The 72,089-nt window shown below is 31.4% G+C and overlaps 3 protein-coding genes and 1 long non-coding RNA gene across 9 annotated transcripts; all 4 read left to right on the top strand.

Annotated features, from left to right (window-relative positions):
• Positions 1-13,841: 13,841 nt before the first annotated feature.
• LOC147906941 (uncharacterized) lies at positions 13,842-27,376 on the top strand. 2 transcript variants are annotated; one of them, XR_015548012.1, is made up of 5 exons: positions 13,842-14,650; positions 14,770-14,853; positions 21,391-21,680; positions 26,327-26,488; positions 26,678-27,376. It is a non-coding gene; the product is annotated as an uncharacterized LOC147906941 (long non-coding RNA). The 2 variants fall into 2 exon arrangements; XR_015548011.1 differs by having other exon boundaries at positions 13,842-14,853.
• Positions 27,377-42,624: 15,248 nt separating this feature from the next.
• Positions 42,625-55,604, top strand: LOC147906940 (uncharacterized). Of its 3 annotated transcripts, XM_087415021.1 has the most exons (8): positions 42,625-43,285; positions 46,067-46,347; positions 48,242-48,400; positions 51,871-52,126; positions 52,297-52,365; positions 53,279-53,365; positions 54,876-54,920; positions 55,171-55,604. In XM_087415021.1, exons 1-8 carry the CDS (start codon positions 43,019-43,021, stop codon positions 55,213-55,215), a joined length of 1,209 nt encoding a protein of 402 aa, XP_087271147.1. In that variant the 5' UTR covers positions 42,625-43,018; the 3' UTR covers positions 55,216-55,604. The 3 variants fall into 3 exon arrangements, with proteins under 3 accessions (XP_087271147.1, XP_087271146.1, XP_087271148.1); XM_087415020.1 differs by lacking the exon at positions 55,171-55,604 and having other exon boundaries at positions 54,876-55,158; XM_087415022.1 differs by lacking the exons at positions 48,242-48,400; positions 55,171-55,604 and having other exon boundaries at positions 54,876-55,156.
• A 6,797-nt stretch (positions 55,605-62,401) lies between these two features.
• On the top strand, positions 62,402-65,890 carry LOC105147123 (RCC1 and BTB domain-containing protein 1-like). Its single transcript, XM_087415284.1, is given in 9 exon segments — positions 62,402-62,819; positions 62,910-63,116; positions 63,192-63,337; positions 63,339-63,387; positions 64,542-64,615; positions 64,688-65,072; positions 65,114-65,241; positions 65,331-65,583; positions 65,880-65,890. Coding segments are annotated over 8 exon segments (1,131 nt in total). The 5' UTR covers positions 62,402-62,819; positions 62,910-63,031.
• On the top strand, positions 63,254-68,545 carry LOC105147124 (RCC1 and BTB domain-containing protein 1-like). Of its 3 annotated transcripts, XM_087415136.1 has the most exons (10): positions 63,254-63,387; positions 64,451-64,871; positions 64,930-65,029; positions 65,114-65,241; positions 65,331-65,583; positions 65,994-66,124; positions 66,644-66,682; positions 66,763-66,870; positions 67,089-67,219; positions 67,309-68,545. In XM_087415136.1, the coding sequence occupies exons 6-10, from the start codon at positions 66,046-66,048 to the stop codon at positions 67,450-67,452; spliced, it is 501 nt and encodes a 166-aa protein (XP_087271262.1). In that variant the 5' UTR covers positions 63,254-63,387; positions 64,451-64,871; positions 64,930-65,029; positions 65,114-65,241; positions 65,331-65,583; positions 65,994-66,045; the 3' UTR covers positions 67,453-68,545. The 3 variants fall into 3 exon arrangements, with proteins under 3 accessions (XP_087271262.1, XP_087271264.1, XP_087271263.1); XM_087415138.1 differs by lacking the exon at positions 65,994-66,124; XM_087415137.1 differs by lacking the exon at positions 65,994-66,124 and having other exon boundaries at positions 66,558-66,682.
• Positions 68,546-72,089: the final 3,544 nt, after the last annotated feature.

Raw genomic sequence — 72,089 nt, 5'->3', positions numbered from 1 at the left:
AAATACAAAATAATTAAAAAAAATATCTGTATTTTCGCGCATTAAGGATTTCTAGTATACCTTCACTAATTATTATCAATTAATAAAGCACGGAAGAAGTTTTTAAATTAAGATTCAAAAAAGTTAAGTAGTTTTCAAATATCTATAAATTTGTACAGTTCTGCGCAGATTAAATTTCAAATGCGGCCATTTAAACATTTAAACCGCAATAATTTTGAAGTGACTAGCTCTAAAAATCAAAGAGTATCTTTTCTACCCACGTTGATTTTTAATGGCGATCCTCTTTTTTATTTTAAACACAAAGTTAAAAATAATGTTATATTACAGTTTTATTGTTATGGTGGTAAATTACATCTAAGAGATACGATTTAACTTTGTGCTTGCTGGATTTGAATGTTTTCATGCTTATATACAATTTATTATTTTTCATGCAATGTGTTTTAATATCAAATTGTAGAATACAAAGAAAGTATTATAATGTACAAAGAATAATATAATAAAATACAATATAAAATTAAATTAAATCTTTTTATATAAAATATAAAATACATAAATTGCTTATTACATGTATAACATTTTCGATACACATTTTGTTTAGAAAAGATATCTCATGTACTTACAAAATATAAATAATAACATAAAATTCGCGTATGAATCAAGAAAATCTGAATTCTGATTCTGCAATAAGGACCATTTTCATTTAATAAATGTTTTAGTAATTACAATGTTTATTATTGAACGAATGCTTTAATTCCGTGCCTTCTAATATAGAAATAAAAGTTGCTAAATTTTAAGACATTTGAAATCTAATATTCAAACAAATTAATTTGACGAAATTTATTTTATAGTACGCGTCTACAAAAATGGAAGTAATATCTTTTTGATTGCCATAACTATGTTTGGTAAAAACGGGCAGACTATAATATTGTAAGTAACAAATACGATTTTGATGCACAACTTAATTTTGCACAATTTAATCAGCAATCTACAGTAAAAAGAGAATACATGGTTCAGTTATTAGCTTGTTGAAAGTCAATTCCATGTGACAATCAATTCCGAAATCCTGTTTTCCTCTAATACAACTGTAATATTATTTTATACATTTAGGAAAAGTTCGCCGTCATACTATTTTGTTTTTAGACAATATTCCTTAATTAAACAAAAAATAAAAATAAACACATGAATACATAAATAAATAAATACATAAATAATTAAATACATAAATACAAACTAAAAAGTGTCTTCTATCAGATAATATAAGCAGATTTTATAATGTTACGTCTCAATGTTGTTATTGAGATGTTTCTCCGTTTTTGAGTCTATGTATTTAAACAATTTACTCGGGGACCGGAGATTAAGTTGTGTAGTTAAGGATACGAGGATTCTCTGGATACGAGGAAATTATGAATTCTCCGAGGAAGTGCCGACAAACGGGGGCCACGCTATTGGTAGCGACAGTCGCAACAATCCCTCAGATATTCATATATATATATATATATATATATATATATATATATATATATATATATGTACTTGTATGTGGATTTAGACGTTCCGTCGATAGATTCGATTTAATATTATCGTTTATTAAAAAGATAAATGCGAAAATGAGGTTCTGATGAAGCGCGAGGATAGTTCTCACCTTGAGTGTAACTGACTGACTGGCTGATTGACCGAAGCAGTGTGAGTCTGAGAATGAGTCTGAGTCTAAGTTTGAGTGTAAGTATAAGTGTAAGTCTAAGTCTAAGTCTGAGTACAAGAGTGAGTCTAAGTCTAAGAGTCTGAGTCTGAGAGTGAGTTTAAGAGAGTAAGTACAAGAGAGAGTCTGAGTGTAAGAGTGAGTCTGAGTACAAGAGTGAGTCTAAGTGAGTCTGAGTGTAAGTGTGAGTCTAAGTCTAAGTCTAAGTGTGAGTGTGAGTTTCTGTCTTCGACAGCTCCTTTTATATACTGAAAATGAGTGTGGGAGTGTCCTTTCAGAACCAATCGACACTTCCCAAAATTTGGTAGAACCTATACTCGCGCTTTCTTTGAGATAAGGCAGCAAGGCTCCGCGTAAGCCCTACTCCCCACTCTACAAGTTTATTCTTAATAAGTAATAGTTGAATTTTAACAATCTGTTGTAATAAAATTCGGTTTTCTTTAATATCCTTTATGCGAGGCGAATTCACTACATTCATATGTTTAAAATTTAACTTTATTAGAAAAAGAAAAAGGAAAAGAAAGAAAAAGATATTCGTTCTCGCATTCAGGAAGATTTCTATTTTACTGCTAATTATTGAACTTAATTACTTAATCGTCAAATGCTAATATAATATACGTTATTATTAATGTATAATACGCTTTTATATTTGTTATTTTATAGGAGGGCTTCTTTGAGAAAGATAGTGTGATATTCTTAGACATTCTTTCTAGAATAATCTATAGATAATTTTTATGACGCATAAAAGTACATAACGTGATCTATCTGTTAGAGTTTGAATGTTTAAATAAAGAAACTGAATATAAAAGAGAAACGGAATTTCTGGTTTCGAAATAAAGATAAAATAGGGAAATCTAGCGATAAGATAAAAGTAAAGTATAAATTGTATACCTATGACGAATATATTATTCTATAAAGAATAAGGGGATTTTATTGGTATGTAACAATAATAATGTTTGCAATTTTGCAATAATTAATTTCTTTGTAAGATAAGCATAAATAAGCGTTTGATAAAATGAGCTCCAAAATTGACATAATAGACAGTAATATAATATTATATATGCCACATATTCCTATTCTTTTTCTTTTACAGAAATTATCTATATAAAATTCTTACCAATAAATAATATGTATATAAGATTTTTTAAAATCTTTTCACTTCGATATAGAACAATTTTGTCAAATTATATGTGTTTACTTTATGCTAGTCTGCAAGATGCAAATACGTAACATGATAGTTTCTCATATGTTTTGCCATATATGTATCATGTCATTGCTCCGATAGAGTTATTTGACACTATAAAGCAACATTACGAAAATTAAGTTAACTCACGATTTGTTTTACAGACAGGTGTGTTGGTTTACATTGCACCCCGATCTTATATTTAAATCGTATTACGAAAAAACTAAGAGAAAAAAAAAATATAAATAAAACTGATTTCGGAAATTATAAGCATTTAAAACGTAATATAATAATATAGTTACTATTATTTAAATTATCAAAAGAAAATCGTAAGAATTTTATTTTCACATTCATAGAATTCGTTTTTAACTGATTTTGTGTAGAAACAAGCCAAAAATATATGAATTAGGCATTTACAATTTTTTAATTAACTAAATAGATCATGTTAGAAATATTAAATAAAGTCATTGTTAGAAATATTAAATAAAGTCCAGTAGTTAGTTTTGAAGAAATAAGAGAGTGTCGCTTTAGGAGACCTATGACAATATCGTCGACTTTCCTTTATAGTTACATTATTATTCGCTTCATCTTTCATCATGTATTACAAAAAGACATACAATGAAATAGCATATTATGTCATTATATCTTGATATATTAGCTTCTTTTCCATCGTTTTACAATCCATATATAAATAGGGCAGTTCCTCTGATATCTTGTGCATTTAAGGGGATGCTGGAGCGAAGGCCGAACTTGATCAAGGTCGATATTACAGGTTTTCATTTCCAATGTATAATCTGCTTACGCCCTCTGAAGTTAATATGATCATGCAAGAAATTCGACCAATTAATTATCGATATTTTTATTCCGTTTCCTACATTACCATCTTAACAGGGACGTGTATTAGGATCGGTCCCACAATGTAAGATTTATTTTGGAAAATTTTCCAATTTTAGAATTGAAAAAAAAATAAACATAATTGAAGTTAATCTTATATTTGTAGAATCAGACCTTAGAAATTTAGTTGCATTATATACATATTTAGTTGTATTATATACACATGCAATGTAGGCCGTGTTCTAATATATATCATCAGTACTAAAAGTCTGTAATATATATAAAATACAGATTTTTAATTAATAGATATATCGATATGAAACCGTAATAGCACTTTTTTCTTACATCCAATGCCATTTTAGGTTACGATAATATATTATCATAAATGAATATCATAATATATATATATAGATATTCATGCAGATATTCTCTATGTCCATTTTTGCAATATTAAAATTTTATATTATAATATGTATAATGATATATAAAATGTAATTCTAATGTTGTATATAAAAAGACATTCATGAATACGAATTACAATTACATTTTATGTGTATTATAATATATGTGTATACACAATAACACAAAAAATATTATTGACATATTAGTGAAGACATAAACATGTTAGTGAATTAATGATATATGCAATATTAAAATTATATTTTGTACATTATTGTGTATATGTACATTATAATACATATAAAATATAATTATAATTTATATTCACTAATAATGTTTTGTTATATGTTACAACAATGTTAGAATTATCATAGTATAATGTACATACAATTTTCTATATTAGATATATAGTCGACATATTAGTAATGTATAAGTACTATAAGTATCTATCTCTTTTTATTAGACAGAGTAAAAAGAGTTACATTATGTATGTGCAATGTCGTATTCATTTATATATATATATATATGAAACACGTGTCCATATATTGACAGTAATATATGTTACATCTTGACTAAACTCTAAATGATAGGAAAAATCATAGGAAAAAGTGATACTACAACTGTATTTCGATATTCACTGCGAGTACTGAAAATACGTAACTATAGATTTTCAGTATTGACAGTGTACATTGACACATGGGCCTATATAATAGCATTTTTCCTGTCGTACAATGTCATTTTAGGTCAGGATGTGATATGTATTAGCTATATATAGATATATTACACATATAATATACATAGCTATACCATTTTTTGCTATGTTTAATAAAAATATGTAGAAGTTAATCATGTTAAAATATTAGTGATGTACTTAAATATAATACACACATAGGCAATATTGTACAATATTGCATATATGTACTATAATGTGTGAATATACATACGTTGCAGATAGAAATTATCAATGCTAAGCTGTTTATGCATTCTCTGTGTTTAAATGTGCAATATTAAAATTGTATACATATATAAAATATATATATATAATGCATGTATATATATATATACATACACACACATAAAATGAGGATTTATCAGAGAATTCGTAATTTGATTATTTTTTTTAAGATGTTACGTCTGATGTTCGTTGTATATTCTGATATTGAAATATAAAAGTAAATATAAAATATAAAAATATATATCACTAATATTTGATCCTAAAAAAATATATCTCTTTTTATTAAACGTAGAAAAAAGAAGACATCAGTACACCTTTTTGTTATACGTAACAAAAAGAGATGAAGTAGCTACACACATATGTGAATATGAATTAGAAATATATTTTATAATGTGTGTACACATCATAATGCACATAAAATATAATTCTAATATTCACTAATAGACTGTGTCTATATTATATCTGCATGAAAAGCTAAGTATGAGTAACTTCTATCTCTTTTTATTATGGGCCTTCTACAATAACACATTAGTTAGTACAAATCAGAAGTCAGAAGCTAAAAATTGATCAATCACAGCCAATTTTTAGCGTTTGACTTCTTATTTATGACTGATTTATGGCTTATAATTGTAAAAGGCCCATTAAACATAATAAAAAGAGATGGAATAGTTACATATGTATGTGCAATGTATTTACGTACTGACATGTTACATCCTAAGTTAAAATGACATTGGGAATAAAGGAAAAAGTGCTATTACATTACACGTGTATACATGTATTTCAAATACATGGTTGCATCCGAAAATATATCTAAGTCACAGTCAGAGTGTTCATTTAGTAAAAATATACTTATTGTAACTTGCTGTTAGTCAACGTACATTGAACACACTTTGAATATGATATACTTACATACATTTCATAAACGTACAGCATCGTACAAAAATTATGCATGTGACTATTGACTGTGTAATGTATGTTGTATATATATATATATACATATATATATATATATACATACATATATGTATAACATATATATTATATAGGGTGTCCAAAAAGACTCCGGATTTAGGAGCTGAATATAAAGGTGACTATAACTAATCGTAAAGGAATGTGAACGTGTATCGGCATGCATAGTACGCCAAAATATAATGCGTTGCCCTATGATTCACGTTCTACGATTCAATTACGACCATCCTTGTGCTAAGGCTATTACATAACGTTTTTAGAAAAAATGTTTCAGACAAAAGTTGTAAGGTTTCAAAGAAACTATTTACTGATATTCAGTTTTTTTTCTTCATTAGTTTCTTTGTTTCGGTTATGTCAAGCAATTAGCTTTTGATTCCATCATGACAATGCATCTATTTGCATTTCTTTAATTGCAGACGCAAAATTCTATAAATTGGTTCCGTAATTGTATTTCACCAAATTTAATAATCGAAATGCTTCTGTCAATAAATTAAAAATAGTCAGTACATATACAGGGTGGGCCATCTATTGGTACGTTTTTAAAAATGCGATCAAATGAGCATACATTGATATTTTTTATTAATTTTTTTTTTGTTGTGAAGCTAAAAGTATCCGCGTCAAGAATGAAAAACGATTTCGTTCATGTGGCTCCCTCTACTGGCCTTACAGTATGCCATTCGGTCACCCCAATTATTAATGACATTTTGGACTACCTCGGCGCCAATTTCACTCAAAACAGTCGTAATATAATGTCATCCACTAACATCCCTTTCTCACGAACTTTCCTCACCAATTTGCGTATAGCTCCTTCGGTGGGTGCTCTATCACGACCCATATTTCTTTTCAAAATTCGTACAGTTTCGGCGACACAGCACTGACTTTGAAAATAAGTTTTTAAAATTTCAAAACGCTCTTCAAGAGAAAACATGTTGTTTCGTGCCGCGGACGGTATGACTAATAAACTGTCAAAATTTCGGGTCTGTAGCTCGTTCGGTGTTGCCATACGACGAAATTCAAAAACGTACCAATAGATGGCCCACCCTGTATAAACGCCTTTGACATTTATTTGTAACTAGCCAAAGCACGATTTACGGCTGTGGCATTTTGTTATAGTTAGTCAGCTCACAATTAACGCCTCTGACAGTGAATTAAATATAGTCAGCCCACGATGAACGCCTCTAACATTTGTCTATAACTAGCCAAAGCACGATTTACGGCTGTGGCATTTTGTTATAACTAGCCAGCTCACAATTAATGCCTCTGGCAGTAAATTAAAAATAGTCAGCCCACGATGAACGCCTCTGACATTTGTCTATAACTAGCCAAAATATGATTTATGGCTGTGACATTTTATTATAGCTAGCCAGCTCACGATTAACGCCTCTGGCAGTAAATTAAAAATAGTCAGCCCACGATGAACGCCTCTGACATTTGTCTATAACTAGCCAAAATATGATTTATGGCTGTGACATTTTATTATAGCTAGCCAACTCACGATTAACGCCTCTGGCAGTAAATTAAAAATAGTCAGCCCACGATGAACGCCTCTGACATTGGATCATAATTAGGCAAAGCGCAATTTATTGTTATAACAATAAATTTAATCATATCACTTGTATGATAAATAAAAGTGATATTTTTACGAATAACATAAAGATGCTAACCTTTTTCATTCTGGCTTTATAGGGTGCCAACAAGAAACACACATCACAATAACCAATTTTGGTCTTCTAGAGTGCTTCCAACAAAAGACACAGTGCGACACGGTGCATTATTACAATCTTGTATATTACGATAATACAAGGATGAGATATTGTACTGAGTCGCTTGTTATAAAGCACCCATAACCTTCTCTTATCAAAGGCAGACAATATTCTGCTACTATTTTTTCTATTTTGTGAACAAAAAACACTATATAAATATATATATATATATATGTATATATATATATATTAGGTGTTGGAATTAATTCGTAGCGTTTTACAAGTGATGGGAAGTACTTTCATTAATGTATTTTTTAATGCTCATGTGAAATAAATAACATTCTTTCATTAAAAAACGCTACGAATTAATTCCAACACCTAATACATATACACATATATACATACACATACACACACACGCACACATATATATATATATATATATGGTGTGTGTAGAACACTACTACACTACACTACATTGACAGTACTGTTGTGCGGCAATGATACTGTGAACGCGGGTCATACTGGTTACAGCTGATTGACTCGTATAATGCCGTTGTTTTCTACACATACAGCGTCACGCAAAATGATATATGTATGCATATATATATATATATAATACACATACATACAAAAAATTGTTATTTATCACTCTAAGAAAAAAGATACATAATCGATGTCATGATCACATTATCTTTTCCTTAGCGACTAATTAAGAAAAGGCGTTCACCGTATCTAAATTCACGTTATTGTAAAAAGACTCTCTATTATCTTTGAAGTTCTATTATTGATACGTCATTTAAATGTATTCTCCAGGTTTATCCAGGTTATTCCACTAAAAAAAAATACAAATAAATGACCAGATGTATGATGCGGTAAAGTAAAATTTTATATTACATTCTGTGGCATAAAAACATGATCAGTAACTCTTTGAAACTGAATGTATCATAAAAATAATAAAGTAATATTTTAAAAGTACATTACATTTAGTAAAATGCATTAAGTTATTAATATGATGTTCAATCACCATTATTAAGAAAATACAATATTATGTAGGAAGGAAAATATTTTCATGACAATTTGCTGGAAGGTATGGTCGCAGCATGTTTCTTATACTATGACACTTTTGAGATACACGTCCACGCGTGAGCGGTTCAGCCGTCAAGCATCGAGCGATTGTGAAGGAAAAGTAGGCAGCATTTCAGAAATCGGCTCGAAATGCGCAACTAATTTCGAGCACATTGAAGTATACGTATATAATTTTTGAAATTTTATAAAAAGTATATTTGGAGTAATATGTTTATTAATAAAATTTAATAAATAAAATGTTATTTATTAAATAAAAATTAAAAAAGGAAAAAGCAGAATCGAACATAAGATCTCCAATATTCTGATCTTGCACCCAACGCCCGAGACCACGCGTTCTTGCAGATCACCTCGACGAACGCGATACATATAGTGTATGGAAAGTCGTAAACTATTGTATATCTCATCAATGTTTACGTTTTGAAATCATTTTTGCATTTGCATTTTTGCTACGTTAATGAGAAAGATATATGATTAATATAATTTAATAAAAAGAAAATGAAAGAATTTTAATTCGACAAAAATTGGAGATTTTCACATCTGCTGGAGTATTGAATATTAGTCCAAGAAACCGAAGTCTGTCAAAAAAAAAAAACGGAGAACTGGCAACCGTGTTCGTGATTTAAAATTCTTTCAATTTTTGTTATTTCGATAGAGCGAGACAGAGAAAAAACAAACGGATAGAAGCTCCGATTGTAATCGGTGAATCTCCGCGCGGACACGCCGAACTGGGCCCGCTATCAAAACAATGAGTCATCTGTCTCTGTCCTTCTCTCTGTGGTCGCTTGTTTCTAGCGACCGAAAATATTTTCTCGACGATCTCGACCGCTTGGCGTGTATCATAAGGAGGAAAGAGACATTCTAGACAATACTTAATTTTTATTAAATTATATTAATCCTTTGCCCTACGATTTAAGTTATGATGGCGCGTGCCATAATTAACAGCCTGGAACATATTGTTTATGTTTGGCTCGATTTCTTTACCACGAGTCTCACATGATATTAGTGAAAGAGTTAATCATATACCTTTCTCATTAATATATAATAGCAAAAATGATTTCAAAACGTGATAGTTAACGAGATATAGTTTACGATTTTCTGTGTATTTTATGTACCACGTTCATAGAGGCGGTTTGTAAAAACTCAGCGTGGTCTCGGGCGATAGGTGCGAGATCAGAATGTTGAGGATCCTATGTTCAATCCTGCTTTTTCCTTTTTTTCTTAATTTTTTTTTAAATAAATAACGTTATTAATGACAACATATTACTCCAAATATATTTTTATAAAATTATAGAAATTATATGTGTACTTTAGTGTGCTCAGAACTAGTTACACATTTCGAGCCAATTTCTGAGGTGCTGCCTATTTTTCCTTTACAACCGCTCAACAGTCGACGGCTGAACCGCTGGATCGCGTGCGGACATGCATCTCAGGAGCGTCACAGTATAAGAAACATGCTGCTATTATACCTTCCAACATGAAAATTATCATGACAACATTTTAGCATGAAAATTATTATAAAAATATTTTCTTACATAATTGTTATTTTCTTAATAATAGTGATTGAACATCATATTAATAAGTATATACATTTTACTAAATATTACGTACTTTTAAAATATTTACTTTATTATTTTTATACATTACATTGATACATTCGGTTTTCTTTCAAAGAGCTACTGACCACGCTTATGTGCAAAATGTAATATCTTTTAATATAGAATACTGATAATATCAATTTAAGATTAATAATAATTTAAGAGTCGATACAGAACGAGATGCGTAATTTTAAACTGGAATGATTCAACTTCAATAACTCCGTGATGTCTTCTTTATTCAACATGTGAATAAAGAAGGCATGTTGAATAAAGAAGACATCACAGAAGACTAAGGAAAGTAAAGGATTGATAATTTGCTAAAAGATACGGAGCATATTTCTTAGTGCAACGCTCCTGAAATACACATCCGCGCTCGATCCGGTGCAGCTCAGCCGTCGAGCATTGAGCGGCGGCGGCGGGGGGAAAGAAGGCGATGCCTCAAAAGTCGACCCAAAATTTAATATGTATTCCAATAACTATAGGAAGAATACCGAATCACTTTAATAGATAAATAAAAAATTATTTGTATGTTGCATATAAAGGCACATATAAACGCTTTTTGATTTGTTAATTATAAAATTATATTGACATCATCCTTATAATTATATTAATCATCCTTATAATTATATTAATCGCACTTTTGCGATTTGATTGATTATCAGAATTTTCTTTCGGATGATAATTATAAAAAAAACATTTCACAGAAAGTACTGATCGACGTTACATTATTACAGAAACATAATTTTTTTTTGGATTTTTTCTAAAGGTAAATTAAAACGTTTAGAAATACACATATAATTTCAATAATTAAATAAAAATATATTTAGCCTGTAATATATGTTTGTTAACAATGTCTTCAATCACTTATTTAAAAAAAAAAATTATGAAAAAAGAAAAAAGGAATTGATCATGAGATCTCTAACATTCAGATCTCGCATCTTACGCGTGAGACCACGCCGAGGTCTTGCAAATCTTTTCTATGAACGTGGTATATAAGGCTCATGGAAAATCATAGAAATATCCCGTAAATTCGTGTTTTGAAATTATTTTTGCTATTATACATAAATTGGAGGGATATAGGATTAGCATAATTTATTAAAACTTATATTTTATCTATAATGTTCCTTCTCCTCTTAATTATACACATTGAGCGGCCGAAATTTTCCAGAAAGCATTTTCGGTCGCTAGAAACAAGCGACCGTAGAGAGATGGGGGGGGAGGAGAGGAGAGGAGAGGAGAGAGAGAGAGAGAGAGAGAGAGAGAGAGAGAGAGAGAGAGACTCTGAAGGATAGACTCGCTGTTTCGTTCGACGAGCCCAGCTCGGCATGCGAAGTCTCACCGATTACAATCGGAGTTTCTATCCTTTTTTGTTTTTTCTCTGTCTCACTCTGTCGTACTTCTGTTTCAATAATTCGTTCTGCAATTCAAGAATGTGATTTCTATCGATTCTGGCATCATCATCGATACATCAAGAACGCATGATTCCTTCTCTAAACAACTTGATATATATTTCTATATATACAAAAATATATTATTATGGTGTTCCCGGCTGATAATATATTGCTGATTTATTTACAATGGTTCAATCCATTTCTATAGTTGAATAGCAATACTACTTCGTTTGCGCGCGACCGATAGGAGGAATGGCGCTTCTTACTAAGACTCGACATCCGAGTCAAAAATGTGCTGTATACAATAATTTCAGACCTTGCATAAGTAGCTGGCGATTTACAGAAAACCTCAAAGAACAATACTATGCTTGCAGAAACGAGTTACGAGTTTTAGTATAAGAACAAAGTGTATTCGAAAATTTCATTTATATGCTACGTCTGTTACGAGATTGCCGCTTGTCGTTCCGACATCCGAGCAGAAAGAAAGCTCAACCGAAACACATCACATTCCGAACCTTGATATATGCATGTGTAAATAATTCAGTAAATAAAGTTTAAACATGTGTTGTATATATGTACACGCACACACACGCGCGCGCGCGCACACGCATACATACGCACACGCGTATGTATGTATGCTATTATATATGCATATATATATATATATATATATACACACATATATATACACATACATACATATACATATATATATATATATATATATATATATATATGTATATGTTATTTTATATATATGCATCAATAATTTACTAAATAAAATGTATGTAAAAGACAGAACAGTGTAATTAAAATAATTATCTTCATTTGTATTCATATGTAAATAATATGGTATGTTTCTTGTTTAGGAAGAAATTATTTCAACAAAATTGAAATAACTAATATCATATTAATTTTATTATTTTTCCTCTCAAAAGAAAAAACTTTGACCAGGGCACGTTTTGATTGATATGGGCCTGAGTAGGTCGATAATTCAGATCATTTCTATGGTTCAGCGACGCACTTTTCATGACAGCGCCGCTGTCGGAATATCGCGGAACTAAAATACTGCTCAGTTTCATGGCTACACGTCAATTTCACTCGTAATATACAAACGAAATTTTTGTACACGCCTTTTTCTTATACTAAAACTCCTATCGCGTTTCTAAAAGCATAGGATTGTTCGTTTCGGTTTTCCGCAATTCGCCAGCTACTTTTCATGAACGTGCAAGATCTGAAACTCTTATATGCAATACATATTGTGATGTGTTGACTACAGAAGCCGATAACAAAACTGTAAGTCTTTAATTTTCTTTCGTTTTTCGTATTCAAATGTAGCTGGCGACTTGCGTTGTTGTCGATACTTTAATTGTGGAGAAGGATTTTTCAATCCATAAACTCAGTTACGAGAAAGGCGTTTTTAAAATTTAATGATAAAACAGGACACTCCAGCATCCCCTTAATATATCTAAATTTCTATTGTGAATTTAAAAAATTAAAGGCAAAACAATTAACGGAAATCAAATTTTATTTGTAGTATATTGTATAAACCTTTTATTTTATGAAAATAACATACATGTAAGTACATAAAATTGTGTATACACATATATAAAAATATTTTGAGAATAAAAATAAAAATAAAAAATAATAGTAAAATTGACATCACGTCTTACATTAATAAATTATATTATCATTATAAGAATAATTGTACTTACCTTTACATTACATTATAAAATCATATTGTGCGCATATTTTCAATATATCAAATATTTTATTAAAATATTCAACTTAAGTCTCCACGTGTCGTTAGAAGCCATGCAAGTAAAAAGCATCCATTAAGCATGTTTGTTCTTAGAATAAAGACAAAATGTTGCAAAATAGTTACGTTTACAATCATTTGTGCTTGTAATAATAAGGTAAAAGCATTAAATGCGGATCAGCAGGCACAGTTCCGATCACACATTATATTTAAATAATTATAGTATTTTTTATTTTTTATATATTAAATAATGCATATCATAAAATTCTTTAGCATTTGTTTTGTCTTTTTCAAGTGTCAATTTTTTTTTATTTAGCAATAGCGCTGCACGTTTTATTAATATTGTTAACTAACAAAACGTGAGACATAAACTAGGATATGTATCTACAAAAATTCATAGAAAGCGTAACATCATAAGAATTGTTTTATGGCTTTTACAGGAGTAAGTAGCAGTAGATTTAGTGAAGTCAATATCATGTTTGGATAAAATTAAATCCCAAAAAGATAAAACATTTGGTAAATTAATTCGCAATAAGTACATGGAGTCTAATATTGTGGATAATTGTCATTACTCCATAATCAAAATTAAAACGTATAAAACGGTATAGAAATAAAATTGTCCATAATGTAATCTTTATGATCAATCATTACTATTAAATATTTAATTAATTTGATATCCTTCTGCATAAAAATATGAATTTTTCTCTCAAGAACGATCCATAGCCGATCTAGTAGCCTTAATACGTATTTTAAATAAAAATTCCGCGAAAAGAAAGGCAATCTAATCTAGATTATCTATGTCGATTCTGCTGTTCAGTACTTGCTGATTAAACGGCATATAAATACGTCATACCACAGTGTATATATCTTAGAGTGTAGTTCTCACAAAGTTCCTAGAGACACTGTAAAAACTATTTCTGAAAATCTCGTAAAAAATATTAAAATGTGTCTGTGTCTCGTGCAGCAAAAACTAAACTTCAGTTAAAATACTAACAGATGATTCGGAAACTATGACAGAGACGCTAGAAAGAGCGCTGGCACCATTATTGATTATTGGATCGTTTTGCAATTTGGGTATGTTTGAATATCCTCTTAGACAACCTAGGGCATATTTTTCTTGTCTATATGCTTTGGCCAAATGGGGCTCTGTTACATACTTTTATTACTATTCACATATAATATATGTTATGCAGAATTATGACCGAATATCCATCAATCGAATCATCGAATTGGTTCTTATCTACACAATAATTCCCATTACCTTTTGTCATTTTAAGGTACAAATTTTGAAATATATACTCCCTATATAATAATACTTAATCTTATATTACTTATCTTTTATTTAATAGTATTTTTAATTGAGAGCATTAAAAGAATCTTAAATTTACAATTATAGGCAAATACAAAATTATAAAACGTTTTTATAAAAAGCTTTCAATACTGTTAACCATGATCTTTTTTAGTCAAACTTAAACTATGCAGTCTCTCCCATGCCGGCTCTCTCGCTAATCTGCTCGTTTCTTACAAATTGCACGCAGCAAAAAAAGTCCTCAAATATAATCCTTTTTCTCTTTCTTCTTCTTCTTGTGCCGTTTTTTTTTGGAGTACCTCAGAGTTTCATTCACGGAATTTTATTTTTTAATATTTATATCTGATTTGTCTAATATTTCTCTATCCTCTTCATGTACGCAGATGATATAGTTCTTTTCAAATTTTTTCACCCATTCGATGCTTTTGCAGCTTGTTCTGCTTTAAATAAAAATCTAAAATTTATTACCGAATGATGTTTCTCTATTAATAATTCACTGCATCTATAAAATCCCTCTAAATCATCCTTGCTAATTGTCGGTTCTTCAACATTATATCCCGTATTCAATCCTTTAATATTTCTATTAACTCTGTTTCAATTCCTCACTCCTTCTCTATTAAGATTTTTGGTGTTCAGATTGACTCTTCATGGGCATTCGAGTCACATGTGGCCATCAAGTGTCGGACTGCTTACGCCCATCTACGTCTTCTTTATCCCCTTCGTCACATCCTTTCTTGCTTTTAAAACTCCTCACTTCTTAATTACTCGTTACTTCGTTATTTGATTACCACGATGTCGTCTACATTCCGGCTCTTAATCAATAACTTAATCATATAAAGTAATGCCAAACTACGGCAAACTACGTCAGAAAATACGCCTAATTATGCCCGAAAGTACGCTTAACTACGTTAAAAACTACATCTAAGCGAATGAACCATGGAAATAGGTTTGGCGTAGAATTTTACTCCTATGCCAAAGATTTACACCATCTTACGCAAAACTGTATCCTCAGCGTAGGATACATTTACACTGTACTATTTAAAGTCACATAATGGTAACTCATTTGGCATGAATTCAAGATCACGTTGCTGTCATGATGGAATTAGAATTCGTAGCAATAGTACTTTAATATTAAAGCACTTTGAGAGCTTACTTCACATGCAAAATACTGCGCTGCTTATATACTTTCTCAAGTGATTCTTATTTATGAGTTTATGCATCTTCGCCGCGGCCCTCTGTCGGCGAAGATGCATAATGTTTATGGATGAGTAAAAGTAATTCTGCGTAAAATGGCGTAGAATGGCTTACTTTGTTACAAACGAAAAAATTAAAAAGTACTACATGGGCTGAAAAGTCCCGGGATTTTTCAATAGGTGGCGCCACTAGAAAATGAACATGATTCATTTCGAGAGGTTCATCTGTCACTAGTTTATGTATGAAGTTTCATGACATTTCGTTCATTCGTTTACAAGCTACAGTTAAGTGGCGTTACTTTCGCCTTCGTAAAAAAAATGGAAAAACAGGAATATCGCATCTTGATCAAACATTGTTTTTTGATGGGAAAAACTTCTGAACAATCATTAAAATGGTTGCAGAAATGTTAACCCACATCTGCTCGTTTGAGAACAACAGCTTATCGGTGGTTTAGTGAATTTAAATTAATTTTGGGTCGTACAAGCACCGAAGAAGCACCTCGTTCTGGAAGGCTAAAAGAAGCTACGAATGCAGAAATCGCAAAGCAAGTGCATCGAATCGTTTTGAGTGATCGTAAATTGAAGTTGCACGAGTTAACTGAGGCCGTGGGCATCTCAAAAGAACGGGCGGGATACATTTTGCACGATGTTTTGGAGATGAAAAAACTATCGGCACGATGGGTGCCGCGTTTGCTGACCATCGACCAAAAACAACAGCGCGTTGATGATTCAATGGCCGGTTTGGCATTGTTGCAGCGTAATCGAGCGGACTTTTTTCGACGTTTTGTGACGTGGGTCCATTACCATACGCTTGAGTCCAATAGGCAGTCTGCAGAGTGGCTGAAAAGCCACGAAAGCCGACCAAAGCGGCCAAAAGACCAACGCTCGGCCGGGAAGGTTATAGCCTCCGTTTTTTGGGATGGTATAATCTTCATTGATTACCTGCAGAAGGGAAGAACAGTTACGGGAGAGTATTATGCAGCGTTATTGGACAAACTGAACGACGAAATAAAGAAAAAATGGCCCCAATGGCGAAGAAAAAAGTTCTGTACCATCACGATAACGCACCGTCACACACGTCCTTGAAAGCAATAGTTAAATTGGACCAATTACGATTCGAATTGGTTGCTCACCCACCGTATTCTCTAGACTTGGCCCTCAGCGATTATTATCTGTTCCCAAACCTCAAGCGGTGGCTCCAGAGAAAGAGATTCATCGAATGAGGAAGTCATCGCGGAAACCGAAGCGTATTTCGAAGGCCTAGACGTTTCGTACTACAAAAAGGGCATCGAAATGTTGGAAAATCGCTATACCAAATGTATCGCCCTCGAAGACAACTATGTTGAGAAATAAATATAACTTTGCCCAAAAAACGCTTGTTTTCATTACAAATCCCGGGACTTTTCAGCCATGTAGTCCACATACCTCAGGAAACGATTTTTTCGTCCGCAACCGCGTAACTTGGCGTAGATAGACATAGTTATTTCTGTGCCTAACTGTTCGATTGTAGAGTGTGATTCTGCGTACAAAAACGTAGAACTTTCTTCGAATACTTACAACAAAATGAAAATTAATTTATAGGAGTTCGGTACAGAAGCGCGTTCAGGATGTAATGATCATTAGTTGCGCGTACTTTGGCATACTTGCTGCGTTCAGTTTGCAAGCATCTCTATCTATTCTTCCAAATACGCCATTTTACATTTTTTAAATAAATACACGTCGTTGTTATTTTTGTGCTCAACTATCAGATTATAGAGTATAATTCCGCGCAAAAAAGCGTAGAATGGCATACTTTCTTAAAACACTACGAAAGAATAAATATTAGTTTAGCGTAGTTCGGCACAGAAACGCATAGTTCAGGAAGTAATGATTATTAATTGCGCATACTTTGGCGTATTTTCTATATCTAACTAGATCCAAGTACGCCATTTTACATCTTACGCGTAGCTTGGCGTAGTTATTTCTTTGTTTAACAATGCGATCCTATGCCACAGTTGTAGAAGTAGAAAGACGTATTTTTTCACATACTTTGGCATAGAAATTTTTCCGTCAGGGTTTTTATGGATGTTATGTTAGAGACAAAGGCTATCAACTGTGAAACGCGAAACATGAAGCAATATTCATAGTCTGTTTTTATTTTAAAACTATCTTAAATAATATCTTACGATGCTAATACAGTCCTCGAATTGATGACATCTTAAGATTGAATTTAAATGACAAGATTGTCTTAAATGCAAGAATCAAATATGAATACTGACCTGTCTTGCATCGTGAAATTAGTGTCGAATTTCCTTGTTTATCACACTTTAGGTTTCTCTTTCTATAGAAACAGAACTTAAGATGCATCATGTTATTTGTCAAACAAGGAAAGAAGCTTTGTCTCTTAAGTGACACTCATTGAAATAGACGGCGGAGATTTAGAGAGAGAGATTTAGAGAGAAAGAGAGAGAGAGAGAGAAAGAGAGAGAGAGGGAGACGCTCGCAAACTGGACACACCATGTTATCGCTTCCATCACAACTAAGAGAAATTAATGTAACTGATATGTGAAGTGCTTGCCCCCGCGTGTGTGTATGTGTGTATGATTTTAACTATTGCTTCACTACTTATTGTATCGCTGTCTTATAAGGAAGACCAAGAAACTCAAAAATTCAGAAAATTCTGAAACATTGTGTGTGTTATGTCCTATAGATGTCACGATCTTTTCTTTCGAAAAAATCGGTTCCACGTCGCGACTATGGTCTACGAGATTCGAGTGGAGTCCTTTCATAACGGTCTGACAGAATTGAAAAGAGGGACCGGAGGTTCGCGAAAACTCATAAACGCGGCAATCAACCCGGAAGGAATAACAACTTTATAGGCCCGAAAAGTGACAAGATTGCAGAAGACATTATAAATGCACCGAAGTCACTCAATAATAAAAATTCCTGCTTTGTCGTCCCAGACTGACAATAATTTTATCTTAAGAAAACAGTCGCCACATCGCGCTTAAAAAGTCATAAAACGCATGGGATAACTTCCCACGATAGCATTCGATCTAAGATCGGATTCACGACTGACAATGATTGCCCTGCCCGCAAAATTAGTTGTGCATGGTAACCGTCTGTTTACTTAGTCATATTTTCTGCGAGGATAACAGAATTCGTTATCCGAAGCAATCCGTGAAGCAATCTTGCCTCTTTAAAGGAAAACATAAATCATTTCTTTTCTTCTCAAAACCTAATGCACTTTAGATTAACAACACTACGACGATAGGACGCTATAAAAATTGTAAACCTCGCGTGACATTAGAATTAACTCTTGCATCCTAGACAAAGGGCATTACATCCTTTTTTCGGGATATAAATAGAAGTCCCGCAGAAGCGCAGAGCGTCAGTACAGAAATTAGCTTATCTCGGTTCACGTTAGTGCAGTTAGTAAAAACGTGTTAGTAAACCCGTTCACGTCAATTCGCATATCTTTACGCAAATGTATCAAAATTATTATTAAGATCACTCAGTTACTGGCCATTGCGACTATCCTCCTGACGCTCTTGCGTGGATAGCGGGCCGCCTCGTTCACTTCAACCGTTATCTATCCGAGATCTCGTGGACCAAGCAGCTGAACAGTAAGTCGGCCTGTCATTCCATCCATATCTCCCTGTATACGCACGCACGCGCGCACACCTCCATAACTAAATTAACTAACTCGACACTCGATTTTTACCATACATATATCGTAACTACATTGATAATGATAAGTCCTTATTTTATATATTATGTAAATATACATATATATATTATACATATATGTGTGTGTGTGTGTGTGTGTGTGTGTGTGTGTGTGTGTATACATATTCTATATAAACTTAAATTTTCTTAAATAAATGTAAGTGATTTATATTATAAATGAAGATTGCCAGCTCCCATTTATTTTTTAAACCATTCGCATTTCTTTCTCTCTACTACCTGAGATTGCACGAGGTCCAGTCTCAGATCAAAAAGATTAAGTTTCTTTACCCAAAAAGTAGGATGTTCGCAATTGGAACAGGTGTCATAGAGTCTCTTCGGGACGTTGACCCATATTCTGGAACCGAAAAGATGCGTACGACTCACAGGAAAAGATGCATACGACTCACAGGAAAAGATGCGTTCGCCTCTGCGCGTAAACCTGTGAGATTGAGTCTGACCGTCCTTCCGTACCCTCTCCATTCTCCTTCATTGTCTCCTCGACTAAATTTCCAAGGGTTTAGCCATAACATGTACAAATAGAGTAGTTTGTCCGTAACACAAAATTATTTTTTGTTCGTGCGGAATTACTGTTGATACAATATCTTTTCTTTTTTTCAAGTACATTGCAACTGCTCTATCAAAAGCCAAAATTAAATGAACAATATTTTTAAAAATAACAATTTCTTTATTTATACTTTGTTTTTAATTATCTGAAGTATTTTGTACATTCTTTTATACATATATCATAAAAATATTTGACTGATTTTAGATTTGAAACACTGTTATTATTACTGTTGCTGCTGTTGTTACATAAAAGCTCAAATTTTAATAGTTGTTGTTATATGATATTAGGTTATGGTGTTATGGTTATAGGTATTTTCATATTTGGAAAATGAATTTTCGGAATATAACTATAATATCGTTGTTTTCAGCGTCAAATGCTTTTTGATTTGCGTTATATAAAAATTAAAAACATTTTTTAAATAAGAGTGTGAGTCGGGATATAAAATAAATAAATAATTAAAAAAATTTTTTTTTATTGTAATCTTAAAATGACACCATTCAAATTATATTCCAGAAATTTTTTCGTATCTCTCATAGCGTATCTCTTCAACGATATTCACTTAAAAAAAAAACCGATTTTTTCCAAAAGAGTGTTTTATCTCCTAAAGCTGTAATTCTGAACAAACAAAAAATAGTTTTGTGTTACGTATAAACTATTTTACTTATACACATAATTTTAGAATTTTTTAAATTATTGAGTTGTCTAGTGTCCCTTATTAGTTCTTGGTTTTTGTTGCTAGTAGACTTTGTGACAGCAGTTTTACTAACGCCTAACCATTTGCAAATTGTAATCTATTGTATTTTATGTTCATATCTATTATTCTGTTAACACGAAATCTTTTTCATAGAGCAATAAATTAAATTAAACAAAAAGTTTTGGACAGATTAACACACACACACACACACACACACACACACACACACACTTTGATGCTTACATTATTATAATATAACTCTTTATTTGTCACATTTCTTGTACATTTCTTGCAATAACAATTTTTACTCAAATATATAAATTTATAATATATATTTTTTTAAAGGAATTGAAAATGTGCTTACGTGAACTTGCTATAGTAGACGACACATTGGAAGTTCTCGGAGCGCCAAAGGAATACCAAAGACTATGTAACTTGATCATTCAAATAATAATTGGATGGATTGCATATGTCATTTTTTATCAATTAGCACAATAGAATTTTCTTGCTTTCTTTGTTCTTAATTATGACATAAATTTCATCAGTCCTTTTTCTGTGATGCGTTTTACGTTTCTGACTTATTATCCATCAAACGTCATTATCTTAAGTGCTCTGATTTCTGCAGCTATCCTTGGGTTAGTATTGTACTTGTGTATACATTGTGTATACATTTACTTTGTAAGTTATTTTGATCTTGTCAAAATGTTTACAATGTGAAACACATAAAGACCTTTTGATAATATAAAAAATGGAAGTCAATGACCATAACCTTGACAACATAATGCTTGATGACATAAGTACAATATGTTTTCTGTATTGTCTATACAAAACATGTATATACAATACTTATTTTGAGTTTTAAAAATATATTGTACTAAACAATAATTATTTAAAATAAATAATTAATCTCTACTTTTCATTGGTAACATTTATAAAAGATGACACACTGAGAGAAAAGATTTTGTTAATTTAACAAGCTACCAATACCTTTAATGATCGATAAATATGTGACAAATTTTGTTGTTGTGATTGCTACTAGTCTGCTATACCAACCAATTATTAGTAACAGAAGCAAACTACATACAATCTAACCTATCTTTTGGATAGATTTCGTTTACATACTCGTAGAATTCGTAGGTTACCGTGGAGTCACCTTAAGTCGTAGGAAATCGATCAAGTACAATCAAATATAAGAATTGGTCAATTTCTTATGATTTGAGATGCAACCGTCTATGACTTTTATATACAGGGTGTTCAAAAAGTCCCGGGTGAATAACTTGAAAAAAAAAATTTTTTGAAAAAACGCCGAAACACGTGAAACGATTTTTCAAAAAATCTATCTTTTGAGAGGGGTTGCGACCCCCCGCCCCCAATGGGGCACGAGGGGGGTCGAAAATATTAAATAGCAACATAAGTCAAGTGGGGGCTCATTTGAAAGGTCTTTTCGAGGCGAATCCAAAACACTACACATAGAAGGCGCTGCGTTCACTTTTGGGGGGAAATTTCAATTTTGAAGATTTTTGACTCAGAAACATTAAAAAAATTTAGTGTTTCGATAATCTCCGGAACACGTGAAACGATTTTTCAAAAAACTTATCTTTTGAGAGGGGTTACGACCCCCCGCCCCCAATGGGGTACGTGGGGTACGAGGGGGGTCGAAAATCTTAAATAGCAACATAAGCCAAGTGGGGGCTCATTTTAAAGGTCTTTTCGAGACGAATCCAAAACACTACGCAAGACTTTTTGTACATGAAACACACTGTATTTGTTGTCACACATGTACATCAATGGTCACGTTTTTGAATGCCAATAAAGACACTTGAAGTCAAAAGTTCAAATCATTGAGTCATTATTATTTTACACTTTATGTAACTTTCATCCCTGATAAAGCTGTTTTGTCGTAGTTCATCTCTGTAATTTTGAAATCAAGCATCTTTATCGCTGTTTTTGTGGTTATTTTCTTTTTCCTTCAACGTCGTGGATTTTTCCTACATTTAAGATAACATGGCTCCTCAGAGAACACGCACATCTTAAAAATCAAATAACTCCGCCGAAAATGATCGCAGTGCCCTCTATGCGCAGTATTTTGGATTCGTCTCGAAAAGACCTTTCAAATGAGCCCCCACTTGACCTATGTTGCTATTTAAGATTTTCGACCCCCCTCGTACCCCACGTGCCCCATTGGGGGCGGGGGGTCGCAACCCCTCTCAAAAGATAGATTTTTTGAAAAATCGTTTCACGTGTTTCGGCGTTTTTTCAAAAAATTTTTTTTTTTCATGTTATTCACTCGGTCCGGGACTTTTTGAACACCCTGTATATGTGTGTGTATAAACAATTGACGACAATAGAGAAAAATATCAGGGCGCTCCTCGTCTCGATCCCAGGTCTGTTCTCTCCTCCGTTGGTAGACTTTCGCCCTGTCACTGACGCTGTTGGTATCTCTGTTGTGCGTATATCTAGTGAATTTCTTACGCATTATATTAGGTGTAGTAAAAATAATGGATTTCTTTTTACTACACCTAATATATACAATATATATATATATTGCATATATATATATATATATATATGAGTCTCTTATTTGCTAGCGATACTATTGATTATTTGTTACATTGACGAATTAATTTGCAATCGTAAGAAATCGAACGTTTTCTTAACAAATCATATTTACTTTCCCTTGATTTGTTCCTATAACAAAATCATTTCTCTCAGTACAATCTTTAAAAAACGCTGCTAAGGAAGTAAATGTTGAGTAATGTAATCGAATAAACATTCGGTCAAAATTTCCACCTCTAATGAACTTGATTTTGACATATTAGATGTAGTAAAGAGAAATCCATTATTTTTGCAATAGATGGCTTTAGTAATCTGTACCTCGTCTACGCGTGATACAGATTGCTAAAGTCATCTATTGGAAAAATAATGGATTTCTTTTTACTACACCTAATATAATACGTCATAAAAAAGTAACGGCAAATATAATGATAAAATTGAAACATAAAAGGTAATGGTAAAATCATAGAAGATGCTATTATAAACTAATAGTAAAAGTAACTTTCGTCCCTGACAGTAAGAGAGATCCGCGCCGCATATCGATAAGTAGTTATGATACAATTGAATCAGACGTTATGCCTCCGCAATAGAACAAACTTCCACATCCAAAGCATCTTACATCGAAGAACTTATATAAATGCATTTCAAAAAATTCGTATAAAAGTTCCGTATAAAAGTTTCATCTTTGTGCTCGTAGTGTATGCAAATATTTAGACGGTCCCGGAGGCGCAATTGTATAAAACTTGTTTCTGCTGTGAAATTTTTACGCTCTTCCCAAATGTCCCCGCGATTCGCCTTTAATGCATTAACGTCTATGAAGGGATGAGCATGAGAGCTGTAACTTCACAATTTCAAATTGGAATATGACGAAATGACATGATGTTTGGAATTCACTGTTATAGATTTTCAACGATTTTTGTGCGTTTTCATCAAGAAAATATTAGGTACAAAGTCTTTACAAAAAGTTATTGAAATTGGAAATTTCTACACTTTTCTTATAAAAATGAATGTTAAGGTAAACGTACCAGTGACCGGACGTGTATTGTAGTACTGAATATTAACACAAAATTAATTAATTTATATTATTATTTAGGGATGTTTCGCATAATGTGTGAAGGGATACAAAATATTGGATTATCCGTCGTTAAATTCTTTTTGTATATCTAATTATCTAATTATCCGGATAACGAATTTTCCGAATATCCTGTGGGATATCTGAAAAGAAACTTCAAAAAAAAAAAAAAAAAAAGAAAAATGATCCTTTAATCAAAGATACGTTAACAAAAGGTTCTTTAAGGAGTCTTTATGTTTGAGAATCGATTTTGAAGGCATCCTTTGAGAATTTTTATAATAAATAAAAATTTGAATATAGTCAAAAATACAAGTAAATGTATACAATATACGCTTATATATTAATATATATATATATATTTTTTTTGTAGTGTTAATTTTTTATAGAATAGTAATAAGATGGCACTGAAATTAAGTATGCACTGCGAATACAGTAAATCGGCGATCGAGGTACAGATCGTATTGTTGGTATCACAGCAAAAGTAAAATATTTTCTTATAATAAATGGACTTGTAATTCTAGCCCGAACTAGAATAATTAATATTATATGCATATTTTCAAAATGGCAACAGTTTCAAAAAATATTTATTATAGTTTGGAAAAATGTGAGGAAAATTCGCATTTTCCTTACATTTTTTCATTTATTTGACCTTCAAAAAAATAGAAAAAATTAACGTAGATTGTTAATTCTAGTATGGGCGATAATGACATGTTCTTTGAATATAACCGTAAAAGTAGAAGTCGGTCGGACTTTCATTTTTTTTGGATGACCATATTCGAAATTCCCGGAGAAAAAAAGCGAATAAAGTTTTGAAATATTATATTTTAGTACAAGTATTGCTCCGTTTTTCATTAGAAACGAAAGTAACGCTTAGATGAGAACGAAACTTTTTTCTATAGAATAGAAACGTTTTAGAATGGTTTTGAAAGATTGAAAATAAATAATGACGAGCGCCGGTTATAGCAATTGGTTGATACGCTCTATTAGAATCGATCATGAGACCCCAGATATCATAACATTTCGTTTATTTTGGACAATTTTTGTTTCTTCCATAAAATATTTTTGTGGGACATTCTTGAGACGATAAGCTTTTAAAAACAACAAAAATAATTAATATTTTTTATCCATAAAACGCAAAAACCCCCTTAACAAAGTGCATTTGTTCAATGTTTTTAGCAATTGTTTAGCAATTTTGTTTAACATTTCTTAGCTTACTGATTGAAACATTGTTATTTTCTGTAAAGCGCGTAGTTTTCTGGTGGCTTTCTTTTTCATTATCTGTAAACGAATTATGGTTTAAAACGACTGAAATTGAATTATAAATTTTGGACAAAACTCATTTTGAAATTCTGCTCCTCATACATGTATAAAATATAGTATTGAAACATAACAAGTAAATAATAAAACTCTAATTTAGTCCGACTTATAATTATTTATTAACGAAATTAGTGTTAATATGCTTATATTAGGTGTTGGAATTAATTCGTAGCGTTTTACAAGTGATGGGAAGTACTTTCATTAATGTATTTTTTAATGCTCATGTGAAATAAATAACATTCTTTCATTAAAAACGCTACGAATTAATTCCAACACCTAATACATAATGCATATATTATAATGTTAATAAAAGATATGATTAATTCTTTTTTAATTTAGATCCATAAGCTCCAGATTTCATCGAATCAATGAATGTTTACGTGTATTACATTCTGATCTGTTCGAAAGTAGTGCAGATTACAAAAGACAAAACAGATCCATCTTTGTGCATCAGCGAATAACAGGAGCTAAGGATCACAATCAATATATATGGATTATGATGTAATAATTATTTAATAGAAGTGTGTACACACATGTACGCGCATGTATATATATATATATATATGTATAGAGAATGTCTCAATTTAACTTTCACATCAATATATTTCAAGTAGTATAAAAAAAATTTTTTTCTATGAAAATGCAACTGCTTCGAGAGGAGCCTAATATGATCTCGTTATTTTTTTCTAGATACTGATGTGAGAGATACAATGAAAAGGACGATATGTTTATTTGCGCATTTTAAAATGGAATTTTTTGGTTTTTTACACAATATGATTTCTTTATAATTATTCCGCATGTAAAAATATTAAGTTAGAGATATAAAATAATCAATAATTTACGAGATATTGTAGGTATATTTCTTTAGCACATATAATTGATATGATATATTAAATATCTCGTAAAAAATACGTAAGCATAAATTTTTTGATAATCGTAATATCCTAATACTTATTTATATATAAGTGTGCGAGAGCGAATCAGAGCGAGAGCGCTGACGTGAAATTTTTAAAGTGATGCGGCGTTTGTCTAACGATATTTCCTGCGAATCACATCCGACTCGAAGGACCAGAAAATGTGCGGGAATGCACCGCGCGGAAAGATTCGAGTGAGAAAACGGCACAAGGTTGATATGAGGCGTGACAGTAAAGAGAATTCCGTTTCTTTGTAATTTAACAAAAGAATTTCTTTAATATGCACAGTTACAAATTCAGAAAATATAATTAATTAAATATTAGATTAACAGAATATTAAATTCGGTCACCTTTACCAAATTGTATTTGGAATCGTGGTGATTGAAAATCTCGGCGATTTTCTCGGCACTTCTCGAAAAGATTCGTTTTATAGCGGTTTTCACTAAGCGATTAGCACGGCGGTTTTACGAAGCGATATAGTAGCGAGACTATGATTCTAAGTTTCACTAAGCGGTTAGCACGGCGGTTTTACGAAGCGATATAGTAGCAAGACTATGACTCTAAGAACTCTAAGAACTTTTTTGACTCTAAGAAGGAGGACGGCGAGATCGAAGCATTTATTGCTTTCGGTCTGGGCTTTCTTCTTGGGAAAAATCCAATAAAATTTTGCCACAATCGTAATTATTACGTGGCATTAGGTGTACAAAATTGATTGGCGCTTTGGATTCTTTTCTAACGACGTTCAACGTAACAGTCATGCGAGACAGAAAATCCGTACGTGGGATTGGTGACAGCGCGTGACGTATTCGTCGGAGCGCGGCGCTCGCGTGCGACAATTGAATTGTTCTAGAACTTTCGATTGTCCGTTGCCGGAGCTTGTTTGCGTGTACCGAATTGTTTTAAAAAGAACAAAGAATGCCAAATCGATGATTTTAACGAGGATTAAGATCATGCTCGAGATGAAATCACGAGCTCACTTTATGCGTGCGTTCAATGACAATTACTGTCGGTCGACTGAAAGAATTCTTGCTTTTCCCGAATTAACGATCTCAAACAATAAGTAATAATGCCATAAGTTATGTGTAAAGAAAACATATATTTGTTCATTTAAAAAATTATTGCCTACGTATTTTTTATAAAATAGGTGAGGACCTATAAGGACCGATTTCGGTCTCCAGTTTTTGCCCAAACTCGAAAATCTATATTTTCAGGTCAATTATAATAGATTCAATCCAAATGATTGCAGCTTAAACGGAACAATGGAGTTACTATATTTATTCGGAAATAAATATTTTGAATGTACTTTTATGTTTTATTTCTCATCTACCGATTCTGTTTCGGACCAAAAAGCATCTATTTCATATTCTGGATAAGCATCACCGTGGTATTGAGATTTATTTTCCATATATTTATAGTAGTCCTGGGTATCACAGAACAGATGCAATGTGAGCACAGCATCTTACAGTCGGTACTTTCATTTTGCATTGACAATCTTTGATAGGATTAAAGTCATCCTTCTCATACCGAATCCAAAGTTGGTATTACTTGGATAAAGTATCGAAATTGCAACTTAACCCTTAAAATATCTGCTTCTTGTTTGTGCACATAACACACATAATCACTATCTTCCGCCATTTGTTCTCGTGTATAAGACGCCGCGCCGCTTGCTTTATTTGATAAATCCCAATCGTTATTCTATGATGATCTTGGAGTATTAAATGCGGAAAGTCTCTAATGGATGTTATCTGTATTTTCTCTCAAATGGTGGTTTTTCTGAACCATTTCATCTTCTATAATCTTTAGAAGATCATTAGGTTCTTCAGACAAAGCGAGCATTCTGTGAACAATTATTTCATCATCTAGTGATGACTTGAACTCGAGATGGTCGGTAAGCATTATACAGTGCGGATATAATTCTTACGTAGTCTCTGATGTATGGTATTTGAATGTTAGGAAAAATATTGGTCAGCATTTTCCATGTTTTAATTAAACCAATCCAATGGATTTTTGGTCACAAGTCTGGATTCATTCGCACTTATCATGTTGCCTTCCTGTTTAAAAAAAAAATAAGACATTTTCGGTATCAATCCGTATTCTTCCAAAGTTGTTGATTTACGGAATTTCTCGGTCTATAATCGTAACATCTTCTGACCATTTTAAAAGTAGAAAACTTCTCTCTTTCCTCAGACTATTCAATATATTGGCATCATTATTTTTCTCGCCAGCAAAGTAAGGAGCAGACATCCAAAATATGCCCAGTAGTACTAACTACCTTCAGTATGGGCTTGATTAGAGGCCTGTCTTTTTGCATAGAAAAAGAACGCTTTTAAAAAGAATAGTTACTATTCTATTGTACATGTATATATATTCCATCTGCTACCAGTGTTGTCACGTTTTTACCTTCCGGAAATAGAGTTTTAGCCATACCTCTAATGTGTAATTGTATGAAATCTTCTCTCGTGATATGATTTAAACCAAGATGATTGAGGACAAAATCTTCCATGAGTGCTTTTCTAGCAGAGTCTGTTATTTTATCAATTGTACGTCTCTGTATCCCAGAAAGTGTTGACAGGATTGAATGAGACATTCTTGTTCTGAATTTAATAAGGAATAGAGCGAGAGAAGTGCACTTTTTATAGATGTACTATGGATTTTAACTCTAACGTAAGTGAAAAGATTATTGAAATCTTTCGCAGATATTTTGGTAAGTCGATGATAAGCAACATCACTTGATGTTCCAGGAGTGTCAAAATCTTCAATAATTATTTCTTTGCTAATACCCAGAGATTATTCAACAAGTTGAATATCTCGGTTCCACTTAAGATAGTTATATTTGATATTTGTTTTATTCTATTAGCATCATCATCTTTAAAAGCACTACCGTTCAAATGCCTTTTGCAACATCGAGCAGTTCCTTAAATTATTAATCCGTTATTGATAAAGACCTGAAGCTTAGCCTGGGGAAGTATGGTATAACAATAAGCAATTGTACAACTTTGTATTTATAATACAATATTTATATGATCTGACGCTTCTGTCAAAAGAAATAGTTCGGAAAAAAACTGATAGATGATGAAGTGTAATAATATTTAAGAGGATAGGTAGCTCGGAAAAGAATTATTTGAAAAACGGACATTAAAATAATAATAAGTAGAGCCCGGATATTTGCATGCGCGCAAGTAAAGCGAGTGCTTGTTGAAGTGAGATAGCAATCGACTAGTGTACGACCTACTCAATGAAAATAAAACGCGTAGCGTTCGCCTCGTGATTCAATGTCTGTGGGTCATAATAATAAGGTAAAAATAAATACATTGCTCGAAAAATCTACAAAAGAGAAGAGATTCGATAATTCGAGATTTGAGAACTGTAATCTCAAAATGATATTATGATACGATAAACCCATAAAATGAGTTTCTGAATAACTATATGATTTTTTAAAAAGAAATGTGTATTGTAAAATATGTACACAAATAGTGTTTTCGTAGTTTTAAGCACGCGTACATGCGTACACACACACGTGCGCACGCGCACACACACACGCACACGCGCACACACACACACACACACACACACACACACACACACACACACTTGCTAATAGTTTATACTCAAAGACAAACATTGATCCTTTCTGAGAGATTTATTGGCATGTATACTTTAACTTAAAAGCGTCGGCATCAAATGTATAAAGAATTAAGAAACCTCTACCATTCCAGAATAATTCAAATTATTTTCCAATACGACAATCAAAATATTGATTTCCGAATAAATATGACAGCTCCATCGCTCCGTTTAAGCTGGAATCACTCGAATTGAATGTATTATAATTGACCTTAAAATATACTTTTGTGAGTTTGGACAAAATTTAAAGAAGGCCGAAATCGGCTTTATGGGTCTGTTACGTCACATAGCTGTTGAAATTTTCTCCGTTTTTTTGAGTCAATGCATTTAAATAATTTACCCGGGGATTGGAGATCAAGTTGTGCGGTTAGAGATGTTCACTGGGAAGTATTGAATAATTTTTCGGGAGGGTAATCACCTGATGCCAAAAAGATTACGAAGTTTATAAGCGAATCTACGTGGATCAGTTTTTCGAATGTCTTTGTAGTTAGGAAACATGAGATTAATCTCTAATTTCTGGAAAGTATATACGTGTTCGCGAGTTGAATCTGCCGGTTTATTTTGATCTAATAACTGCGCTAATTTTTGGAAATAAGGGAAAGGATCGTGATTTGAAATGAGAACTGATTTTATTTGAAATCTTAATCTCTTCTCTCGCTGCCTTCGTTCGCCTTTAGTAGGCATGGAGGTAATACAAAAAAAAATTATCAATGTTCCGAAGAACTGCCGTAAGACGGGGGCCATGCTATTGGTAGCGACAGTCGCAACAGCCCTTCGGATACTTATGTATACGTACGTGTATGTAATTGAATGGGACGCAGAATAGAAATTTAGGTTTCAGTCGATTCAATTTTTTCGAAAAGAAAAACATACGCATATATTATTGACGAAGCGCGAAGATAGTTCTCATCTTGATCTAATTATACTGGATAGATTTCTACTTTTGCTTTTCGAATGAATTGAAAGAATTAAATGCATTGAATAACTTGAATGACTTGAATGACTTAAATGACAAATTTCTGCTTTTGACAGCTCCTTTTATATTTTGAAAATGAATGTGGGAGTGTCCTTTCAGGACCAATCAATATTCTTCAAGGTTTGATAGAATCTATACTCGCGCTTGTTTCCTTAAGATAAAACAGTAAGGCTCCGCATAAGCCCTACTTCTCACTCTACAAGTTTAATCTTAATAGGTAATAGTTGAGTTTTAATATTTATAATAAAAATTCGGTTTTCCTTAACTAACATCCTTATGCGAGGCGAATCTAGTACATTCTGAATCATATATCTAAAATTGGTTTTATTAGAAGAAGAAAAAAAGGAAGAAAAAAGTATTTATCCTCGCATTCGGGAAGATTTCTATTTTGCTGTTAATTGCTTAATTGCTAAACGCTAATGTATACATTATTATAATATATACATTATCGTTAATAGGTATGGCTATTAAATAACGAGACTGACGCTGCTACAGAAGAAGTACGCATGCGCCAAACGCCAGCGACCGACAGCTGTTTAACGTGAAGCCTTCTCTTTCGAATGCAGTACCTCTCGCTTCTGTAAACAAATCCGTATAGCCGTAGCCTTCTTTCGCATTAGAGTTGTTTTTTTATTTCGCCGGAAAAATGATAAGTGTAATAGAGCAACGAATTGTTGTGAAATTTCACGTGAAACTTGGAAAAACCTCTACTGAAACTTATAATTTATTGAAAGAAGTGTATGGCCATGAATGTTTATCGCGTGCACGTGTTTTTGAGTGGTTTAAGCGTTTCCAAGACGGCCGAGAAGACGTTGAAGATGATTCACGCCCGGGTCGCCCTTCCACGTCAAAAACGGATGACAATATCGAAACAATCGGTAATCTGATTCGATCCGACCGTCGGTTAAGTATTCGTGCGATTGGTGAAACTGTAGGAATTGACAAAGAATGTGTATGGCAAATTGTGGAAAGACAAGTCATGGATTCTCCACCAAGACAATGCGCCGGCTCATTCCGCATTGTCTGTCAAGAGGTTTCTAGCCAAGTACAGCATCCCAGTGTTAGACCATCCGCCTTATTCGCCGGATCTTGCACCGTGCGACTTCTATCTGTTTCCTAAGATGAAATCTGCATTAAAAGGAACAAGATTTGAGTCCGTTGAAGCTGTGAAAGAGAAAGCGGCACGCGTCCTGAAGGAGCTGACAGAAGAAGACTTTCAGCACTGTTTCAAACAATGGAAGATTCGCATGGAGCGTTGTAGGGATAGAGGAGGGGTGTATATTGAAGATGATAATAAGTAAATATGTATGAAATCAAAATAAAATGTTTTACAGCGTCAGTCTCGTTATTTAATAGCCGCTCGTATTACTAAACACCTAGATACATTTTTATTAAAAATACGAGGACAAGTCAATAAGTTTTTAGAAAAACATAGTAAAACATATTTTTTTGATAGATTCATTTCTCATAGTCAACATAGTCTCCTTTCAGCTCGATACACTTGATTCAACAATTCTCTAACTTTTTCAAGCCGTCCAAGTATATGATTTGTCCCCTTCAAAATAAGCCTCTGTTTCGGCGATGAGCTGCTCTCTGGTGGTGAATCTCTTTCCTCCGAACCATTTCTTCAGGTTTGGAAACAAGAAATGGTTCGGTCCATTTGATGCTACGAATGCTTCAAAGCATTTTTTGATTGGTCAGTTAATAAAATTCTTTCTTCTGATTAATCAATCAAAAATTTTGAAGCATTTGTAGCGTCAAATGGACTGCATCCAATGGCACACAATATGTGTTTAAATTTTATTGAATCGATAAACTTTATTAAGACGAGATTTTAAGACCCTCTTAAAGAATGATTGTTCACTGAGCAACTTATGCCCGTATTACATAGTCAGACCTTGTACTCAAGGCTTCTTTAAATTTATCTTAAGAGGCACAGTAGCCAATGAAATAATTCATAGAGCATTTGAAGATAAATTTAAGGAAGCTTTAAATAGGCCTGACTACGAATATAGGCGTTATGACAAACCTCTGAACATTGCCATTTCATTATTGCGAAAATGCGAAAATATGCAAGCAAAATAAATAAATACGACAAAAAAATAAAGAATCGTTGAATACAAGTCCGAGATTTCAATATGTATTCAACTCTTTGAGTACAGGATCAGCAGTTCATGCATAACACTCGCTGATACATAACACGCAAGAGCATTGTACACATTCGAGAATGATGTGACGCACATGGATTCGTAATGCACATATTGCGACAGTTTATCCCACACATAAACACGCCCATCTTGACCAACAGCGATGCTTATGAATTTTTTACGTACAGCAATGTGGACACTCTTCTCATTTGATACACGACCTAATGATAAATCATCAAAATCTTCAATCTTCTTTTTTTCTATTAACTCTTTTATGATGACAATTAGTATAAATTTACTAAGTTTGGTTTATTATAAGAGATCTGCTTGTCGCAGATTGCTAACTGGTTGTAACGATATCCACTCCAGATAAGTCTTCTTCATTCGTAAGCGCTAGCGTGTAATCGATAAATCACCTTGACTGAAACAATACCGATTGCTCAGTAATCTCGATTTGCTGTTCGTCTTTCGTTCTTCTTTTAAAATTTTATCAAGACAATGGCTGCGTTTAACAGAAAAAGCAGCTTTGCAATTGTTGTAAAATTCTTGAATACGATAGTTCTTACTTTTGGGTCCTTGTAAATCTAAATGTATAAACCAATTATAATGAATTTTGCAACAGTTACAAAGCTGCTTTCTTTGCTGAACACAACCAATAATTATCTATTACAATGCCACTCAGTGTATTAATTTGACATGGCAGTGTTTGGTTCTCACATTTGCCTATCCCTAGCTGGCCAACATTGTTATTGCCTCAACTATAAAACCTCACCATTTTCAATGACTGCCATGATTAAGATTGCATCACAGGAGAGGTAGACAACTTTTATAGTAGCTAAACTAGAGATTACTTGCGTAGGTGTATTATTAGTTAATATAATGTTATTCTGTGGTCCGTATTCTTTTCCTCTCCAAGTATATACCTAAATCAAACTAGCTATTTAGTTCATAATGATAGATTATAGTTGACATTTGCTTACCTCGCTAATCTCAGTCAAAGCAACAGAATGGTGACTCCTGCACGCAATGTCAACAACACGCTTTATGTCAGGATTGTCTTCCAGATTAGGTAGGCGTAACAATCTGATCATACGTTCCCCAATTCGTTCCCGTTCCTATCCCTTAACAAGAATTTCCAAAAGCGCCAATTAGACTCCGCAAATGAATTTCGTGGAAGGCAACGAAAACTAACTTTCCACGATGAAAATAATTTCGATTTTCCGTTGGTACGAACCATGCATTCACCTGATGCGAGGAACAGCGACGCGATCATTGTATATAAAAAAAATTAGTCATTAAGATATACTTATAATTCTGTAATGTTGAAAATGAAAATTCAAATATTTTTTTAACAAGAAGTTAATACCGTTAGTTCAATCAAAGCTCAAACTTTATTGACTTATTTAATATAACATACTACATACTAATACAAAAAATTAGACGACTTTGTACTTTTAAAATGAATATCATGTATACATCAATTGGTTACTATTGTAAAATAAATTTAGAGAGCAGATAGGAAAATTGTATCTTTTATTATGATATCTGTAATGATTAAGGTCTATTGAAGTGGATAGAAATTAATAAAAAAGTGAAATGTTTCTTTAATTGTCGACAAATAATTCCAAAATTATGCTTAATTTTTTTTTATAATATCGCGCAATATACACGAAAATGAGAAATTACTTACATTATTAATTGTACAAACTGCATTAATTGCAAAAATAGGAATTATGTTAGTAAAAGTACCGATTAGGAGACTAGACTCCAATAACCTTAACATTGACATATGTTATCGCGATCATGACCCCGAGTGACCTCCAACAGAATCCCTTGCCTACAATTTGAGATCCGCACAATTTTCCACTTTTAGATATACAAATAAATCTTATACTACGTTGTATGAATAGTTGCCTCTCTAAAATACATTTTAAAATGGAAAATTTTTTTTTATATAATAAAAAGATTTTTTTCGAACTTCTTCTTTTAATAACTTTTTAACAAACAATGAGTAACGGTTAAACTTGTTGAAGATTACTCAGGGTCGTGACTTGATTTCGTGTCGTTGATTTATATGTCTCTTTCGTTAATATTTATTCAATACAATTTAATAAAAAGGTTTTTACGTATCCACACACACACAATATGTCTGCAGTATGTATACACAATACATGAAAGCAATAATTCAAGGAAAATATGATAATAATTACTTATTAATGTTGCAAATTTGTTATTTACAGAATTTTTATATCTAAGTATTATCAATATTATATTACATATTATTTTTCTATATTTTATATCATATCTATTTTTTGTGAGCGTATTCCTGTCTCATCAACTATATTAATAATAAATTAAAGTCCCCTATTATGAGATAGATTTCTAATACAAGGCGTTCTTGCTTCCAATTTCACAAATATTGACGTCTCTTAGTTTAGACGAAACTCTGATATCTTATATTAGGTGCTTATCTCATAGGGTGTCATGTCTATCATTTTTATATTTTCATAATGCAAATATCATGTTGAGATAGTTAGTTTGCACTTTATTTTTAAAAACATTGACTTTCCCAGTAAATAATTCAGAAATATGTATAAAATATGTACTAGAACTATTTACTTATATTTATTATAAATATTATATAAAGTGTTTAGTTCATATTTTAATAATATTTCAAAAATAAAACTTAAAAAAGCGAATGTGTAAAATATTTATGTAACATTCCAAAGAAATAAATAATAATATTATAGTACATGAGATCTAATTGTGAATAAATGTCATTATGTAATGTTGATGTATATCCATGGTACATTGTACAATGTTTTAGATTTGACGGATATCCATTTATATTGATATAGCTTCGTAATGGATCAGTTAGATTGAAATATCAACTACCAATTTCGATAGTAGAGATTTTAACCTTTAAAATACTTTAAAATACTTTTTTATTTTTTGTCTGCGATGATTTTTTTACCAAGTTACAGTGTTCTGAATAAAGCAAAATTTTGAGCGTGTTCCAAAGTATTCCCTACTTTTTGTTAAGTAGTGTATTTTATATAATATATTAGATCATTATTGCACACTAATCGCGCTGTTTCTTTCATTATTTTTATTTTGAAATTTTATATTCGTCATATTAGATGTAACATTTGGAACTTTTTATTTTTAATATTAAATTTAATTCAAAGAACATAAAAAATATTTATAACAAATCTTTAAAAAATTTATTGATTCTTAAATATTGGCATTACCGTTATGGACAGGAAATTATCTACTATAATATTAGATTAAAGTCATATTTTGAGACAAGGGTAAAATACAACAAAATATAATAAATCTTACTTAAGAAAAATCGTAAAATTTTAAAAATAAATTTCTCTTCGCGCCTCTTAAACATTAAAATGAAACATCTATAACGATTTATAATTTTTTTTCTTTGTTTTTTTCAGTGCTTCTTTTATACTTTAGTCAGAGAATGTTTTCAAAAAGTGAAATTCAGGGAATATTTGCTCCATTTTATTTTTATTAACAATGATGTAATTAAAGAATAGAATGCATCCATTTTTATATCATCGTGTTAACTCCCTCGATCTACAAAACATCATTGATCATCTGTTCCGCAGAGATAAATTCAGAGATAATTCATCCAACGGAAATTCAATGTCATCATTTTCAGGTGCTTCATCATTAATTTGTAGACCTATATTGTGAAGGATCGCACAAGTAACAATAATATTGGAGATGATTGAAAGGCTATTTCCTAAAAAAACCTCTCTTTAAACACGGAAATCTTCTTTTTCAAATTTCAAAGGCTCTTTCAATTACATTTTCTAGCGCGTTTATGTGCTTTGTTATATCATTCTTCTGCTGCATTTTATGGATTATTTACAGGTGTAAAAAGAAAACTTGTAGAAGCATATGCAGCATCATTTAGCAGAGAACAATGGATTTCTCGATCTAATAATTTCGTATATATTCTAGATGCTCTGAATATACAAGTAGTTGAGTACTTCTCGCATATCTCGCTACAATATCCAGAATTTCATATCTGGTCCTGCTATAGTCTATCAATTAATATTTATTTTTGGATTTTAGAAATGTTTATACTTATTAATAATTTCTATTTAACTTTTTTTAAGAAAGACTCAAATAGAATTAGAACTTTTATAATATTGATAAATAAATATATATATATATATATTTAAGTATATTAAGGAGTGCATACTTGCACATTAATGGAAAAATAAGTCTTTCTATTACAGAAGGTTTCTAGATGTGGTAGTTGTCCGGGTACATTAACAATATGAATATGTGTTCCATCAATCGCATCAATAATTTCAGGGATATTGCCTATTGTTTCCAGTTGTCGAAATGCGATTTTATATGCAAGAACACCAGCTGCTGTTGTTGGAAATTTAATAAAATGTCTATACTGCAAGGCTAATAATCTTGATTACAATTACCGCGTTTTATAATTCAGCTTATATATTAGTTGATTGTGACATGCTTAAAAGATCACTTCATACTATCTGTTAAAAAGATAACAGTAAAGATTACGGTTCAAATGTTATGCGTATTCTCAAAGCAACGATCTCACCAATAGACACACGGCGGACAAGGTACTCGCCGATAAAGCGCTAGGACGCGTCGTCGCGAGAGATTCGGCTCTGGGCGAGAGAGCCGCCGCAGTTGCCGTCTGGGCAGCGATGAAAGCCAAGACCAAGATCGGCATGGGCATGAAACCGAAGAAGAAGACGACGAAGAAAAAGGTGATGAAAAAGCGGATACTTCCGATGGCGAAACGAGGCGGTGCGTTACCGTTTCTACCAATGTTAGGCGCACTCCTTGATCGGCGGAGCAGCCAGCGTGGCGAAAGCGGTAAACGATAGCAAAACCGCGCGACGTCAGCTCGACGAGTTGCAACGTCACGATCGCGCGATGGAACAGGGATAGTCGCGGACTGTATCTCGCTCCGTACAAATATGGTCGCGGACTGTATCTCGGTCCATACAAACATGGACAAGGCGTAGCTGCAAAAAAAAAAAAACGTCAAAAAGACGATAAAAATGCCGTCTGGCGCAACTACCAATGTACAATTGAACGAGCTCGCGAGACGTATGCGTGTACCAGAGAGAGGCGTTTTCATGCGTAACACGTTACCGACGAGCGGTGTGCGCCGAAACGAAAGCGGTATCGTGAATCTGGACGATGCGACGGGGCCTGGTACTCACTGGGTAGTGTACGCGAAGAGGAACAATCGCGTCGTGTATTTTGACAGTTTCGGCAATCTTCGACCGTCTAAGAAACTGGTGCGATATTTCGAGAACGATGCTACGACGATAGAGTACAATTGCACGTCCTATCAGACGTACGATCAAAGTTTCTGCGGACAGATGTGTCTGCGGTTTCTACAAACGGTAGACGAGTGTGAATTTAAAAAGCTCGACGAGGCCCTGTGAAATCTTAGTATTAGTCGAACGCTTTTTTCCGTCATGTCGTTGACGCTTACGCTGAGCGGAAAGAGCACCGTCCTCATGGCGAATTACTTCCCCGCTATAGATTTGAGTGACGGAGATTACGAGCTCGGTTTGGCGATTTTTGAGACTTATCACACGATACCGAACGTGAACGAATCGAACAACAAATTTTATTTCGCCAAAGACGACGCGGAAATTACAATTCCCGAAGGTTCGTACGAAGTGCGAGATATAAATGAATTTCTGAAACGCGTGATTTTACGAAAACGTCCGCACCGCGATGCACTTGAAACTGTTGATGTAGTGCGTGGTGACAATAACAATAACACTGATGATGATGATGATGATGATGATGATAATGATGAGGGTGGAGAATACCCGATTACGCTTCGCGCAAACTACAACACGATGAAATGTGAGATTAGATGTGCGTACAGAATAAATTTTGACAAGTCCAACAGCATTGGATCGCTGCTGGGATTCTCGTCGAAGCGTATACTGCAGCCGCGAAGGTGGCACGAATCGATGGCACGTTTCGATCAACATAATGAATGTAAACGTTATCCGCGTAGAGTATAACGTGACCGCAGGTGCATACAGCAACGGCAAAACACACGATACATGAATTTTCGCGTAGCGCCAGGATATAAGATATCGGAGAGACCGACAATCCATAAAAAAGTCTTTTTAATTTAATAGATTATTATAAGCAAATTCACAAAGGTAACGAGCATCTGACTTAAACGAAGTCACACAACAGTTGTTTAAAAAAGACTTTTTTATTGTACCACGAAATGGACTACATTTTACATTTTTTTCTCGTTGTGTATTATTGGACTCTTAACAGTTTTACTAAGAACTTTCTTATGATTTTGTTAATTCTTTATAAAAATGACTCACAGCGTATTACACAGAAAGAAGAAAGAATTTTTTGTTACGGAATTGTAAGAATATTGTAAGATTATGTACGAATTTTTAATTTAGAACGACATTTATATTATTGTATGATGGCATTGAAAATGACTCAATTGGAGTTGAAACGTTTGTTTTATTTTATTGTATTTTAATTGTTTTGTATTAAGTTTGCTTATCTAAATTATAACTTTTTTATATACGTCATTGGCTCTTTGCCCTTCTTTTATACTATCTTTTGTTTAATATTTAAGATAACATTGGAATTATATCAATATATAAATAATGATTCAATTTTTAAATTATCTGACAAAGAAATCAATTTTAATGTGGAATTTTAATTGTGATTAATTAAGAAATTAGTTTGTAAAGTTCCCTTTAGTGCAAAAAATTCCTTTAATGCTTAAAGAAGTTGTACTGATTTCGTTATCTTGCATGTTTATTGTTTATTGTTATCAGTCATTTGCATACATTCATTACACTGTCAAAAAAAATCACTTTTCTTTCTCTCCGAAATACATATCATATTCCGAAGATATTTTCTTGATGAACACGATGCCATTGGTAAGATTTGAATAGCACAAGATTTTGAGTTCAATTGAGATAAAATGGGCAAAAAATGACATTTTTTTACTGTTTTCAATATTTTTTACAGCAAAACAAACCTTGTTTCTAAATAAAGTCGAATCTAAAAGTACAATTCAAGAGTTTTTAAATTCTAGAACATGACCATATATCATTTATTTTCATCAAGTTATGACTGTTCCCGTAGACATAAATTCAAAACAATTTTTTATTTTATCGTAAAAATAGAATTTGTATAATTGTATTTTATAATCACTTGCACATATGAATATTACTAAACATCTAGACATACTTTGATTGAAAATAACTTTCTTCTTCCTTATTCGTGTTGAAACACTTGTTAATTCATTTCACATAATATTGTTTGGTATAAAAAAATGTTAAAAATAACTAAAAGTGTTATTTTTTTTCATTTCTTAATTTATAAAATCTTGACGCAAATTCTGCCAACATCGTGTTCGATGCAGAAAAAATCTTCGGAATATATATTATAATATTTTAGAAAGTATTTAAATGCTGAAAAAAGTTATTCTTCTAGAATTTCTTGCAGAATAATGTAGAATTTAACGCATTCAAAATATAAAATAACAAGTCTTCATGAAAATAAGTTAAATTTTTTATTTCTATAATTATTTGGAGCATTCAAAATAAAATTTGTAATACATATATATATTTTTTTTTGAACATTTAATTTTTAACTTAAATATTATTAACGATATGCAAATTTTGATATTATCCCTTTTACCGTACATAATAGTGCTGTTTTTTTTTCGTAAATGTATAATTGCAAGGTAAAATGTTGGCCAATTAATTGCAAATAATTTTCTGTCTTTAGACTTTAAACTATTTTAAAACTTTTCTAAAACTTTTTAAGTTTCAATATTTGTAGCAATTTCCAGATATTTTTATGATGTAATATTTATGATGTAATATGCAATATTGTTTGTAATTGTAATATTAACTTCAAAAATATAACAAATGAATGTATCATCACTTGATCCTCATAACGTCCTAATTATAGCCATGATCTTCAACGATTACTACTAACACTTTTGGTACAATATTATAATTAACTATAACGACTACCAATAACACGTTTGCATGTACAATATTCATCGTGAAGTGACGTGTCTTTCGAGAGATGTTATCTCTTTTAAAATATAGTGGCACGGTAAAATATTTTTCATACATAATTATACATAAACGGTTACATAACTTATTTACAACGGTTACAAATTATGTACAACCGTTTATGTATAATTATGTATGACAAATTCTTTAACGGACTGTTATATTTTAAAAGAGATAAGATCACTCAAAAAAACACATCATTCCGCGATAAATATTGTACCAGTACAAACACGTTATTGATAGACATTGAAAGTCATACCTCTAATGAGGAAGATATTAGGATTAAGTGGACAAATATATATTTGTCATATTTTTGAAATTAATATTACAATTATAAATAATATTTCATATTGCAATATAAATATTACAGAAATAAATATTCAATTTTCAATTTTGCTACAAAAATTGAAACTTAAAAAGTTTTAGTTAGATTAGAACAGGCCCTCAAAGTTTAAAGATAGGAAGTTATTTGTGAATAATTGAAAACATTTTATCTTGCAATTATACATTTACAAAAAAAAATTAATATTTAATACATACAAATTAGTAATATAATAATGTACCTTGTCAGTAATATCAGTAAATGTGTTGAGAGTTCATTAATAAAAAGAGAGAAAAAAACGCAGGTAGATAGTAGTCCATATCGTGATACAATATATTGGTTTCTTAATTGAAACAAATTTGCAAAAGTAACGAACATCTGACTTCCACGATGTAACGCAATGTCTAGAAGAAAAAGATTTATCAAGAACGTAAAAACGACAAAATAGGGGGGAAAAAGAAAGAAGATATTAAGAGGAAAAAAGAGAATGTATAATGAGAATATAATTAGAATATAGAGAATATAATTAGAATATAGAGAATATAATGAAATAAAGTCGTCCATAATGGAATCTTTATGATCATTTATAACTATTAAATATTTTATTAATTTGAATTTCCTTCTGAGTAAAAATACGAATTTTTTTTCCGTGAGTGATCTATTTAGTGACCTCAATCTACTTATCTATAAATAAAAATTCCGCGAAAAGAAAAGCAATCTAATCTAGATTATCTATGTCCATTCTGTTGTTCAGTACTTGCTGATTATACGGTATACAAATACGTTATACTTCAGTGTACATATTATACAGTATAGTGTCACAAAGTAATTCCTAGAGAGAGACTGCAAAAATTATTTCTGAAAAGCTTATAAAAAATATTAAACTGTGTTTGTGTTTCGTGCAGCAAGAACTAATTCAGTTAAAATACTAGCCGACTCAAAAACTATGACAGAGGCGCTAGAAAGGGCGCTGGCACCATTATTGACCTTTGGTTCATTCTTCGGTTTAGGCATGTTCGAAAATCCTCGTGGACAACCTAGGGCGTATCTCTCTTGCCTATATGCTTTGGCCAAATGGGGCTCTTTTACGTGCTTTTATTATCCATTTTATTTAAAAAGTGTTTGGCAGTATACAGACAACACATTCAACATCAAAATCATCCATTTGGTTCTTATCAACACATTAATTCTCATTAGCCTTTGTCGTTTCAAGGTAAAAATTTTGAAATATATTCTCATTCCCTATATAATAATACTTGACCTTATATTACTTATTTTTAATTTAATAGTATTTTTAATTGAGAGCATTAAAGGAGTCTTAAATTCATATTTACAGGCAAATACAAAATTATAAAACGTTTTATAAAAGACTTTCAGTATCGTTAACCATCTACTTTTAATCAAACTCAAGCAGTCTCTCCTATTCAGCTATTCCGCTAATCTGCTCATTTCTTACAAATCGCATGCAGCAAAAAAAGTCCTCAAATATAATTTATTTTCTCTTTCCTCTTCTTTTCGTGCCGTTTTTCTGGAGTATATCAGGGTTTCACTTACAGAATTTTACTTTTTGATATTGTATTTATATCTAATGTTTCTCTATAACCTCTGAGCTGTTCATGTATGCAGACGACGTAATTATTTTCAAATTCTTTCACCCATTTAATGCTTTTGCAGTCTGTTCTGTTTTAAATGAAGATCTAAAATTTATTGCCAAATGGTCTCTCTCTCTCTCTATTAATAATTTACTGCATCTAAATCCCTCTAAATCATCCTTACTAATTGTCTGTTCCTCAACATTATTATCCTGTATTCAATCCTTCAATATTTCTATTAACTTCGTTCCAATTCCTTGCTGCTCTTCTATTAACCCTTTGCGGCACAATATCCTATATATATGATCATTTTAACTTCAGTTTTCTATATTTTTCATATAGTTTTTAACATATTATTACAATAAAAAGAACATTGTCAGTGTTTAGAACATCAATTGTTATAAAAAAACTGTAGAAACATTCCTATTGTTAACGAAATGTATTTTATAAATAAACAATGTGGAAAAATTCATCCTATTTTAACAATATAAATGTGATTGCGATAATCAAAAATAGCTAATTAGCCGAAAATAAAGTTTGAGAGTTTTTTTGGGTCGATGATTTCGAATCTAAAATCAAAATTAAAAAATTCAAAATGGCGGATCCAAAATCGCGGACAAAAAATTAAAAAATTAGTTTTGGTGCTGAAAAAAGCGTGTGTATATGATTTTAACTATCGCTTGACAAACAATAAAAAATAGTTTTGTGTGTCGGATGAACTACTTTACATATAATTTCAAAATTTTTTGAATTTTTGGGTTGCCTAGTGGCCCTTAGTTTTTTGTTACTAATAGGCTTTGTAACAGCAGTTTTGCTGACAGCTAACTATCTGCAAACTGCTTTAGTCTATTATATTAGGTGTTGGAATTAATTCGTAGCGTTTTACAAGAGATGGCACAAGCAGTACACTATTTCGTTGTTACCTATAGTTCTGTATACATTGTAAACATCTATCATAGGACGTCATTTGCCGTACATAACCTTTCTTGAAATCATAAATAACAATACTGTATAATTCATTGAATATGTCAAAATTTGTGCCAGATAAAGTGTTTTTGCGGGGAGTTTTGCTTCATTACTTTAATATGAACAAAAGTGCAGCTGAAGCTCATCGTATTTTAGTGGATGTGTATAGTGAACATGCTCTGGCTGAGCAAACGTGTAGGAAGTGGTTTGCACGTTTTAAAGCTGGTGATTTCGACTTGGATGACAAGGAGCGACCTGGTCAGCCGAAAAAATTTGAAGATAACGATTTGCAGGCACTGCTCAATGAAAACTCATGTCAAACACTTAAAGAATTATCTACGTCATTGGAAGTTGACTTCTCAACAATAGGAAAACGTCTTAAAAGTTTGGGCATGATCCAGAAGGAAGGACATTGGGTCCTATATGAATTGAAACCAAGGGATATTGAGAGACGTTTTCTCACGTGCGAACTGCTGCTTCAACGGCAGAAAAGAAAAGGTTTTTTGCATCGGATTGTTACCGGTGACGAAAAGTGGATCCATTATGACAATCCAAAGCGCAGAAAGTCATGGGTTAAGCCCGGCGAACCATCAACATCAGTGGCAAAGCCCAATATCCATGGCTCAAAGCTCCTGCTCTGTATTTGGTGGGATCAGAAGGGTGTCATATACTACGAACTGCTAAAACCGCATGAAACCGTTACTGGAGATCTCTACCGACGGCAACTGATGCGCTTGAGCCGTGCATTGAAGCAAAAACGGTCGGAATACTTCGAAAGACACGATAAAGTCATCTTGCTGCACGACAATGCTCGCCCACACGTTGCAAAACCGGTAAAAACATACCTGGAAACACTTAAATGGGAAGTGCTACCGCACCCACCGTATTCTCCTGATATTGCACCTAGCGACTACCACTTGTTTCGATCATTAGCTCATAGCTTGTGCGAGCAGAAGTTCACATCTTACGAAGATTGTACAAAATGGTTCGATTCCTGGATTTCATCTAAAGATGAACAGTTCTTCCGACGCGGTATTCATTCACTGCCCGAAAGATGGTCAAAAGTAGTAGAAAGTGATGGGAAGTACTTTCATTAATGTATTTTTTAATGCTCATGTGAAATAAATAACATTCTTTCATTAAAAAACGCTACGAATTAATTCCAACACCTAATACCATATTTTATGTATATTATATATCTATTACTCTTATTTACACATAATCTTTTTCATAGAGCAAGAAATTAAATAAAAATAAAAAAAAATATTTTGGACAGTTCAACACAGACACTTTAATGCTTACATTATTAAAATATAATTCTTTATCTGTCACAAATATAATTCTTTCCTGTACATATTGGAATATCAATTTTTACTCATATAAATTTATAATAATTTTTTTGTGTCGCATATTCGATAAATATGATTTTTTTAAAGGAATTGAAAATGTGCTTACGTGAACTTGCTATAGTAGATGACACGTTGGAAGCTCTCGGAGCGCCAAAGGAATACCAAAGGCTACGTAAATGGATAATTCGAATAATAATCGGATGGAGTGCATACGTCTTTTATCAATTTGCATATTGGAATTTCCTTTTTTTCTTTTCTCTTAATTTTAACATAAATTTCAAGTTTTTGTTAGCGTGTATTCGGTTTCTGAGCGATTATCCGTCAAACGTCATTATTTTAAGTGCTCTGATTACTGCAGTTATCCTTGGGTTAGTATTGTACCTGTGTATACATTTACTTTGTAATCTATTATGACATTGTGTGTCAAAATATTTACAATGTGAAACACATAAAGACTTTTTGGTAACATATAAAAAATGGAAGCCATGTCTATTAATGACTATGGACTTGACAACATAATGCTTGATGACATATGTATTTTTTCTGTATTGTCTGTACAAAACATGTGTATATACTTATTTTGAGTTTTGAAAATATACTACACAAAAATTATTTAAAATAAATAATTAATCACTACTTTTCATTGTTAAATATTTATAATAGATGACCATCTTTAAAAAATACTGCTAAAAAAGAAAATGTTCAGTAATGTAATCGAATAAACATACGGTCAAATTCCCACCTTCAATGAATTTGATCTTGACATATAATGTCATAAAAAAAAAAACAGCAAAATAGTAACGGTAAAATTGTAACATAAAAGATAACGGTAAAATTGTCATAAAAGAGTAATGAAAACTAACAATAAAAGTAACCCCCCTCCCTGACTGTAAGGGAGAGCCTCATGTCGATAAGTAGTTATGATACGATTGAATTAGACGCTATTGAATTTGCCTCCGCAATGGAACAGATCCAAAGTGATTCCACATCCAAAGTCTCCTGCGTCGAAGAATTTAAATACGTTTCAAAAAATTGACACACTGAGCTCTTTAAATTAAAAAGTACCTCCGATTCGTATGTCCGTTTAGCGGAGTACGAGTTGAGGTAAGTTTCACTTCGCCCTCCATTCGACTTCCAGCTCGTTAAGAGCCACAAGTCGAAGCGAATTCCTTCCGATTTGCGGTTCTTCCCCATAGCTCCTTTTCGGTTCAGAGCCTGGACATGACCAAATCGATCTAATAATAATTCGGTTTCTACTGCGTTCACCCCCTCAGCTCCATGCATGTGAGGTTTGTACGAAACACTTATAATTCTCGCCCGAACTAGAATAATTAATATCATATTCATATTTTCAAAATGGCAACAGTTTGAAAAAACAATTCGAATTTTCCTCACATTTTTCCATTTATTTGACCTTCAAAAAAATAGAAAAAAAATTAACATAGACTATTAATTCTAGCATAGGTGATAATGGCATATTTTCTGTGTATAACATAAAAGTAGAGTCAGTGGAACTTTCACTTTTTTTGGAATCGTGATGACCATATTCAAAAACAGGAAAAAAGGCGAATAAAGTTTTAAAATATTTTAGTACAAATATCGCTCCATCTTCCGTTAGAAAGTGACACTCAGATGAGAACGAAATTTATTTTATTGAAAACTTTCAGAATGATTTTGAAAGACTGAATGTAAATAATGGCGAGCGCCAGTTATAACAATTAGTTGGTGCGCTCTATTAGATCGATCATGAGACTCCACACACACTATATCATTTTATCTCGTATATCTTGAACAATTTATTATTCTTCCAAAAAACATTTTTGTGAGATATTCTTATGACTATAGCTTTCAAAAACAGCAAAAATAATTGATATTTTTTACCCCTAAAACGTAAAAACTCCCTTAACAAAATGCATTTGTTTAATGTTTTTAGCAATTGTTTCAAAATTTTGTTTAACATTTCTTAGCTTATTGAAAAATTATTATTTTCTATAAGGCGCATAGTTTTCTGGTTTTCTTTTTCGTTATCTGTAAACGAATTATAGTTTAAAACAATTAAAATTGAATTATAAATTTTTGGACAAAACTCATTCTGCTGCTCATATATGTATAAAATATATAGAAATATAACAAATAAATAATAAAATTCTAATTTAGTCCGACTTCTAATTATTTATTAATGCAATGAGCGTTAATATGCATATATATAATGGATATATTATAAAATTAATAAAAGATATGACTAATTCTTTTTCAATTTAGATGCATAAGCTCCATATTTCATCGAATCAATGAACGTTTACGTGTATTATATCCTGATCTGTTCGAAAGTAGTACAGATTACAGAAGACAAAACAGATACATCTTTGTGCATCAGATAACAGGAGCTAAGGATCACAATCAATACATATGGATTATAATGTAATAATTATTTAATAGAATTACTGTGTACACACATGCAGGCGCATATATATATATATATATATATATATATATATATATGTGTGTGTGTATAAAGAATGTCTCAATTTCAACTTTCGCATCGCATATTTCAAAAAGTATAAAAAAAATGTTTTCTGTAAAAATATAACTACTTCGAGAGGAGCCTAATGTGATCACATTATTCTTTCTAGATAGAGATACAATGAAAAACGCAATGAAAAAGACGTTAAAGTTATATTTATTTACGCATTTTAAAATGGAATTTTTTGTGTAATATGATTTCTCTCTAATTTCATGTAAAAGAATTAAGTTAGAAATATAAAAAAAATCAAAAATTTACGAGATACTATAGATACACATATACAAATAATACAAAAGCATACTCTACAACGTAAGATGTCCGAAGCTAGAATTTTATACAATAGATTAACAATAAAATAAACGTTTCGGCCTCAAATTAGGCCATCTTCAGTATCACAAAGTTTCTTCCTCTTACGCATACATACATATGTGCAAAAACCATATTAGAGTTATATGAATCACGTTAATCTTGTATTTTTTTATTAGAATAAAATGAGTAATATAATACCTGTGTACGGAAAACGTCCATGAGTATTATCAAGCCGTGACTACTCTGTTGTAACAATTCTAGTGAAGATGTTATGTTCAACTCTCATCATGACTGTCGGCTTATTAATATTAATTTTGTAGAGACCTTGATGGAGGGAGTATCTCGGGAGTTATGTTGGGGAAGATATGTTAAGCAATGGAAATTACTCCGTATCATTTTGTTTGTTTATTGCGTTAGTATGTTTTTTTATGTATATCATTTCAGATGTGAGTCTCTTTTGAAAGTTCCTTATCCAATACTATAATCTTCTCTCAGTTTAATTTATTTTCATATTCTAGCTGATGATCTGAGACTACCGACATAATTTTCTCCACAGTTAATTATAGAATTAACACATTATCGAGAAAAAACAATTTATATGCAGATACGACTACTAACATTAATTCTAATAACAACCTGTTAAAAAAATATTTTACTATGCTATACGTCAGTAATATTTCTGAAAAATTCAAAATGCTCGCTTTGTCTTGCATCGCGTGCGTGCATGAGTATCATTTGTATTACCAAAACACATAATTTTTGTATAACAGTTACCTATGTCTCTGTTATTACTCATTCGAAAATCGTTCTCCAGGATTTAAGAATAAGCATTAATACATGTCTGCGAAATAGAATCTTAATGTTGAGAATGACAAAAAGTTTCGAAATTGAGATTTTCTTTATCATTTTTTAGTCCAATATGGTGCTAAAGAGCTGTTATGCCGTAACAATATTTGCTTCTAATAACACTGTACAATGTGTACTTACGAAATGCTAGTACACAGATTAGCAGTTTCCACAAAGAAGCAATGTGGATTTCTTAAAATTGAACTTAGACGTTCAATTAGAACGTTATTGTTACATGAAAATTTACATGAATCTACATGTGCGTGAAATATTGATGTAGTAATATGTAATGATGTATGGATGACATGTAAATCGTTTGTGTATAAATGCTTATAATATGAATATTTGTCTTTACGTCTCCTTAAAACTATACGGAGGAAAAAATTTAAATTCGAATGGTGGTATAATCAATTAAATGTAGAGGCAGAGAATTAAGGATGTTTTATACATATTTTCAAAATGATAACAAAATTAAGAGAAAATTACAGATTATTCTAAATCACGTTTAAAAATAATGTGACAAAGGTTTATTATCTGGATAATAAGTTTTAATAAATAGTAGTATTTTTTAAATCTGTGTTCTAATATAAATATATGAAAATGCATTGTATGTAATAGAATAAATGATAAATATCTCAATTTTTTAATATAAGTACATTATGTATTCAGGGTTATATATGTAGAGTTACATTGCGGTGCATGAACTAATTGTCCAGTAAGTAAACAAAATACTTTATTCTATCTTTAGTATATCTTTGTAATCAGTGAATTGCAATGAAACTTTGCATAAATTATTTTATGTGAATATTTAAAGCACTTCTAAAAGAAAAATGTAAATTTTTTTATCATTAAAAGAAATTTAACATTTAACAATAACAAAAAAATACAATTTTCACGGAAAATAATAACAATTAAAATAAATATACTACAAAAATGTGTTATGAAACAAAAATATGATCTTATACACACAACTTTTATATGTATATATTTTATTCGAAATGTTAAACATACGTCCAAATTCCATTTTCTTATTGTAGGTATACTGTATATCTAAAACAATCTTAAATTATCAACCTAATATTTTTAGATGTTTGCAATAAATAATATGTTCAAAAAGTATTTAAAAAAGAATGTCCCGTTTAAAATCGTTTCTTTTATCTGAAATATTATTTTCCGTATTGATTTGAAATAATTTGATGCAATTGTTAAAATGGTACATCCTTTATATGTATCTACATATAGAGGAAAGGTCCCTATTATAAGACACCGAATTCATTTTGTGTAAATGGTAGAAATAGGCAGAATTTAAAAAAATAGTCATTTTGAAGAGAATTTAATAAGTTTTAAGATAACGTTACATAAAATTTAATTCAAATTCCATTTTTTTTTAAATTATAGAAATATAAAAAGTGAGCAAATCGCAAAGTATATCAGTATTGCAATTAAAAAATTTTATTTAGTGTTTTTAAAATATAAACAAACACTGCCTGTGCGCGAAAAATGAGCACGCGATAGATTATACCCAGAACTCGTTTTCAGGTAATTGGAATTAAGCATCGCAGATATAGGCACTCGACATTCATTCCAGTTGTCTTTATTATTGTACAATAACATTTATACTTTAGCAACGATTTTTACTATACCATAGGAACATTATTTCATATTAGGAATACCCTGAGTATCTCATATTACGATTTTCCTCCTTACGATCATCAAACTTGTATAATTAAACAATTTAACATATCTTGTAGTTTTCTATTAGTACGACCTTACTCTATTATATATGAAGAATTTATTGCCAAATATTTATCAAATAATAAACAAGGTTTAAATGCTCATTTCATTGAAACTTGAAGACATCCAAATTCTAAAATCTTGTTTTACAATGACTACAGGCATGATCTAATAATGAATATTAAATAGTTTTCAATCCAAGAGCAATAAATTCATGGTGGATAGATAGCGTCTATTAGTTTAGCAGAAATGCCGCTATGTCATATTAGGCGCATATCTCATAATAGGGGGCTTTCCTCTACGAATAATTAGTTTCAATTACGTAAATAATCATATATTGTGAACCGCCTTTATAACTTTATTGTTTATAAGTGAATTCTATAACATTATTGTTATATTGAATTCTACGTTAAAAATATATTTTGCTTACTTTTCGTATGTCTTTCGGTTTATTATAACAATTATAATTTATTTACAGGCACATCCACTTACAACTGTGTCTTATATCACGCAAACTAAACGTAATATTCAAAGTACAAATGTTACTACAAATGATATGGTACTTTTTTTATGCTATATCGTTGTGTCTATCAATGTATCACTTACTTGGAGATCATCAGGGAACATGGACATCATTTTATATTGTATTGAAATTAAATTTGTATTTTAATTTAGTTTCATTTAGCATTTTATTTCTCATGTTGAACTACGTATGTCAAACTGTTTACTTTAAGGTATAGTTACAGTAGATCAAAGCATTAATAATTAATTATAATTAGAATAATATGTACAAGCAGCAATAAAATTACATGTCAAAGTTTTATTTGAAATGACAAAATCTTATTTATGAAATACAAAATTTTACTACAAAATTTCGTTTAATGTTAATATATTGTAATTTTAGATAAATGAAACAGTAGCAATTCTTCAGAAATTGTCCAATTATAATCTCGATGAAAATTTACGTAAACAGGTAAATAATTACAACAAAATTTTGAATTGAATTTTAAATGTCTTTGTCTTAAATGTAATTTTACTAGCTCTCAAAATTCGGATACGTACCTAAATTTCATGGAATAATTATGTACAAAATTGGGCCATTATATAATAATTGTGTTATTCCTTTATATACTTTATAATACTTGTACACACATTCTAACGTCACAAATAAGGATAATTTAGAAAAAGTTTTAAAAATTATTTTTTATTTTTTATAACAAAAGTGAATTATTGAAAGTTATTTCATGCTACATTAATATATTATCAGTTCAACAATTCCGCTATCAACTATCATTCTATCAATTCTATTATCATACTATCTATATTCTACTATCACGCTAATAAATATTCTGCAAAATACGCTCAATGCATTTTCGCATATAGAATTGAAAATAATTGACAAAGATTTTGTAATTGTTGATATGTACAAATATCTCAAATATGCATATAAAAAAGAACAATACGTTAAATTCATAATATTGTATAACCATTTTGAGTTATTTATTTTTTAATAATTTTTATATGTCGATCTTGCTTCTACACAATATGTCATTAATTAAATTAAACCATTGCAGTTAAACAACTTAACTCTTGGAAATGTATTAAATTTGACTCAAATTTAATTCATTACTTACTATGTTCAGACATTATTATGCTATACTTTGAAACTAAAAAATAGATTAATTTTGGCTAATATTGAAGTTAAAAATAACGGAATATCATTAAACGTAGAGTTGCTCTTTGATATCTGTGACAATAAAACATAATTGATGTTTTATAACAATGTCTTAAGTTTACTTCTCCGTTTAATACAATTTAGCAAGTATCCGAAATGTTAATCATGTTAGCGTATATTCAACACTTATTAAATTATTTATTTCAATTAGATTTTGCAGTTTATATTGCAAATAAAGCAGACAAAAGTAGAATTTGGCTTGGGACAATACTACTTTGGATATAATTTTATCTGTGAGGTATGTCCTCTTTTAAATAAAAATATTAAAGTATGTAATAAACGTATATACTTATATGTATATATGTACAGGAATGGGCAGTAACTCTGTCCACTTAAAATATTTACTGCTATTTTTAAAAATACGTAACAAATATATATATTGAAGTTGTATAGCATCAAGAAAATATACTGCTAACAGTTTTTTTGTGGATAGAGGCATTTCGATCCACTTCTCCACTTTTTTAATGAAATTGTATAATGTTTTTTCACAATATAATACCTCTAAGTATTCTGCATGTAAAAGATAGTGTATCAAGAAACCAATAGTTTACGAGACATTTTATACTTTATTCTGGCATAATGTTGACGTAAAATATTTAATAACTTATAACAATTAATTTTTTTATAATCTTTAATTTTATAAGAATTTTTCATAACCTTAATACTTTTATAAACGGAGTATTGATATGAATAAGTTGATGGAAAGAAACACATAGTTGCTTAAAAAAAAATATGTTGGTAAAAAGGATAATTTTTTAAATAAGCATAACTATGTATTTTTTTTGTTTCAATTGATTTATCTCATTATTCTATTCATAAAATTATTAAGGAATACAAAAAATATTAATAATTTACAAGTTATTTAATATTTCATGTCAATATATGTATATGCCAGAATAAAGTAGAAAATATTTCGTAAACGATTGGCTTTTTGATACCACTTTTTTAATAGTTTTATATGCAGAATAATTAGAGGAAGCATATTGTGTAAAAAAAATTATACAATTCCATTTTAAAAAGTGGAAGTAATCTTGAAATCTTCGAAACGCCTGCACTCATAGAAAAGCTATTACCAGTATATTGTATGATGCTACACAACTTCAATAAATATATTATTTCATATCAAAAAATAGCGAAACGTTCTAAGTGAATAGAGTTACTGCCCCGTCCTGTATATATATAATAAAATAAATGCTTATATGTAAAATAGAACGTATTCTAGATCTTCTTTACAAATAATTCTTTTGAATTTAACTCTTTTGCTCCTAACGCCGGCTATGTCCGGTATTCACAAAGCGATCCGTATAAACGAACGCTGGCTATAGCCAGCATTCGCGAAGTAATTTATTCTGTTCCTTATAATAAGAGTTACGCCAAATCATCTCGTACAGCCGTATACAACCAAGTGTTACATTGTTTTTATCAAATGATACAAGTATATATTTAAACATAATTAGTAGTAGTAGTATAATATTATATTATCTATAATGCCACTGGCATGAAGAGAATAATTAAAACACGGTTTACGAAGAAATTATAATCATTTTGTTTTAAGAAATAGTTTTTTCTTTTAAATTTGTCAACGTTGTTCAGGTTTAATTTTAAATGTCAAAAACTGTCCATGTATGTTGTATACACTTTTGACGTAGGGTCCCCATCAGTGAAGGTATTCCGATGGACCGCTTTCTGAGCAAAAAGGTTAATAAAACTGTTTCCATTAACTATAATGGTAGCATACTTTCTTTCAGATGTATTCTACAGTTTTGTCCACTACAATAATTCTTAATACGCAGGTATATAACAGACTTCCTATTCTCGTAGTAATGCATGAGAAATTTTGTTTGATTATGATTTTATATAAATAAGATGCGCGCGCGGGTATAATTAAATGCATTATATTTAAACCAAAATCTCTTGTCATAACAATCAGAAACTATTTCTGGTTGTTATGATAATATTCAAGATTTTACAATTAGAATTAGAACTATATTATAAGTATTATATTATTTATTACATTATAAGGATTTGTTTAATATGTTTCAGTTTGGTTGGCATTTGGATCCCTTGGAAAATGCACCAAAATCATGATTAATTTTAATCCTATATACTATAGTAATCCAGTTATTGTGTTAGTCGATATAAGTCGTGCGAATATGCTGTATTGCTTTATGTTTTAGCGATAAGATTACTTTGAATTTCTCTATGTTACATATACATGCTTTGTGAATACTTTATAGATTATGAGTGCATGATGCGTATGATGCATTATTTGTCTTTCTTTACATTCGATGAACAACAAGGAGAAACAGTACATTATACAAAAAAAATGATATTATTACATAGTAGCATAATTAAAAAGTTAATAATACGGGATTATACGAAAGCGTTGAAAATATATTGTATATGTGGTAATATACATTTTATTGAACTAATCGTTACTGTAGTATTGAGAGAATGAAATATCAATAATATATAAATCGTATTTACTTTTAATTGTTACCTGCGATTATAATATTTATTAAAATTCATCTCATGATATTTAATAATATATTTTCACTTTGTTGTTAATGTCCGATACAAAGGAGAATAATTTTTATAATGGAAAAGGAATTTAATGTATATTGACACGTAAAATTCATAAAAATCTATCCTCAAAGAAAAGTTAAGTTATCCGTCAAATACTAACTGTCTTTTTATAGGAGGGTATGAATTTCAAATCTTTTAGACCGCTTATAATATTAATAGTAATAATTTTGACAGGATGTTAATTACAGTTATTTTAGTGGCATCTTTAAACTAATATTTAAATTCGCATGTATGAAAATATGTATATTCTAGCGCAGCTAGATGCTGGGATTTACTTGCACATTTCGGCAGATTTTCAGTTTGGTTCCTGTCCTAACACATTACTAAAAATCATCTTTTATTAAAAATGAATGATTTTTTTGTAGGATAGTGGTTACGAAGAAATATCTATATTTAATAATATTAGGTGTTGGAATTAATTCGTAGCGTTTTTTTAATGAAAGAATGTTATTTATTTCACATGAGCATTAAAAAATACATTAATGAAAGTACTTCCCATCACTTTCTACTACTTTTGACCATCTTTCGGGCAGTGAATGAATACCGCGTCGGAAGAACTGTTCATCTTTAGATGAAATCCAGGAATCGAACCATTTTGTACAATCTTCGTAAGATGTGAACTTCTGCTCGCACAAGCTATGAGCTAATGATCGAAACAAGTGGTAGTCGCTAGGTGCAATATCAGGAGAATACGGCGGGTGCGGTAGCACTTCCCATTTAAGTGTTTCCAGGTATGTTTTTACCGGTTTTGCAACGTGTGGGCGAGCATTGTCGTGCAGCAAGATGACTTTATCGTGTCTTTCGAAGTATTCCGACCGTTTTTGCTTCAATGCACGGCTCAAGCGCATCAGTTGCCGTCGGTAGAGATCTCCAGTAATGGTTTCATGCGGTTTTAGCAGTTCGTAGTATATGACACCCTTCTGATCCCACCAAATACAGAGCAGGAGCTTTGAGCCATGGATATTGGGCTTTGCCACTGATGTTGATGGTTCGCCGGGCTTAACCCATGACTTTCTGCGCTTTGGATTGTCATAATGGATCCACTTTTCGTCACCGGTAACAATCCGATGCAAAAAACCTTTTCTTTTCTGCCGTTGAAGCAGCAGTTCGCACGTGAGAAAACGTCTCTCAATATCCCTTGGTTTCAATTCATATGGGACCCAATGTCCTTCCTTCTGGATCATGCCCAAACTTTTAAGACGTTTTCCTATTGTTGAGAAGTCAACTTCCAATGACGTAGATAATTCTTTAAGTGTTTGACATGAGTTTTCATTGAGCAGTGCCTGCAAATCGTTATCTTCAAATTTTTTCGGCTGACCAGGTCGCTCCTTGTCATCCAAGTCGAAATCACCAGCTTTAAAACGTGCAAACCACTTCCTACACGTTTGCTCAGCCAGAGCATGTTCACTATACACATCCACTAAAATACGATGAGCTTCAGCTGCACTTTTGTTCATATTAAAGTAATGAAGCAAAACTCCCCGCAAAAACACTTTATCTGGCACAAATTTTGACATATTCAATGAATTATACAGTATTGTTATTTATGATTTCAAGAAAGGTTATGTACGGCAAATGACGTCCTATGATAGATGTTTACAATGTATACAGAACTATAGGTGACAACGAAATAGTGTACTGCTTGTGCCATCTCTTGTAAAACGCTACGAATTAATTCCAACACCTAATAATAAAATACGTGCGTCATTATAATTTTTTATATGTACACTGCAGTGCATTAAGTTGCTGGATCATAGTAGCGGGCCGACTTATCGTTGTTCATTTTTACTTAAATACTATCATTAACTTTACAGAAAAACTGCAAGAGACAAAAATCATTTATTTTCTTCTCATAGAACTCTAAGAATTTTTTCAGAATTTTTTATCAACTTTTTAGTATTGCATTTTCTTTTTTTCAATAAGTCGAGCCGCTATTATGACCCAGCAAATTAACGCACTGCACTGAATGCACAAACGACCTAGATAGAGAGAGAGAGAGAGAGAGAGAGAGAGAGAGAGAGAGAGAGAGAGAGAGAGAGAGAGTGAGAGAGAGAGAGAGAGAACGGAAAAATAAAGAGCAACTGAGAAAGAAATTTAAATGGCAACTTACTTATTTCGCGCACGCGCCCTTCATTTTGGCCAACACTAACACCAAAGGTGCTGTAATGTCCGATAATAAAATAAACATGAACGTACTTCTACTTAGCTTTAAGAGATCGCCACACATACAGTTTCCAGTGCACTCTGATGAACATGACATTACGTTGACAACAAAAATTCGCTATAATAAATGGAATATTGCCATGATTATGGAAATATATAACTAATTAATGTAACACAATATATATAATAGTACAATATTTCCATTTATTTTCATTTTCTTTTCCTTAATTAACTAATTAATTAACAACAATCTAATTAACAACAAATGAAACAAGAAAAAAGGCTACGAGTTAATAAATGTATCCTTTAATGCATTGCATAACAATGCTAAAGAACAAAATATAATAATTTCCAAATATTGAACGTCAACCCAATGTTATTGCTCACAGATATATATATATATATATATAAATTTATACAATACCCTTTTTCTATATAACAATACATTTCTATAATCTTTAGAGATCTAAGTTAATAAATAATTATCAAGTAGTAATAAAATAATCAAATATATTCATTGAATCTTTTTTTCTTAGCAAGCCAACGTAGGCGACACAAAGGAGTGTCGCGCGCTCTTATCTCTAAGGAAAGATAATTATTATATTAGGGGTACAAATAAGTTCGTGCGGTTTTGAAAGAGATGGCGTAACTACTGTTTCATTCCACCGTTCCGTATTTCTAAGTATGCGTTGGATAGCTGTCATTAGTAGGTATTAAGTTCAGTATGTGTCATTTGTTCGAATTGTAAACAACAATATTTTTACTTCGTCAAATATGTCGAACTTTGTACCAAATAAAGTGTTTTTGCGGGGAGTTTTACTGCATTACTTCAATATGAAGAAAAGTGCTGCCGAAAGTCATCGTATTTTAGTGGAAGTTTATGGTGACCATGCTCTATCTGAGCGAACGTGTCAGAAGTGGTTTGCACGGTTAAGAGTGGTGACTTTGACTTGGAAGACCAAGAGCGTGCCGGATGTCCAAGAAAATTTGAAGACGCAGAATTAGAGGCATTACTCGATGAAGATCCATGTCAAACGCAAGAAGAGCTTGCATTATCATTGGAAGTGACTCTGATTACATTGTAACCGGTTTTTCACAATAAAGCCCCAAATTTCGAGAAAAAACCGCACGAACTTATTTGTACCCCTAATATTTCGAAGGAATTCGTAACATAAACTAAGCACTGGCTTATAGAAATCCCTTTCAAAAATCAAAATTTAAAATTTCTCAAACTTTATGGAAATGAATTCAATGGATTCAACTTTATAGAAATTTCACTTTTATTATTGCGACAACAATTGGACATTTATCACAATTATAATTATTATTAGTATATACGTATATATTATATATCTTCCGTTTAACAAATATTTTATATACATAGTTTAACTCTAATGCTCTAGCTTACTACAATAATCTGTATAACACCTAAGTACATTAACTAAGTACATTATTTTTGTAATAAGCAACGAAACTATTGCCTAGTGGTGAAATGAGCGCTTATAGAGAAGCATACGTATTCGAATTTAAATATATCGGAATTAATCTACTGCTTTACAAGGTAAAAGAAGGAAATTAAAAGGACAAAAAAACCAAAATCTAAAGAAACAGAATAATTATTTTATTGTTCAAATAGAAGAATAGACGCTCGATTGACTGTCGCAGTACTTTCTTTGTTTTATCCGAGATTCGAAGGTAACTTTCATGGAGCACAGTTGTCTCGAGCACTCGTTACGTTAAGATATCCTATTCCACTGTTTCAAACGCAAATCCAATACTGAATCTAATTCTATCTCTCTCATACGCTGTTTCTTGCGCTGATCAACTTCAACTCTAATTCTACTTTATCGTCGATTTGAAAGGTAATTAATTATTGTTATATAGAATCAAAATAATGAAGTCAAATAGTTATTGAAATAAAAATAGAAATAAGAAAAGAGGGTAAAATCAACGTTACAATTCCATAAACAAATTCATGTATAGTGAGTCTAAAGAATATGTATCATTCTGTAAATTCAAATTCTATTTCTATTACTTTATGTGGATCGCTTCCGAAATCAGTCTTTTATTAAGTACCTTTTCCTGGTCTAATATCTTGACATTTTCGTGATTAAAATCATGTTGATGACTAATTCTGTGTTTTGTTATTACAAAATGCTGTGTAGTGTTCCAATTTATGTGGTTTCTAGGTTCATTTATGCGTGTCTTTAAACATCTACTTGTTTGGCCTACATATGATGCTTCACAATCTCAATAATTAATTTTATATATGTATAACGTCTGTGTGAAATAGCTTGGGATGAACGTCTTTATGACCCCTGATAAATCCCTTAAGATTATTAATTCCTTTATATGCCATGTGTATTAAGGAGTCTTTTTTAAAAAATTTTTTGATCTTTTCTGATAAAAGTAGTATAAAGGCGATTGTAAAAAATTTGTGATCAATTTTATCTTCATTATTCTCCGTTGTCTTATCCGAAGGTGTGTTACCCTGATTATTTCATTATTTACATTTTTTTGACAACTTCTTTTTGATTTCAGAGAATATAAGTTTCAGTGGACATCCGTTGTTTAAAAAAATTTTAATTATTAATTCGAAGTTCTCTTGATGGTAAATAGGGCTGGACAAAGAAAGAACTCTATCAATTAAACCAACGATTGTTCCTTTTTGGCATAAAGGATTTAGAAAAATAATTTAGATAACGTAGGTCAGAAAAAGTAGGTTTGTGGTACCAATTCTGAATAAGAGAATTTCCTTTTTTAATTAAACTGATATGAGAGAAGAAAATCTAACTTGTCCCCACCTATTTTAATTATAAATTTTAATCTGGAATGGAATGAATTGAAGGTGTTCACCAGCGTATCAATGAAGCATCATATGCTAACGCAATGTCATCAACATGCTTCACCTAAAAAGATAATGAAATTGGAAGTCTCTGTAATGTTTTCATTTCAAGATCTTGCATAACAATATCCGATACAATGGCTGATAATGGTAAACCCATCGGAACACCAAAAGTGTTTATAAAATTTGTTGTTAAAACTAAAAATTGTTGAATTAAGAACTAATTCCAACGCTTTAAAAAATTCACTTTTGGGAATGTTCGTTTTTCTTTCAATGAGATGCCATCTCCTCTCTATGCCTTCAAAAACCAAGTCAGTAGATTCATTTTTGAATAACGAAACCACGTCAAGGGATAAAAGAACTTCGTTGTCAGAGATTGTCAAATTAGAGATGTGTTTAGTAAAAGTGTTAAATAAAAATTGTTCTTGATAAAATTGTTTGCTATTGGTATATTTGTGTAATATGTCATTTAAAAAAGAAGCTAAATTATAGAGAGGATTATCCACTGAAGAAACTACGAAATGGAGATACGAAATGGATCTATCTTGTGTATTTTCGGAAGACTATATGCAAGATGCGCAACAGAGTTAGAAGCGTTCAATTTGTTATAAACAGAATTCTCAATGAAACCTCCGCGCTGCTTCCATCCCTTTAATAACTTCTTAAGTTGTGTTAACATTTTATTAACTGGAATGTGTGTCAATAACTTATAAGTCTCAGTATCAAACTATAAAGTTTCCATTTTTTCTACGTATTCCGTCTTGTCCACATTAATACCACATTACCCTTATCCGCCCTTGTAAAAAGAATATGTGGATTGTTTTTAATAAATGATTTCATTGTCTTGATTAAAGAAAAAATTTTCTTCTCTATGTTAATCTTACTAACACATGCTTACTTTATCCCCTTGATTAAAGGAAAAATTGTGTTTCTAAATTCTCTAATGTTGAATAATTTTTATGTCGAAGAATCAGCAACTTGGAATTTACGTTATTTATGTAATTCCGATTTATATTTTATATTGATAAGGACTCGAAGGATCGAATATATTTTATTCGTTTTACACGAAAATAAAGAATTTTCTGTGCATCCGAACAACTGATGTAGGCTCTGATGGGCTTTTACATTTTTCACTAAATATGACAATTATAATCCTAATTTGAATTTGCCGGGACATGTCGCTTGTCTGTGCTCCTCACCCTAGTTCAGCGTCCTCACTCGGGGCATAACAATATATTGTGTTTATGGCCAATATTCATTGAGTCTTATTTCAAGACTGTCTTAAGTAATGTCTTAAGACGCTAATGCAGCCTTCTGATTGACTTCTTAAGACCGTACTTAAGATGATCTTGTATATAAGATCTGACTATGAATGCCGGTCATAGTCTGACCTTATATTCAAGTCTTGAATACAATCTTAAGAAGTCACGAACCAATTAGAAGGTTGCATTAGCGACTTAAAACATTACTTTAGACGGTCTTGAAATAAGACTCGATTATGAATACCGGCCTATGCGCTTCATGCGAAATCCGGAACGGATATCCTTAAGATGCTAATACGGCTCTCTGATTGGTCCATGATCTCTTAAGCACTAACTTAAAATCATCTCGAATCTTGAGCAACATCTATGGGTTCCGCCCATACAATAGGAGTTTCTTCCACTATAGTCTCTATTCTTCATAGATGAAGAGAAACAGCAAGAGAGGCTTATGTTTTTTAGCTGAACTTCTTGCACGGTTCATATTTTCTCTTTTTCTCTCTCCTATGTTGAAAAAAAGGAAGAAAGATAACCATGCAGAAACTTTAGCTAAATAGAACAGACCTAAGGTTTACGTGGATTCATGATATGTTAGCAATGGTTAAAAACACGGCGATTTTCTTGTAGATTTTTCATTTTCACAAGAAAATGCTTGAGTATATTTTTATCAAAATTTGAGTGAACCGGGGTCTTCTCAACATTTATCGAATATTCAAGTTCATTCTCCTTACATTCGACTATAAGTGGTCAATTTGTTATAGCTCTTTTTTGTGCAAAATAATTACAGCGGCTGTTTTCTTGATTCAACCGGAAATCTGATTATTTACAGAATAATCAAAGTTGGTTGAAGTTCACATATAAGGATTTTTTGTTCTACTAATTCTTTTTCGATTTTGATTTGTTCAGTTATTGATTATGACTTATTACAGATTAGCATTATTTCACTGACAACTGCAGACACTTATATATGAAAGATCGGCTTGAAACGGGATAAAGAGATACCAAGAAACTAAACAAAGCATTCGCAAAGTAGATAATCCCGTGAAGCAATATGTACTCGAATCTACGTAACTGGCCAGTCTTCAGTTCACTGGAGCCAAAATTTATTTCCGAGATTCACATGGTTATGGTATTTGGTAATTTATTTTGTTCTCTTTTCTTGTGTATTAGTCTCTTGGCAGTATTATTACTTACCGAACGTTTCAAAACAGGTGAATTGGGTAAAATGGCCTTAATTGTAACAAAGGATAAGAAAGTATACCTGATGAATGACAATCTCCATGCTTTGGAGAGCAGAGACAAAAGCTCTACTATGTTATATCTAAAGGAGATTAAGGATTTGTGTGGAAAAGATATAAAAGACGTTTGCGTATGGCAGGGGATCTCACACTCATGAATGGAGGAGAGGTAAAAATTTGTTAGGAAATTGTACATTGGAATGAACTTTTAATTGATCTTTGTAACATGCTTCACTGAAATATATGTATGTAATTCTGTTCATTCCCTTTGAACTAATATCTATATAATTTTCATGAAATATATGAATTTGTTAAATATTAAGTTTCATTCTGGTAATCTTGTGAAAAATAAGTGATAAAATAATTAATGTCTTCCATAGCAAAAAATATAAAAGCATGACTCTATGAATGTATGCTTTATCACAGATAATATCTCTATGATGATACGTAGATTAAAGTAATAATGGCTGTGTTCAGCAGAAAAAGCAGCTTTGCAACTGTAATTCCTCTTGATCTAAATGTATAAATCAATAATATTCAAGAATTTTACAATAGTTACAAAGCTGCTTTTCATGCTGAACGCAGCCATTGACATTATAGTGATCTTTTGATAATTTCATATAGTCCATTCACAAAGAGAACGATTACGAGTCCAATGAATTTTAGTCCAGTTTGTGCAAACTGATCATTCATTTTATCTCTTTCACATCACTAATACAAACAAGCACGAAGGATTGCGCTCGAGTTCCTCCTACCACAGTGTATGATTACAACATGTGATTACAAGCTTCACAAAGCATAGTCATTTCATTCACCACCGTAGATGGACTGTAAAGTATAGTGACATCACAACTTGCTTATGAACTTATTGTAAGTCTATTATAACACACTGGTCTAGTTCCGAGAGTTTAAACCGGATCAGAATGTAAGAACCAACTAACTAGTTCCCCTGTCGTTCGATTGTAACAGGAATACTCGACTACAATTGATTGGTTCTTACATTCTAATCCAGTTTAAACTCTTGGTGGAAACTAGGTCACTATGAAGTTTTTTTGCTATGGAAGAGGGGATGCTTATATACAAAAAAATTGATGTTTGAATTTCTCTACTTTATCATTTTTCATTCATGCATCCAGCAATTTTAAAATAATCATCAAAAGTTTTATGAAATCGCCAAATTAATAGATGCATTTATGAGATATTAGAGTTAATGATAATAATGTTTGCAAAAGGTATATTCGTGTGACAACATTGGTCAATTGAAGAATGGAACATTTAATATGGATCTTACATTTACTTTAATAAATATCCCTACTATTCAAGACAGTCAGAACATGAAGCATGTCGTGGACATCGCATACGGCAATAAACATTTCATCATTCTAACCAATAATGAAGTAAGTAAACATCGTTGTATGACGACGATAAGCCTCTGTTATCATATAAGTTAAATAATTGATTTGATTAAGGTGTATGCCTGGGAACCAATTAATAGTGGACAGGGTATCTATGGAGTGGGTATCTATGGATTTCCTAAGCTTATTTTATCTAATGTTGGTTGTATCTCCTGCGGTGATAATTTCACCATGGCTGTCACCAAAAATGGCAAGGTATATGGTTGGGGCAGTAACGACGTTGGCCAACTAGGGATAGGTAATTATGAGAATAAAAATATGCTGCGACAGACTATGAGAAACAATACATTTTATAGTGGCCAGTTGTCGACAGTTAGGCAAACTGGGGGAGGCAGCAATTTTGAGAATAAAAATATGACACCGCAGTTGTTGATTGGTATACCGGAAAACCTTATTGTAAGTAATTCTCTTTTCGATAAAGCAGTAAATGAAGAAGATGGTAACAAAGCAAAATAGGATCATTGAGCAGTATTGTTACAGATAAGGTAACTTGCGGATCAAATCACACGCCGGTGCCCACAGACAAAGGGACTATCTACGCCTGGGGTGGAAACAAATTCGGCCAGTTGGGGATCGGCAACCAAACGGAGTTCTGTACACCAACCATGGTAGATTTATGTTTATCATTATTTTGAAGGAAATAGAATAACAAAAGGAAAGATAAAGCAAAGGTATGATCAATAATTATACTAATCAGATCGGTCAAATGAAAGAGATCAGATGGGTCGACATTGCGGCTCTGAACAATATTAGCATCGCTGTCACTGAAGCAGGACGGTTCTATGTTTGGGGTGATTGCCGCGGTGAATGCATCTCGATCCCAATCGCCACTTCATCCTTCAATGTGCACGACACCTTTGCGCACTACGGGCCGAGCATTATGCACAAACCATTGATTCTGAACGAAAAACTGGATATTAGGATGCTTGGGAATTGCATTCGACGATTCTGTATGTCTTTATTTCGTATCTTTATTTCACATTTTCGAAATACAATGAAACAAATACGATATTGAGAAGGAAAAATGCAATTGAAAAAAATTGAAAAAAAAAGCTTTGAGATTTGTTTTAAAAAGAGATGTTTTTAAACTTTTTGCACAGTTCAACTTTCCTCTTTTTTTCATATTGAAGAAAATGAAGAAAAAAATGGACATTGCAAGAAGTTCAGCTAAAAAGAATAAGTTTTACTAATATATTTGTACTTGTGCATACATAATTATTATCAATATATATGTGTACTCATATAGCAAAATGCTAGTAGTTTATTGACAGATTGGCAGCAAATTTGGTCAGATTTCTATAGTAGATCCATATTTATCCATGTCCGTATTAAGATTCTATCTATCTATATCTATCGATAGAATTTACTGATGTACTACGCCAGTAAATTAACAGAAACCGAATAAGATCTGCATGCACCGGCATCTAATGACAACAGAAATCATACAGAAGTTGCAAAAGTTCTTACTCGATTCCTGCCACCAATATACTGGTAATGCATTTCAATAAGCTTTGTCCTATTTTTGACGGCAGTTTAGCGACATTATCAAATATTACAGACTTTGTGTGAATTTTGTTTAATTTCTCTGATATCAAAAATTGATAGCATATTTTCCTTGAAATCTGTCTCTTCATGTTTGGCTGTTTGGATAATGTTTCCACCTTTATTATAATGGAGTCAAAATTTTATTATTTTCTATTAATACCTTATTTTAACTATGTTATTAGCTTAAGTATTTTCAAAAGTTCTAGAAATTTCTTTCTAAGTAAAAAAGGTATCGAAACTGGGGCGAGTATTTTAATTAGTAGTGTAATAGAGTTTGTTCCAGACTTTAGATAAATGTGACAATTATTTTATATACCATACTATTATAATACGGTATACATTTGTTTCTAACTGACTTGTTCTCTCGTTTGTGATATAGTCAACAAGCGATCTCAAAATACAAGTGGAGGACAAATGTATCTATGTGCACAAGATTATCTTGACAATTTGCTCTTCACTTTTCAGAAATATGTTTGCGTATGATTGGGCAGAAAATAACCAAAGGTAATAGCTTAATAAATATCAGTGTTATTTATGTAAAATTTTCTCAAGTTTTTGCTCATGTCAACATTCTCTCCCAACAGTCATCAAGGTTGATAAAATTTCCCATGACGTCTACAAAGCATACCTGAAATATTTATATACCAATACAATCGATTTATATCTTATAAATACCTTTGAGAAGGTATCAGGTAAGTGGAGTTTATTATGAGCGATTATTGACCTAAATATTCATTGGACGTATTCAGTGGTCTAAATTTGAATAACCGCACGTTGATATTGGTATTTTTCTAGATCATTCAATCAAACTTTCAGATCTGAAAGAATATACCAATAATAGCGAATGCTCATTTAACTGTTGAATCCGCTAAATGCGTTAAATATTGAAGCAACGTTTTTTTTTTAACAGAACTTTTTGATTTGGCCAATACTTATTGCGAGGATAACCTCAAGAAGCAGTGCATTTATAGAATAAAGCAAGAAATTACTGTATCAAATGTCACCTACTTTTATAACTTTGCAGTGAAGTATGAAACAGAGGTAGTCAAACGTTGTCACTATTAACATTTCATTGTGTATCTTATGTATTCATGTACGTACAATAATTGAATGCTGTTGTAATTTTTTAGGAGCTGAGAGAATTCTGCGTCCGCTTTGCCGTTATTCATATGAGAGCTGTGGTGAAAACAGAAAATTTCGCCAAGCTTGAGGACGATAAATTGATGAATAGATTTATAAATGAAGTAAGCAAAGCTGGCTGCTTCAAACATTAATTCCTTTCTAGTCGAAAAAAGTGTACATTGCTTTAATTTATTAAGTAATAATTATACAAATCTTTTACGGAATTGTTGAATCAGCAAGATTTAATATTTAAAATAACATTGGAATTATATCAATATATAAATAATGATTCAATTTTTAAATTATCTGACAAAGAAATCAATTTTAATGTGGAATTTTAATTGTGATTAATTAAGAAATTAGTTTGTAAAGTTCCCTTTAGTGCAAAAAATTCCTTTAGTGCTTAAAGAAGTTGTATTGATTTCGTTATCTTGCATGTTTATTGTTTATTGTTATCAGTCATTTGCATACATTCATTACACTGTTAAAAAAAATCACTTTTCTTTCTCTCCGAAATACATATCATATTCCGAAGATATTTTCTTGATGAACACGATGCCATTAGTAAGATTTGAATAGCACAAGATTTTGAGTTCAATTGAGATGAAATGGGCAAAAAATGACATTTTTTTACTGTTTTCAATATTTTTTACAGCAAAACAAACCTTGTTTCTAAATAAAGTCGAATCTAAAAGTACAATTCAAGAGCTTTTAAATGAATTCTAGAACATGATCATATACATATCATTTATTTTCATCAAGTTATGACTGTTCCCGTAGATATAAATTCAAAACAATTTCTTATTTTATCGTAAAAATAGAATTTGTATAATTGTATTTTATAATCACTTGCATGTATGAATATTACTAAACACCTAGACATACTTTGATTGAAAATAACTTTCTGCTTCCTTATTCGTGTTGAAACACTTGTTAATTCATTTCACATAATATTGGTATAAAAAAATGTTAAAAATAACTAAAAGTGTTATTTTTTCTCATTTCCTAATTTATAAAATCTTGACGCACTATGCAAATTCTGCCAACATCGTGTTCGACGCAGAAAAAATCTTCGGAATATATATTATAATATTTTAGAAAGTATTTAAATGCTGAAAAAAGTTATTCTTCTAGAATTTCTTGCAGAATAATGTAGAATTTAACGCATTCAAAATATAAAATAACAAGTTTCCATGAAAATAAGTTAAATTTTTTATTTCTATAATCGTTTGGAGCAAAATAAAATTTGTAATACATATATATATATATATATTTTTTTTAAACATTTAATTTTTATACTTAAATATTATTAATGATATGCAAATTTTGATATTATCCTTTTTACTGTACATAATAGTGCTGTTTTTTTTTTTGTAAATGTATAATTGCAAGATAAAATGTTGGCCAATTAATTGCAAATAATTTCCTGTCTTTAGACTTTAAACTATTTTAAAACTTTTCTAAAATTTTTTAAGTTTCAATATTTGTAGCAATTTCCAAATATTTTTGTAATATTTATGATGTAATATGCAATATTGTTTGTAATTGTAATATTAACTTCAAAAATATAACAAATGAATGTATCACTTGATCCTAATATCTTCCTCATTATAGCCATGACCTTCAACGATTACCACTAACACTTTTGCTGCAATATTATAATTAAATATAACGAGTACCAATAACACATTTGCATGTACAATATTCATCGTGAAGTGATGTGTCTTTCGAGAGATGTTTTCTCTTTTAAAATATAGTAACACGGTAAAATATTTTTCATACATAATTATACATAAACGGTTACATAATTTATTTATAACGGTTACAAATTATGTACAACCGTTTATGTATAATTATGTATGACAAATTCTTTAACGGACTGTTATATTTTAAAACAGATAAGATCACTCAAAAAAACACATCATTCCGCAATAAATATTGTAACCAGTACAAACATGTTATTGATAGACATTGAAAGTCATACCTCTAATGAGGAAGATATTAGGATTAAGTGGACAAATATATATTTGTCATATTTTTGAAATTAATATTACAATTATAAATATTAGGTGTTGGAATTAATTCGTAGCGTTTTACAAGTGATGGGAAGTACTTTCATTAATGTATTTTTTAATGCTCATGTGAAATAAATAACATTCTTTCATTAAAAAACGCTACGAATTAATTCCAACACCTAATAATTTTTTAAACATTTAATTTTTATACTTAAATATTATTAATGATATGCAAATTTGATATCATCCTTTTTACCGTACATAATAGTGCTGTTTTTTTTTTGTAAATGTATATATGCAAGGTAAAATGTTGATCAATTAATTGCAAATAATTTCCTATCTTTGACTTAAACTATTTTAATCAAAACTTTTTAAGTTTCAATATTTGTACCAATTTCCAGATATTTGTTTTTGTAATATTTATGATGTAATATGCAATATTGTTTGTAATTGTAATATTAACTTCAAAATATAACAAATGAATGTATCATCACTTGATTAATGTATCATCATTGATAATATCTCATTATAGCCATGACCTTCAACGATTACCACTAACACTTTTGCTGGTACAATATTATAATTAACTATAACGACTACCAATAACACGTTTGCATGTACAATATTCATTGTGAAGTGACGTGTCTTTCGAGAGATGTTATCTCTTTTAAATATAGTAGCACGGTATTGCATATTGCAATTTAAATATTACAGAAATAAATATTCAATTTTCAATTTTGCTACAAAAATTGAACTGAAAAATTGAACACTTAAAAAGTTTTAGTAAGATTAGAATAGGCCCTCAAAGTTTAAAGATAGGAAGTTATTTGTGAATAATTGGAATCATTTTATCTTGCAATTATATATTTATAATTATAATTATAATTATAATTATACAAAATAATTATATTTATAATTATATAAAAAAAAACTATTATTTACGGTAAAAAGTATTGTATAATGTCAATTTACAGATCATTAATAATATTTAATTGTAAACATTAAATGTTAAAAATATATTGGGAGTACAAATTAGTTCGGTCCGTTTTTTTGTGTTCAAAAATGCATTTATTTCAAAACGAAATGAATGAACAGATTAATTAAAGTATTGTCCATCTCTGGCTATTACTTTTTTTCATCTCTCAGGCAATTTTCGAATTCCATCTCGAAAAAATGACTCGTCTTTGGATCCAATTTTGGAGCCAATTTTCGATTTCCGCGAAAGAAGTGAACCGGTGACTTGCCAAATCGTGCTGCATCCTTCGGAACAACCAGTAATCAGAAGGAGCAATGCCCGAAGAATACGGCGGGTGCAGTAAAACATCCCATTTGATTGTTTCCAAATATTTTTTTACGACTTTTGCGACGTGAGATCGAGCGTTGTCATGAAGAAAAATAACTTTATCATATCTTTGCTCGTATTCCGGCCGTTTTTCTTGCAATGCATGGCGAATCAAACGAATCAATTGTAGCGGATACCGATTGCCCATAATGAAATCGCCAGGTTTCAGCAGCTCATAGTAAACAACACCCTTTTGGTCCCACCAGATACAGAGCATGATCTTCGTGACCACCATGAATGTTCGACTTTGGTGTTGATGTTGAGGTCGATGGCAACGATTGACCGGGTTTAGCGTATTTTTTCTTCTTGGGGTTGTCGTAGAATATCCACTTCTCATCTCCAGTCACAATCCGATGCAAAAAATTCTTTTCTTTGTTGTCTTTGAATCAGCTGTTCGCAGTGAAAAATCGCCTTTCAACGTCTCTCGGTTTTAGTTCATAAGGCACTCAATTTCCTTGTTTTTTAATTATTCCCATGGCTCTTAATCGTGCAGAAACGACTTGTTGAGTTACTCCCAATGATTCTGCAAGCTCCTCTTGCGTTTGACTCTGATCTTCTTCGAGTAATGCCTCTAATTCTTTGTCTTCGAATTTTTTTGGCTGTCCAGAGCAAGGCTTGTCTTCAACGTTGAAATCTCCATCCTTGAAACGTCGAAACCATTCCCTACATGATTTATCAGTTGGAGCAGTGTCACCATAAAATGTCACATAAACTTTGCCATATATGTGCTATTGCTCCGACAGAATTATTTGACACTATAAAGCAACATTAAGAAAATGAAGTTAATTCATGATTTGTTTTACAGACAGGTGCCGGTTTACATTGCACCCCGATTTTATATTTAAATCGTATTATGAAAAAACTAAGAGAGAAAAAATAATATAAATAAAACAAATTTAGGAAATTACAAGCATTTAAAACGATGTAATATTATTAATAATGTATCACTAATAACAGTCACTATTATTTAAATTATGCAATTTGCAAAAGAAAAAAGTAAGAATTTTATTTTTGTCTTCATAAAATTCGTTTTTAGCTGATCTTGTATAGTAGGCCAAAAATACAAATTATGCGTTTACAATTTTTTAATTAACTAAACAGTTAACAGATCATGTTTTTGTAAAAAATATTAAATAAAATGCAATTGTTAGTTTCTGAGAAATAAGAGGGTATCGCTTTAGGAAACCTATGGCAATATCGGCAACTTTCCTTTATATTTATATTATATGCTTACGTACTTTTATTACTATCCATATTTCATTAATTGTGCAGAATGATCAGATAAACTTCATCGAAGCCATTGAAATAGTTCTTGTGAACACATTAATTTTCATTAGCCTTTGTCGTTTCAAGGTAAACGTTTAGAAATGTACTCCCGGTCCCTATATAATATAACACTTAATCTTATATTACTTATTTTTTATTTAATAGT

Source organism: Acromyrmex echinatior, chromosome 17 (assembly GCF_024713525.1).
Source record: "Acromyrmex echinatior isolate Ae372 chromosome 17, ASM2471352v2, whole genome shotgun sequence".
Lineage (NCBI taxonomy): Eukaryota > Metazoa > Arthropoda > Insecta > Hymenoptera > Formicidae > Acromyrmex > Acromyrmex echinatior.
Note: the sequence above shows the minus strand (reverse complement) of the source record. Positions and strands in the feature narration are given on the sequence as shown.

Excerpts from the sequence above, each read along its gene's own strand:
- LOC147906940 (XM_087415020.1), top strand. The coding sequence starts at position 43,019 with ATGACAGAGGCGCTAGAAAGGGCGCTGGCACCATTATTGACCTTTGGT. Across the intron at positions 43,286-46,066 it reads TTAGCCTTTGTCGTTTCAAG|GAATTGAAAATGTGCTTACG; the intron begins GTAAAAATTTTG and ends ATTTTTTTAAAG. Across the intron at positions 46,348-48,241 it reads ATTACTGCAGTTATCCTTGG|ATGCATAAGCTCCATATTTC; the intron begins GTTAGTATTGTA and ends TTTTCAATTTAG.
- LOC105147124 (XM_087415136.1), top strand. The coding sequence starts at position 66,046 with ATGCACCGGCATCTAATGACAACAGAAATCATACAGAAGTTGCAAAAG. Across the intron at positions 66,125-66,643 it reads TTCCTGCCACCAATATACTG|AAATATGTTTGCGTATGATT; the intron begins GTAATGCATTTC and ends TTCACTTTTCAG. Across the intron at positions 66,871-67,088 it reads TACCTTTGAGAAGGTATCAG|AACTTTTTGATTTGGCCAAT; the intron begins GTAAGTGGAGTT and ends TTTTTTTAACAG.